Raw genomic sequence first — 61,138 nt, forward strand, 5'->3', positions numbered from 1 at the left:
AGAGGAGGCACTCTGCCTGGACACAGCTGATGTGTTGAAGACTCTGAAAAGAGTCAACCCACGGAAGGCCCCAGACCCCGACAACATACCTGGGCGGGTGTTCAGGGAATGCGCAGGTCAGCTGGCTGGTGTCCTAACAGACATTTTTAACACCTCACTGGACCAAGCCACAGTGCCAGCCTGTCTCAAAACTGCCTCCATCATTCCGGTGCCAAAGAAACCTCAAGTCACCTCTTTCAACGATTACCGGCCTGTGGCACAGACTCCCATCATGATGAAGTGCTTTGAAAGGCTGGTAAAAGAACACATCGTCTCCAGACTCCCCCCCACATTCGACCCGTTCCAGTTTGCCTACCGCCGAAACCGCTCCACTGAGGACGCCATCTCCTCCGCCCTACACCTGAGCCTGGCTCACCTGGAGGAGAAGAACACTCATGTGCGGATGTTGTTCCTGGACTTCAGCTCAGCGTTCAACACAATCATCCCACAGCATCTGGCAGGAAAACTGGGACACCTGGGCTTCAGCACCCCCCTGTGCAACTGGCTGCTAGACTTCCACACCGACAGACCTCAGTCAGTCCGGATCGGACAACACACCTCCGATGTCATCACCCTCAGCACAGGCTCCCCTCAGGGCTGCGTCCTGAGCCCTCTGCTGTTCACTCTGATGACACACGACTGCGTCCCCAGGTTCGCCACCAACCACATCGTGAAGATCGCGGACGACACAACGGTGGTGGGCCTCATCAGAGACGACAACGACCTGGACTACAGAGAGGAGGTGGAGCAGCTGGTGGACTGGTGCAGAGACAACAGCCTGATCCTGAACGTTGACAAGGCGAAGGAGATGATCGTCGACTTCAGGAAGAACCGGCCCAGCCACGCTCCACTGCTCATCAACAGCTCGGCTGTGGAGGTGGTCAGCAGCACCAAATTCCTGGGGGTGCACATCACAAACGACCTCACCTGGACTGGGAACACCACGTCTCTGGTCAAGAGGGCACAGAAACGCTTGTACTTCCTGCGGAGGATGAGAAGAGCACACCTGCCCCCGCCCATCCTCAAGACGTTCTACAGAAGCACCATAGAGAGCATTCTGACCAGCTGCCTCTCTGTGTGGTGTGGAGGCTGCAGCGCCTCCGACTGGAAGAACGTGAGGAGAGTGGTGCGGACAGCAGAGAGGATCATCGGGGCCCCCCTTCCCTCCATTCAGGACATTTCATCCCAGCGCTGCGTGTCCCGAGGCCGAAACATCGTCAGTGACCCCTCACACCCCCACCATGGACTGTTCTCCCTGCTGCCCTCTGGAAAGAGGTTCTGCAGCATCCGGTGCAGGTCCACCTGGTTCCGAAACAGCTTTTTCCCGCTTGCCATCAGACTGCTGAACTCTTAACTGGACTGCACTCAAAATCTGGTCTCCACTTCATACCTTGCACATGTACAGAGCTAAATAACTTCTATTTTACTGTCAGTCCTGCACTTTATATTTTATATTCATATTTATATTCATATTTTATACTGTATTTTATTTTATTCTGGAGTAACCTCACAACATTGGAACCTCAAAACATTGTCCTGAGCCGTATGCAACGAAATTTCGTTCTGTATTCTCCCTGTGCATGCAAAATGACAATAAAGTCAGTCTAAGTATTTCATCTTAGGTCCATCTCCATACTCTGTGTCTGTAACCACTGATGATCTACCTGGTAAGTTAACAGCAAAACATCTTCTATAGAAGATGAATTATAGAATTATCTTCTATAATTCATCTTTGTGCTCCAGAGCATTTTAAGATTAACAGTTATGTACAAAGCAAACATTTTCTGACCTTTTATGTTATTATTAATCATCATCTTTCTTTTGACTCTTTCTCAGTAGTTTCCACATCAGAGTCCCCTTCACTCCACAGATCATCAGCTCCACCAACGAACCCTGAGTGAACATCTTTCCTCTCAGGTCTAGACAGGACTGGGCAGGTGATGAAAGGACCACTGCCTATTAAAGAGACATTTTCCTTCCCCAAAAGTTATGATGGGCAAAGCTTTCATTATCATTATGTCTACAGACAGTCGATGGGGAGAAAGTCAGACGGAGCTGGCTGACTTATTAAAGAGCTAAAGATCCAGTCTATTCAGAGTCTTTCCAGTTTGTCTTGTCCCTGTCTGTGAGGGCTTTGAGCATCTGAATCAGTGTCTGATTAAAGCGTTCGACTTGACCATTTCCCTGAGGGTGGTATGGGGAAGTCTTTGATCCTGCCATACTGCAATATTTGGAGAGCTGAGAGAAAAGTTGGTTTTCAAACTCGCCACCTTGGTCATGGTAGATCTGTGCTGGGAACCCAAATCTTAGTGCATAATCATTGAATATTTTGTCAGCTACTGTCTTTCCAGATTTTGATGTTGTAGGGTATGCCTGTGCGAATCGTGTGAAATGGTCCACAATCACTAATATGTATTCATAGCCACCTTTACACCTATCTAGATGGAGAAAGTCCACTGACACAAGTTCAAAGGGCTGTGTGGTGACTATGTTTACAAGGGGAGCCCTTGTCTCATGGCTAGGTCTTTTCTGTTTCAGACAGGTGCATCTCATTACATACTGTTCTATTTCGCGCTGCATGTAGGGCCAGAAAAAACGGTCCCTGATCAATGATACTGTCCTATCGGTGCCCTGATGGCCCATCTGATCATGTAGGTCATTTAGGACCCTTGCTTTGTGTTGTTCTGGAAGAACCAATTGCTTCCTGTGGGCAGTCTTTCTCCAAAGCACCCCAGATTCATCCAACTACAATTTATCCCATTCCCTTACTAAACACCGACCCTGTGGCCCAAGCCTGTTTAGTTCATGTCGTGGGGGTCTCACTCCAGACAATTTGGACTGCAACACCACCCCAATAAGTAAATCATCTTTCTGATCTTGTTGTACAGCTGCTGGGGCTAATGAAACAGAGTTCCCCTGAGTGTCTAGCATACTGCAAATAGAGGTAGGCATTGACCAGGAGGCATTTGGCTCGAACTGTGTCTCTACTGCCATTACAGTCGCTCCTACCGCATCATAAGACATCTCCTCTGTGCACTCAGCCATCAAGTTCTCTACATCCAGTGGCATCCGAGACAAGCTATCAGCATCAATGTTTTCTTTGCCCGGACAATATTTAACTGTGAAATTAAAGTCAGCGAGCTCTGCAACCCATCTACTCCCTGTGGCATTCAGCTTTGCAGTTGATAACACATAAGTTAGGGGGTTGTTGTCACTGTAAATGGTGAAAAGGGGGCATAGTATAAATAATCGCGAAATTTCTCTGTGATAGCCCATTTAAGAGCAAGAAATTCTAATTTGCCTGAATGAAGATTATAACTTTTTTCTGGTGCTGACAGTGTTCGCAATCCATATGCAATAACGCGCAACTTTCCGTTTTGTTTTTGATACAGTACGGCTCCAAGGCCTTTACTGGATGCGTCTGTATGAAGAACAAATGGGAGAGAAAAATCTGGAAATGCCAATATGGGTGGCTGAATCAGACAATTTATCAGTTGCTCAAGAACTTGTTGGTGACTGTCTGTCCACTCAACTGGAGTGTGGGATGGCACTACTTTTGCATTCCTGCAGTTTTGTGACTTCCTCCCCTTACAGCACGACTGGTTTTGATCTGGCCCCTTGGTTAGGTCATACAGAGGGGCAGCAATGCGGGAGAAATCTTTGATATACTCATGGTAGTAACTTAACAGTCCCAAAATTTGCCTCAACTCACCGACTGTTTTTGGTTCTTTCCCTTTTAAAACCTGGACAGCTGCAGTGTCAGAAGGATCTATCTTATTTCCCTCGGCTGATACAATCAGCTGAGGGAAATAAGATAGATAAGTAAATAAGATAGATAAGTAACGGACTTCATTCTTAAACAGCTCATATTTGCTGGGTTTTAGTTTTATCCCATGTTGTCTGAGTCTTTGCAAAACGTTTCGAACATCATTAACATGACTTTCAAATGTTTTACTAAAAACTAGTGTATCATCTAAATATGGTACACATATTTTGTCACGCAGCCCTTCTAGGCACTCTTCCATGCAGCGTTGGAAGGCTGCTGGGGCATTCATAAGTCCAAATGGAATCCTAGCCCAGTGATATAAGCCCCAGGGCGTGACAAAAGCTGTCAACTCCTTACTGTCTTTCGCCATGAACCCCTGGTGGTACGCCTTTCCCTGGTCAAGCAGTGAGAACATGGTGTTTCCACCAAGTCCATCCATAATATCCTGAACTCTGGGGATTGGCTGTCGATCAGGGTAAGTTTTCCGATTTAGTTCTCTGTAGTCGATGCACTAACGCAACAAACCACACTTTTTCCTGACACAAACAATGGGGGAAGCATAGGATGAGTGAGATTTCTCAATCCGTCCTTGCACAATCAAATCAGTTAGGTGGTTCTTCATTTCATTGTACAATGGTTTAGGAACAGACATGTAGGTACGAGCAACCGGTTCAGAATCTTTCAGTTTAATTTTTAACTGTAGTTTCTCTATACAGCCAATATCACTGTCTGATCGAGAGAAAGAATCTGAGTCCTCCCTTAACATCTCACGTACGATCTGTCTTTGAGTCTCATTCAGGTGACTGAGATCGATCGGTGGATCCCAGGGTTCTGTGGAAGCGCCATCTTTGGTATGGTGGGTCTGAATCTGATTTACAGAAGCAGACAAATGTGAACCGTCGCTTAGGCTGAATGGATACACAGATGTAACTGACTGTGCTGTGCCTATAACTGTTCTTTTTGTTAGTGTAATGTCACGATCAGTGGGGTTTTGTACACTAAGGATAACATTGGGCTGTGCACCTCTGTGTACTCGAAATAGTGTGTCACAAAACTGAAGTCCCTCTGGCCACAGTGGGTTTTCATCTGGCTCAAACACTAGAGTTGTGTCCTCTGAAAGGTCGGACATTTATTCTGCATTTTACTTGGACGGTACTACGGCTTGGTACAGTCATTCTCTCACATGCTGTGTTAACTAGGTACTCACTTGTTCGCTCCACACTCACTGGTTTAATGAAAGCTTTTTCATCCTTTTTTTAGATTTGGGAAAGCCATGTTCACTGTTTTTAAAAGTTCCTCTGTCTCTTCATAGTTCATTTGTTTCTGTCTGTTAATAATAATATGTTCAATAACATTAAAGCCTATTATGGGACGGGGAAGATGGCTGCCTCTCATAACAAGCATTGGAACATAGAACTCTTCAAGACCAGCTGCTAGTTTAAACATTACTTCTACCCATCCTATGTATGGCATTTCTGTGCCATTAGCAGCCTCAAGTTGTAGGGGATCATCTGAGTTAACAATTTCTGCTATATCTCGAAGTTTTGCATCTGGGATGTTCTCTGCTTTCCAGGCTTCATCAACTGCAGAAACCTGCGAACCAGTATCCCAGAGCGCCTGTGTTTTCTTCTGCTGTAGATAGCAGCCAACAAGACACTTCTTCCCAACAAGGTCAACTAATGTAGAGTCTTTCTTTGATAGTGTGTTTTTCTTTTACCTGTCATAGTTGTGCATAGATGTATGTTTTCAGCAGTTGTTTCAGTGTTTGTGGGTGGCTTACACTCTTTATGTTCTGGCCAATGACTCTCCTGGCACTCCTTGGAACAGTAAAGTACTCTTTTGCACACTGAACATTGTCCAAACGTTTGGGATCCTTCCATTCCTCCACAATTGGCACATTTTTGGGACGTTTTGGTGGACATGGTTACTCCCTGTCCCTCGGGGGCAACCTTCCTTCGTTTAAAGGGTGTTCTCTTGCAGTGGATTATCCTCTACATCAAGCCTGGAAATGTTCGCTGCTTCCACACCTGTAGCAGTGCTGGCAGAAATTTTCTCCCTGCTGCTGACATGCAAGGCACCTTGGTCTGGGGCGTGGCACTGGGTATCTTTGTGGTGCAAATCTCTGTTGAAATTGAGCAGTTCCTCTAATTGACCTCGGATCATAGGTTCCTTGATATTCCTGCAGAGGTCCTCTGTAATGATGAGCAGCTGCACCCTCTGTGCTCCAGGGAGCACCACAGCATAAGCCCTGTGGTGGGGAAAACCATATTCTGCTTCTTGACACACATCAGGTTGTAATTTACTTTTATCTTCTTTGTTGTAAATGGATTCTCTGATTTCTGCAACTTCAGTTTTGAGATCTTTGAGCAAAACCATATCTGCTTTGATTTCTTTCAGGTCAGACAGCACATCTGGGGGAAGTGCAGCAACATTTTGGTGTCCCCCATGTCTCCTTTCATTATTTGTATCTTTAGACTGAACTGCGTGCACACCGGTGGACCTTTGTGTGGTGTTTCTCTTCTTATCCTGTCTCTCTTTGTCATTAGCAGAGGCAGTATTGAGAACCTCTAGGAGCAGCTACTTGATTTCAACAAGTGAGGTTGGAGATCAGTCTTTATGTTATCACTCTGAAGGCCTGTGAGAACCGTGTGCATGAACGTGCTTTGCACTAACGCAGGATCGTACTTAAGGCCAGACTCAGCCTCTTGTGAAGCAAACAATATTTTTTGGCGCAAGTCCATTGCTCTGATCACAAAATTCTGTGCTCTCTCTCTGCTGCTCTGCACTTCTGTGGTAAGTTGTTTATATAACTCAGTTGCGCTTCTCTCTTGATAATGTGAACGAAGGATTCTCCTAAGAGTGGGAAGGGACAGGTCACTCTTTCCTTCTAAGTAGCTGCGCAGTTGTAGGCCAGGTACTATTGCCCTAATGACAGCATCCACTATCTCTGGTTCAGGGTAACCTTTGCTAAGACCATTGTCTATTTGGTGGGCCAAACTGGAAAATGTTAACCTGTCCTTTTGTCCAGGGTTGCCAATTTGACCTGAGATTTTAGACTCTTTTCTCCATGGGGGGTTGTTTTTATGGGCAGGGGAAGCCTGGGCAAGCGCTGTTCTAATGTCCTTTGTATTTTTGTTTGCCAGGGTTTTCATTTCAGTTTCTTTCTGTTGAACTATGAGTTTTAGTTGTTCCAGTTCTCTGCTTAATTTCTCCTCCTCATTTTCTTTTTCTGCTGTTTTTGACAACTGTCTGCACTGATTTTATCATGTCCATTAAACTCAGCAAAGCTGACATTCCTTCATCCTCTAATTGTCTCAGTTCGTCATTTTCAATATACTCGCTGATCAGTGAAAAAATAATATTACGACTTTTGCCTGTAATATTGTCTTTGCTTGTTCCTGAAATTCCCAGGAAATCATATTTCGATCAGCTGGTCACTGGTAAGTTGGAAGAGGGCTCCTTTAATCTCAAACTGTACATTGTCCATTTCTGAATCCATTTTTTTCATATATGTATATATATATTTTTCTTCTTCTAGGTCAGTGGCAAAGTGTGCTGAAGAATAGTGTTTGCCAGTTACCGCAGAACTGTTGTTTCCTAGTAGCTTTTCTGAACCTCAAAATACACAGTCCTCCTGGCTGGGCGTCACCTTGTTGTAGCTGCACTCTCCACTACCTGGGTTTTGATAATCTGCTCCTCAACAACTCAAAGACAAAAGAACTCATAATAGATTACAGGAGGAATAAAACGGACATTACACCACTAACCATTGGGGGAAAATGTGTGGAGAGGGTAGCTGATTTCCGTTTCCTGGGGGTCCACATTGAGCAGGGCCTCACATGGAACATGAACACCTTGGAGCTGATAAAAAAGGCCCAGCAAAGACTGAACTTCCTGAGGGTTCTCAGGAGGAACAGCATCAAGGAGAAGCTGCTGGTGTCCTTCTACAAGTGCTCCATAGAGAGCATACTGACCTACTGTATCTGCGTCTGGTATAACAGCAGCACTGCGGCTCAAAGGAAAGCTCTCCAAAGGGTTGTGAATACAGCCCAAAAAATCATTGGCTGCCCTCTCCCCTCACTGGAGGACCTGCACGGCGACCGCTGTCTAAGAAAAGCACAACACATCACAAAGGACACTTCTCACCCCGGACCTTCTCTGTTCACACTGCTGCCTTCAGGCAGAAGATACAGAGCAACCAGAACCAGAACCAACCGTCTCAGAGACAGTTTCTACCCGACAGCAATAACAAAACTAAATGCAATCAAAAACAACCATTAATCATCATGAATGATGGATGTGAGAATGTGGCTGTTCTTATTTATTTGGGTTTTTTTTTTTTTTACCAGTTATTTGTTAATTCTTACATTGTGTGTGAATTGTGAGACAGTTATTTTTTGTTTTTAAGCACATGCACTGACTGATGGCACCTTTTAAATTTCGTTGTTCTTGTGACAATGACAATAAAGATTTATCTCATCTTATCTTATAATGGGATGGTTGATATGGGGCGTTCTCCTCTGCTGTAGGATTCCAGCGCCTCACCATCAACATCCCAGCGGTGCCTCCAAATGTAAATGCCCTGAAGAAGGGGAGTATTTTAATAAAAGAGCTGGACACGGTGCTTCTGCTCCAACGGTTATTATTAACTAAGGACGAAGTTCCAGTGCTCTTCACTATAGCTAGCGCAAGCGCTAGACTCCCCCTGCTGGTTGAATTTGACCACTGTTTCAGCCAAATCAGACTAGCCAGCCTCTGAAATAACCAAATTTCAATCCATCACACTAGCAGATCATGTAAGACACACAGTGGAGCACAGCATATCATATTCTTGGGGAAAACCATACTAAATGGGTTGATAACCTGTGTAAGTGATAAAAATACAGGAGACAATGGTGTCAGAAATAAAAGATATTATGCAACAATCCTGGATTGAACCCCAGATGTAAGTCATCAAGAACAGATGTCTGTTGTTAGGGTTAGATCTTGGGTTAAATCTTGGTAGAACAGCAGAGATAAAGGAAACTTCTTTGGGTTTCTTTAGCTCCTGAATCCACTGGTCAAAGCTTATCTGCACTAATTCTCCACAAGCTCAGAGTTAAATATCCTTTGAAGACTGCAGGGGACAATCCAATGACAATGGTCCAAACAATAAATAAATGAGTTCAAGCAAGGCTTTCAAAAATAAATCCACCTGCTTTTTATGTGCCCATAATTTAAACCTGGTGGTTTCAGAAGCCGCTAAGGTGTCCTTGGATGCAACTTGATAATTTAGAAATGTGGAAAAATTGTACAAGCTCTTCTCAGGTTCCCCTCCAAGGTGGGCGATCCTTAAGAAGCACTGGACCATCATGCTCAGGTCTTGGAGTGAAATACGATGGGACAGCAGGATTAAAAGCATCGAACCATTACGTTACCAATCAGACCAGGTGAGAGAAGTCTTACTGGAAGTCAGAGAAAAAACTACTGATCCCATGGTAAAAGATGAGACCCGCTGACTTGCTTAAGAAATCAGGTCATTCAGATTTCAGATTTGCTGTGTGGTTTGGTACGACATTAACACCACAAGCAAACTATTTCAGTCAGCTAACATGCAGCTTGACGTTGCAGTGGATGTTGCAATTGAGAAAAGCAAAGAAAATGTAATTATGGGCGTGCTGAGGTGGCGTAGGGGACAGCGCGACCTACGTTTGGAGGCCTTGAGTCCTTGACGCGGCCGTCGCGGGTTCGATTCCCGGATCCAACGATCTTTGCTGCATGTCTTCCCCCCTTTCCTTCCCCCTTTCCTGTCAGCCTACTTTCATATAAGGGACACTAGAGCCCACAAAAAAACCTGGAGGGGTAAAAAAAAAAAAAGCAAAGAAAATGTAACCAGTTAGAGGGCAACTGGTTTTAAAGATGCCCAGATCTCAGCAAGAAGCAAGTGAACAAATGAATGTTGAAGCAGAACTGAAATAGAAGAGACTGTGAACGAAGGCTGGAGGATATGAGGAAAATCTAATACCCTGATATATTTTTATATCACGATACACAATATATATCACAATATTCTTAAATGAGCGCCAATGTTATTTTAAACTATAGATCCCTTGCAGCAGGACGTCACCCAGGCACGTTTTAACTAAGAGAAAAATAGTGAGAGAGAAGGAAGTAGGTCAGTTATGCTTGACTTTGACATAGTTAACAAATAGATGAGCTGTGGAATAAAGTGTGTTTTGGTTCAGCTTAAAAATAAAAAGGCGACCGACACACACACTGACAGATCATCAGTAGAGCAGCTGTTTAAATTAGCTAATCAACCACCGCTGTGTTAGCTTGGCTAATAGCAGCGGTGGCTAATAGCTGTGGTGGCTAATAGCAGTGGTGGCTAATAGCAGCGGTGGCTAATAGCAGCGGCGGCTAATAGCAGCGGCAGCTAATAGCAGTGGTGGCTAATAGCAGCGGTGGCTAATAGCAGTGGTGGCTAATAGCAGTGGTGGCTAATAGCAGTGGTGGCTAATAGCAGCGGTGGCTAATAGCAGCGGTGGCTAATAGCAGTGGTGGCTAATAGCAGCGGTGGCTAATAGCAGTGGTGGCTAATAGCAGCGGTGGCTAATAGCAGTGGTGGCTAATAGCAGGGTGGCTAATCTACCACAGTGATCACTTATTAATAAAACCAAAATACACATCAAGTCTAAAATGATAAAACTGTAACAAACTGAATGTTTTGCTCTATGTTTGAAATGTTTGAGTGATTTTGGTCCTGAATCCTGATACATAAAGTTGGGTTGTTGTCAGTTGCTATGGCAATGAGTCTGTGTGTATCCTAAAGCCGACAGAGAGACAGAAAAAAAAAAGAATGAAGTTTTGAGTTATTTTTCACTAAATGAATCATAGCTACATCTCCAGGTTTCAGTTCTACCGGCTCTGAACGGCAGGGAAAGAATAATCTGATTGTGAATAAATCTGTGGTTCAACCTTTTGTGGCAACAGTTTGATAACATGTTTCTCAAATGACCTCATTTTGTTGGACATCCTCCATATAAAATCTAAACCGCTGCCAGATTATTGATCAGCTGTTTCTCTCCAGAACTAAACTAGTTCATCTGATTCCTCTTCAGTTTCCGTCTCATTCACAGATCAAACTCTCGCTGTCACCATGTTGTTTATTTTCTCTGAGCAGCTGATTGGTAGAGGAAAAAACAACCTCTGTTACTAGCTGGACTATTTCAACAGGCAGATCTCTATGTTCGCAGAAGATGGAGGCAGTCTCAGTACATTGCTGACCTATTTTGGAAACGGTGGACGAAAGAGTATTTTCCCATACTTCAAGAACGTCAAAAGTGGTTTCAAATCAAAGAAAACCTCGCAACTGATGATGTGGTCCTAATCATGGATGAAACCGCTCCCAGGAATGCGTGGGTCATGGGAAGAGTCCTAAAAACGTTGCCAGATAAGAAGGGTCTTGTTCGCAAAGTTCTTGTGAAAACAATGACCAATACCTTGGAAAGACCCATTGACAAGTTGTGCTTGATTCATAAGAAGGACATTGTATAAAGACATTTACAACACTTCTTTTTTAAATATATTCTATATTTTTGCTCTTCCTAAAGTTATGTTATATAATTGATATGTTTCCTCCATATGTAATTATGGGGCCGGAAATGTAAGAGCCAAAAATGTCAGTTTGAACATTGTTTGTTGTTGTGTATGCTTGTTGCATATAGCAATAAGGTTTTATTCTAGTATGTTTCTTTTGTAGAAAAGCGCCACCTAAAGGACATAATTGAAAATATATGAAAAGTGCTGTGTCACTTAGTTCAGAAAAGAAAATTGAATGTGGTGTGGTCAACTAAGCTCTACACAGTTTTTGACCGTTAAAATGTGGAATGCTGTGCAAGATTGAGGAATTATTATGTAATGTCTGCTTGAAGAAAAGTAAAGTTCGTCGTTCATCAGACTTTGTGTGGACTCGTAAGTACTTTTTAATGCACAAGAGCATATCGTCGGACAGAAACGCGTCAGCTAAGAGCTAAGCTAACAAACGTCAACAAAGAAAGAAAATTGAGCTGGTTGAACAATATAGTGGCTTCACACCAGAACGAATACGCAGCCACTACAATATATATACACTGCCTGGCCAAAAAACAAGTTGCCACCAAAAACTGGTCACACTCTCTAATATTTTGTTGGACCGCCTTTAGCTTTGATTCCAGCCTGCATTCACTGTGGCATTGTTTCAATAAGCTTCTGCAGTGTCACAAGATTTATTTCCATCCAGTGTTGCATTAATCTTTCACCAAGATCTTGTATTGATGATGGGAGAGTCTGACCACTGCACAAAGCCTTCTCCAGCACATCCCAAAGATTCTCAATGGGGTTAAGGTCTGGACTCTGTGGTGGCCGATCCATGTGTGAAAAAGATGTCTCATGCTCCCTGAACCACTCTTTCACAATGTGAGCCCCATGAATCCTGGCATTGTCATCTTGGAATATGCCCGTTCCATTTGGGAAGACAAAATCCATTGATGGAATAACCTGGTCATTCAGTATATTCAGGTAGTCAGCTGACCTCATTCTTTGGGCACACAATGTTGCTGAACCTAGACCTGACCAACTGCAGCAACCCCAGATCATAGCACTGCCCCCACAGGCTTGTACAGTAGGCACTAGGCATGATGGGTGCATCACTTCACCTGCCTCTCTTCTTACCCTGATGCGCCCATCACTCTGGAACAGGGTAAATCTGGACTCATCAGACCACATGACCCTCTTCCATTCCTCCAGAGTCCAATCTTTATGCTCCCTAGCAAACTGAAGCCTTTTTTCTGGTTAGCCTTACTGATTAGAGGTTTTCTTACGGCTTCACAGCTGTTCAATCCCAACCCCTTGAGTTCCCTTCGCATTGTGAGTGTGGAAATGCTTTTGCGTTCACAATTAAACATACTCCTGAGTTCTGCTGTTGTTTTTCTTCGATTTGATTTGACCAAACGTTTAAGTAATCGCCGATCACGATCATTCAGGATTTTTTTCCGACCACATTTCTTCCTGGAAGACGATGGTTCCCCACCATCCTTCCAGTTTTTAATGATGCGTTGGACAGTTCTTAACCCAATTCTAGTAGTTTCTGCAATCTCCTTAGATGTTTTCTCTGCTTGATGCATGCCAATGATTTGACCCTTCTTAAACAGACTAACGTCTTTTCCACGACCACAGGATGTGTCTTTTGCCATGGTTGTTTAAGAAATGAGGAGTTACTCATTGCATCAGCTGGGGTTAAATAACTTGTTGCCAGCTGAAAGATAATCGCCTATGCAGTACTTATCCAATAGGAGGCTTGTACCTATTTGCTTAGTTAAATCCAGGTGGCGACTTTTTTTTTGGCCAGGCAGTGTATATATGTATTAAACAGGGCTGTCAAAGTTGCAACAAGTTTATAACTTATTCAGGTGGGTGAATGATCTAATCTGACCGTTGATTGCAGCAATTCACATTATTAGTAGAAATAGAGGGTCCCCAACCAAATTTCCCTTAGGGCCCCAAAGAGGCTTGGGCCGTTTAATGATATGCAGCACCAGTAGGTGGTGATGCAAGAAGAAGATTAAAGAAAAGGACACGAAGAAGCCAGAGACCAGAGCGGTGACGTTAAGCCCGTTGTGCATGCCCCAAGGAGAGTGCCAGTTGCACTGCGCGCCAGCCTGAAAAAAGAGCTGGACAGGATGACACAACTGGGGGTCATTGAGCGAGTTGAACAACCCACAGACTGGGTAAATTCAATCACCTGTGTCAAAACGCCAAACGAAAAGTTACGAGTTTGTTTAGACCCCAAAGATCTAAATGAAAATATTAAGAGAGAATAGGCCTGTCACGATAACAAATTTTGCTGTACGATTAATTGTCTCAAAAAATTATTGCGATAAACGATAATATTGTTTGAAGACCTTTTTACACTGATTTAATGGAAATGACGTAATAATGCATGTGATTTCCTGCCAAAGATAGATACACTTTATTTTCAACAGAACACTTAACACTGGAACTGATAAACAAAACAACCAAAACCAAAAATAAAATGGATTCTCAGTCTCCATTAACAAAAAACTCACTTGAAAAAAAACTAAACAACATAAAGCCAAAGTGGAAATAAATACTGCATTCAACCAAAAGATTATGAAGTCTGTATATTATGTTGCCCTTCAGTAATAATTAGATTTAAATAGAGAAGATGGGCACATCGACTACCTGATGCAATAGTTCACACTACATGATTTTTTGCTCCTATTTTTCCCCTTATGACAATCTTAGCACGTTGGTCTTTCTAAGATTGTGTGGTGTGTTACGGTAGATCATCGTTGCCACTCCGATCTAAATCAGGGGTTTTCCCCGACTGGGATCTTAACGCAGCCTGTTGAACGTGACAGGCAGCCAATCAGGAAGCTGGATTCTCCTCTGCGCTTTCTGAGGGGAAATTATGGAGGGGAATCCCAAACAGCTGACACAGCGCAACCCGAAGTCCAGTGGACATTGGAGATGATATGTGGAAACAACATTAATGTTTATTCAACATGCAAAGAATATAGAAATGACAAGAGGAGGAGTTGGAGCGAAATTGCTACTGCAGTTGATAAACCCGGTAACTTTTCAGCTGTTCTTCGTTAACGTGACGTAAATAGGTTCTAATGATTTTCATTCAGTCAGGACTTTACGCTGACACTAGCCACATGCATTGCAGGTAGATTGTAGTAAAGCATTGATTAATGCCTGGTTTTAAAATGAGTTCACTGAACTTGTAGCCATTATTTTGTGCCCATTGTTGGACACCACACGGCCGGACCGAACCCGATCGAACCGATATACCTAGGATTTCTGTCAGCTAATGTGTGGGTCTGTCAGGTTTTGAAAATGGGCCGACAATCGGCCGACAGCTCTAAGATCGTGTCTCTGCGCTGGGCTTTACACTGAGGAAATGAGGAAGGGAGGATCAGTGGAGAGCACCGGAGTTGAGCCTTTTTTCATTCAGTGTCATCAACAGAAAGAGAAAAAGGTCAGAAGAGACGATAATGCCGATAATTAAAATGAAGTCGATAGTTTTAATTTATCGTACGATTAATTGATTTATTGTTTATCGCGACAGGTCTAAGAGAGAACATTATCAGATTCCTAAGAGAGAGGAGATCACCAGCGAGATGGCAGGTGCTCAGTATTTTAGCAAACTAGATGCCTCGCAGGGTTTTTGGCAAATAAAGTTAGATGCTGAAAGCAGCAAACTATGCACCTTTAACACCCCGTTTGGAAGGTACTGTTTTCTCGGGCTGCCATTTGGCATTAAATCAGCACCTGAGATTTTTCAAAAGGCAGTTGAGCGAATAACAGAGGGTCTGGTAGGCACAAGAGTCTAAATTGATGACATAGTGGTATGGGGAAAAACACGACAGGAACATGATGAAAGATTTACTAGGCTTTTACAGAGGGTCCGGGAGAGCGGGCTGAAGCTTAATAAAGAGAAGTGCCAGTTTGGGGTCAGGGAGGTTGTCTTCTTGGGCGACAAGATATCAGGAGAAGGTGTGGAGCCTCTGTTCTCCAAAGTGCAAGCCATCCAGGAGATGCCACACCCCACAGATAAGAAAGGTGTATTGACAGCTCTAGGGATGATCAATTTTTTGAGCAAATTCATTCCAAATCTGTCATCCAAAACAACATGCATGAGAGAATTGCTAAAAAAAAAAAACCTGTTTGAGTGGACAGAGAAAAATAACAAAGAGTGGAAAATGCTAAAGCAAACAATATCTACTGAGCCAGTCCTTACCTTCTTCAATCCTGCAAGAAAGACAAAAATCTCAACAGATGCCTCAAAGGAGGGCTTAGGTGCCGTATTACTGCAATCAGTTGGTGACACCTGGCAACCTGTGGCCTATGCCTCTAGAACAGGGGTCTCAAACTCCAGTCCTCGAGGGCCGCAATCCTGCAACTTTTAGATGTGCCTCTGCTGCACCACACCTGAACAGAATAATTAGGTCATTAAGACTCTGGAGAACTGATCTACACAAGGAGGAGGTAATTAAGCCATTTCATTCCAGTGTTTTGTACCTGTGGCACATCTAAAAACTGCAGGACTGCGGCCCTCGAGGACTGGAGTTTTAGACCCCTGCTCTAGAACAATGACGGACACTGAGCAACAATATGCTCAGATAGAGAAAGAGACTCTGGGGCTGGTTTATGGGTGTGAAAAGTTTCACTGCTACGTATATGGATTACCTACCTTTACTACGGAGACAGATCACAAATTAAAAAAAATAAAAAAAAATCTGAATGAGATGTCTCCTCGAATCCAACGACTCATGATGAAGTTGCAAAGATATGATTTTGAGCTCGTTTACACGCCAGGAAAATACATAGTTGTGGCTGACACACTGTCCAGGGCCTCCTTACCTGACACTGATGCCAAAGTTTCGTCCAGTGCTGCAGATGTTACAGTACATGTGGACACAGTGATGTCAGGTCTGCCAGTGTCTGATGTCATGCTGCAAAAGATAATACAGGAAACAGGAAAAGACACTACTCTGAAAAGAGTGATGGACAACCTAAAAGATGGCTGGAAGAAGGGCAGCTGTCCACAATATTATCCAGTCAGAGCTGACCTGAGTGTGGTAAAGGGCCTGGTGCTCCGACACAATAGAATGGTGATCCCACAGTCAATGAGACAAGACATGCTGTGCCGCATTCATGAGGGACACCTCGGGGTTGAGAAATGTAGGAGAGCCAGAGAGGCAGTGTACTGGCCGGGGATCAATAATGAAATAGATAATATGATATCCACATGTGCCACGTGCCTTAAATATCACTATAAACAGACCAAAGAGCCCATGCTGGTCACTGATGAACCCACAGGACCCTGGCAAAAAGTGGGAACTGACTTATGCCACCTGAATGGTAAAGACTATCTTGTGATAATAGATTATCACTCTAACTATCCAGAAATAGCCCAGCTTTCTAACACATCAGCTGCTGGAGTAATTACTCATATGAAAAGTGTTTTCTCCAGGCATAGGATTCCCTTATTTGTCATTAGTTTTGTAACACAAGCAGCATTTTTCAACAGGCATCGACACAGCCACCTACAATTTAGAAACATCTGCGGTGCGCAAAGGTTTCAACCAGTTAATTTAGCCACCAGTTAATCTATAACACCGGAACAACTGAGCAGGTGGTACTGACCGCTTCACTGCTGGGTCCGAACCGGTCCAGGAACCGCTGCAGGGAGCCCATCCTCAGCCTCCAGGACCGAACCGAACCGGGCCGAAGCGTCCGAATCTCTGCAGAACTCTGGTTCTGGTTCTGAAAGTGGCGCTAAAACTTTCTTCTTCTGTTTCGCTGAGCTGTTTCTTCTTCTTCTTCTTTAGATTTTAACGGCAGCTTGCATCCATTTACGTTGCACTACTGCCCTCTATTGCCTCCTACCACCTACACCTCAAATTCTCTTAAAAATCCCAATGTTTTTTAAAAAACGAAAAATCTTCTTTTTCCAAATGTCAGCGTCTCTTCTCCAGAGCTCCTCCTTCCCGGTACAATCGTTGACAGCAGCGTCCTCACCGCGGTCACCTCCTACCACCTACACCTCAAATTCTCTTAAAAATCCCAGTGTTTTTTAAAAAACGAAAAATCTTCTTTTTCCCCTCAATACTATTCAGCTGATCGATCACCTTGTCAAATTTCAATTCCCTACTAACACCTAGTTCTGTTTTTAATAATCTTCTTTGACTTGCGTATTTCCTACATTTAATATAAAACATGTTCCACTGTTTCTACTTCATCACACCATCTACATAAACCAGTAAGGTGTTTCCCCATCTTAAAAAGAGTTCCGTTTAGGAAACTATGCCCAGTTCTTATTCTATTTATAATTATCTCTTCCCTCCTGTTTAATCCTCGGATCCTTTCTACATCGACTGTATTTTGTATTCTAAATAAATGTCTTCCTTTTATTTCATTTACCCACCTATCTTCCCATATCTTCTTGCTTTCTTTCCAAATTATACTTTTGCCTTCAGATTTAGATAACTTTATTTGCATATTAATATCATCTTTTTTAATTGTCTCCTTCGCCAGCCTGTCCGCTCTTCCATTCCCCATAATACCTACATGAGCAGGAGTCCAGAATAATACAACATTTTTATTTTGTTCACATATCCTATGATGAACCGCCATAATCTCATATAAAATATTTTGATGATTTTTTGTACATCCCTTTCCGATACTCATCAACGCAGATAGAGAGTCACTACAAACTATTATTTTATTCCTATTAGTTTCCTCCACCCATTCTAAAGCTACTAAAATAGCACCTAGTTCTACTGCGAATACACTCAAATAATCAGATGTTCTTTTTGAAATACTAATCTTTAATTCAGGAATCACTACGGCTATACTGGTTGCTTCACTTTTAGGGTCTTTCGACCCATCTGTATAAATTTGCAAATATTCATTATATTTATTCTGCATTTGATTATAAAATTCTTGACAAGTATCTAATGTGTTCCTTTTCCTAATATTTGTTAGTGTTCTGTCTACATTAATATATTTCCAAATCCATGTCGGTCTCAAAGGCCACAATACAGTTGGACTAAATTCCTTATAATATACATAAAAAATTTTCGCTCTATCATCCCCAACCCACCCAAAGCTATCCATTTGTTTCTTTCCTCTTTCCCAACACTCTCCTAATAATTTCTTAACCGGGTGATCTGCATTATGTCCTTTTAAACTTATCCAATAATTGACCATTAGCTGCTGTCTTCTAATGCATAATGGCATTTCTCCTGACTCTACTTGTAATGCACATATTGGTGTTGATTTAACTGCCCCTAAACAAATTCTCAGTGCTCTGGCTTGAATAACATCTAACTTTTTTAACCTAGTTTTAGCTGCTGATCCATACACCACACTCCCATAATCTATTCTTGATCTAATTAGAGACACATATATATTTTTAAGGGAATCGAAATTCGCACCCCATGTCAACCCAGCTAAACACCTCATAATGTTTAGAACCTTTTTATTCTTCTCCATAATATGTTCTATATGATTTCCCCAAGTTAGTTTCTTATCAAAAACTACTCCCAAAAAACGAAACCAATCAACCCTTTCTAACTCTTTCCCATATAAACACAACTTTTTATCAACCCCTATTTTTTTATTTGTGAAAAACATTACTTTTGTCTTTTCAATTGAAAATTTAAAGCCCCACTTTACTCCCCACTTACCCACTTTATCTATACCTTCCTGTATTTTAACAATAAGATGGTCCACATTTCTTCCCCTTTTCCATAATGCTCCATCATCAGCAAAAAGTGACTTACCAAAACCGATGGATAATTCTTTAAAAATATCGTTGATCATAACTGAAAATAATGTTGGACTTACCACACTTCCTTGAGGGGTTCCATTTTCTATTTTACATAATTTCGAAAACTGACATCCTACTTGAATATTTCTATCCCGTAAAAAATCCCATGAGATCCGCCCGGAGTTCCTTAAGGCGCTGGATGTTGTAGGGTTGTGTTGGCTGACGCGACTCTGCAATATCGCATGGACATCGGGGGCAGTTCCCCTGGACTGGCAGACCGGGGTGGTGGTCCCCCTGTTCAAAAAGGGGGACCGGAGGGTGTGCTCTAATTATAGAGGGGTCACACTCTTAAGGTCTGGTTGGTCTATTCAGGGGTCCTGGAGAGGAGGGTCCGTCGGATAGTCGAACCTCGGATTCAGGAAGAGCAGTGTGGTTCTGGTTCTGGTCGTGGAACACTGGACCAGCTCTACACCCTCAGCAGGGTCCTGGAGGGTGCATGGGAGTTCGCCCAACCAGTCTACATGTGTTTTGTGGACTTGGAGAAGGCGTTCGACCGTGTCCCTCGGGGAGCCCTGTGGGGGGTTCTCCGGGAGTATGGGGTACCAGGCCCTTTGATACGGGCTGTCAGGTCCCTGTATGACCGGTGTCAGAGTCTGGTCCGCTTTGCCGGCAGTAAGTCGGGCTCGTTTCCGGTGAGAGTTGGACTCCGCCAGGGCTGCCCTTTGTCACCAATTCTGTTCATCACTTTCATGGACAGAATTTCTAGGCGCAGCCAAGGTGTTGAGGGGATCCGTTTTGGTGGCCTTAGGATCTCGTCTCTGCTTTTTGCAGACGATGTGGTCCTACTGGCCTCATCAGGTCATGATCTGCAGCTCTCGCTGGAGCGGTTCGCAGCCGAGTGTGAAGCGGCCGGGATGGGGATCAGTGCCTCCAAATCCGAGGCCATGGTATTGAGCCCGAAAAGGGTAGAGTGCCTTCTCCGGGTCAGGGGGGGTGTCCTCCCCCAGGTGGACAAGTTCAAGTATCTCGGGATCTTGTTCACGAACGAGGGAAGAAGGGAGCGGGAGATCGACAGGCGGATTGGCGCAGTGTCTGCCGGCAAGCGGCGCTGTACCGGTCCGTCGTGGTGAAGAGAGAGCTGAGCCAAAAAGCGAAGCTCTCGATTTACCGGTCGATCTACGTTCCCACCCTCATCTATGGTCATGAGCTTTGGGTCATGGCCGAAAGAACGAGATCGAGGATACAAGCGGCCGAAATGGGTTTTCTCCGTAGGGTGGCTGGGCTCTCCCTTAGAGATAGGGTGAGAAGCTCAGTCATCCGGGAGGGACTCAGAGTAGAGCCGCTGCTCCTTCACATCGAGAGGAGTCAGTTGAGGAGCATCTGGTCAGGATGCCTCCTGGACGCCTCCCTGGTGAGGTGTTCCGGGCACGTCCCACCGGGAGGAGGCCCCGGGGAAGACCCAGGACACGCTGGAAGGACTATGTCTCCCGGCTGGCCTGGGGACGCCTCGGGATTCCCCCGGAAGAGCTGGAAGAAGTGGTCGGGGAGAGGGAAGTCTGGGCCTCCCTTCTGAAGCTGCTGCCCCCGCGACCTGACCTCGGATAAGCGGAAGAAGATGGATGGATGGATGGAGGGATGGAAAGGAAGATTAAACACAGTTAAAGACTTGCAGGTACATTAATTTTTTCCCATTTTATGGAGGGGGAACAGATTATTTCAGGTGCCTAAAATATATTGTTCCCATCCTTTAACTTTGGCAAATAATGTTCAAATGTCACCATATCCACAGGATTTATTGTTGATGAAGAGAGGAATAAACACAGTTAAAGACTTGCAGGTAAATTAAATTGTTCCCATGTTATGGAGGGGAACAGATTATTTCAGGCAGCTGAAATCTCCATTCTCTCCTCCCCCATAACTTTGGGAAATAAAGAGCAACTGTTTCCAAATGCTCAAAAATTGTTATGTGTGATAGCATGTAGTAAACTAGAAATGTCCTTAATCCAGTAATTTATGATATTTTACATTAGAACAGGATTTACCAGAAAGTCTACACTCTCATCTTCTCAGGAAAGTCTTCATGTTTGCAGGATGGAAACTATCAGCCAGTTTCCATCCTGATATGGATTATTTCATTCCATATGAGGAATGAAAAATTATAAATATACACAATGTTTTGAAAACTCATGTTTTTCTGTTAGGCTTGAGTGACAAAAGTTGGAGAAAGTTGGAGAAATGATCAGCTGCTGGAAAAGGGAACAAATTTTCTGGTTTTTGGATTTAGACACCAGACAAATTTTAGCAACAGAAGTGTCCATTAAATTGTCTGAGGCGGTTCTGGTTTCTGATTGATGATGCCGTTCAGAACCATAACCGGGCCAGAGGGAACGATCGGATCCAGCAGCTTCTGGAAACTTAAGATGAGACAGAAATTTACTGTAAGTGAACAATGACCCTTGGTTATTAAACAGCTGCCTTACATACATTAGATTATTTGTTTTCCAGTAGTCAACGTAGAGACGTTTAATCTTGTATAAAATATCCTTATTATGCCAGATTATACATTTGTGAGGAGAATATTTGTGCTTATAGATCCAAACATGGTTTGGACAGTTTGACTGGGATTTTCTCAGGATTAAAATTACAGAGCAGAAGAAAATCAACTGAGAGAGAATCTAGAATTAGGACTGAAATTAAAACATGAGGCAGAATGACAGGTTTAATCCATCAGACCTTTAGAGTTTTGTTTAAAGTAGAAAAGTCTGGGAAATTTAACCCCCATATCAACTGGGTTCATGATAACAGACTTTTTAATATAATGGATTTTGTGCTTAAAAAAATAATTGAATAATAATAACTGGTCAAAACTTTTAAAGGTTTGTCTACAAAGAGAGGAGAGGCCAAATAAACCAAACTACACTGTAAAAAACCTCCCTAAAACTTAGATTTTACGGTAAAACCCCGGCAGCTGGCGTTCCCAGAATTCCACTGTAAAATTATCATAACCTTTCCCCCCCTATACGGGCCCTGCCAGACAGAGTTGATTAAATTTAACTCTCTGGAATAAAACCAATTCTTCTGGTAAACTAACTCTCCTACTGTTGAATTAGACTAAGCAAGTGTTGAATTAACTCTGGATTTCTAACACTTTTGATTTGCTGTGCAACAACCAGGCCGCGTTCAAAGTCACTTAAATCACTTTTCTTCCCTGTTCTGATGCTCGGTTTAACTGCAGCAGATCATGTTGTCATGCCTGCATACTGCCATGTGATTGGCTGATTCCATATTTGCATTAATGAGCAGTTGGACAGGTGTACCTAATAAAGTGGCCAGTGAGTGTACATCCAGTTTATTTATAGATTTATTAAGTTAGTTTTTCTTGCCATCACTATTCTAATATTGTAATTAATAAATGTATTTCATAATGTGGATATTTAAGTGAACTTGTGGTTGTAAAGTAGCAGGAGTTTAATAACTAACTCTAACACTAACATGGTTGTTTTCTGTTTGTTCTTGTCAGAATAAACCAACAAAGAAAACCTGCGTCCCGGCCTAATTATTAAATAAAACCAGAACAACTCAGAAATAAAAACCGCGCATGATCATCAGTTCTTCAGTCCCATAAATTGAACATTTATCGCAGGTTTTCCTCCTGGAAGGAGCAACATGGAAGAAGCCCCGCCCAGCAGGAAGTGCACGTTCACCGTCCCGATGTTAACAGTGGTTAGTGGGCGGGGTCTGATACGGAGTAGCCGTCCTGTTCACCAATCAGCGGCGAGGACTTAAAAACTCTCCTCCAATAGAGCAGCTCTCCTCCCAGATGGATGACCTTAGGTCCCGCCCCCTACATGAAAACAACGAATGGGGGCGGTTCAAGAGGGCGTGGCTTAGTCTCAGTTCGACCCAGTTTGAAAGTGAACCAACCGCTCCAGTCGCAGATTCATCCCCAAAACAACAACAACCCGAACCGAGACACAGAAAGCCCAGAGATCCGGTCCTAGTCCCCTTGTTCCGGGCCTCCTACCTGTGAGTATCCATGTCCGTCCCGCCTCAGCCGAACCGGTTCAGGTTAGATTCTGCCTGGAGACGGGCTCTGATTCTCAGCCTGTTTGCGGCTGACAAATGCCGCAAATGACATTTCTGAGCCTTTTAGCGGATAAAAGGCTGAGAAATGCTTTTAAAATGGCTGCTGCTTCGGTCAGACCAGGGCGACTGTCCCAGGCCTCCAACCTGAGCTCCGTGGTCTTTCCACGCAGGAAACTGTTCACAGTGTGGGGTTGTAAACACGAAACGCCCATTTTTGTCACTATAAATGCCAGGAAGTAGCCGTATCCCCTTCATACGACACTGACCTCTCCGGGAAGTAGACGGAGCCCTCCGTTCAAAATGCGCAGCAGCTGCAGAGTCTTGGTGTTTCCGTTGCAGAACGCGTTAAGTTAAATAAAAACGTTTTTTGTATGAAATTTTAATTAAATATATTTCCCCCGGGTCTGCGGCGCTAGTTTATACCGATTAAAGAGCGTTTCTGCCCGGTTCTCCGGCCCGCGGAGGGGGATGGGCCGCTGCGCAGAGGGCGGGAAATGGTGGCCCATTGTTCTTCATGTTAGCTCGGCCAGGCTAGCCGCTGCGGCCCGGGAGGAGACTGGGGGAAGGAGCCGGAGGTTCACCCGGTACCGGTACCACAACCCTATCCCGGAGGAGAACCGGGTCTCTGCAGGCGGAGAACCGGAGAGCTAGGGGGCTTCAAACCGGCTCCACCGCGGAGAAATGGATCCTGTGTCCGGGTTCTTTGTTCCCGGAGAGCCGCAGAGAGCCGAGGGAGGCCGTTGAACAGAACCGAGCCTCGGTGGAGCAGAACCGGATGGACACGGGACTGATGTCAGGAGAGGATAACCCTGTTTAATTTACATGAAGGATTTCTTAATTAAATTATTAGATTAATACTGACATCTTAAAGAAAGCCCTGATCGGGTATTAATTATAACCAAATATCAGTTAAATATTTATCTTTGAAACAGAAATAACTGGAAACAGATCAGATTAAAGGAACCTGTCATATTAATCTGCTCAGGTTGGATTAAATAGTTAAATTAGGGTTTTTAGTAAAATAAATAGATAATTTTAATCCAGACAGAACCAGGATCCAACCAGAAGTTAAACAGGAAGTCAGGACTAGTTTCAGTGTAACACAGCTATTAAATCTTCCTTCAGGCTTTTTCCCTTTCGGGTTCGCCACAGCGAGTCTCCATGTATTCTTTTCTTCCTCACCTTCTTCTCTCACTCCAACTACCTTCATGTCTCTTTCACTCCATCCATAAATCTCTGGTTTTCCTCCAGGTCTCTTTCCTAGCAGGTTCATCCTCAGCTTCCTCCTACTGATGTATTCACTGTCTCTCCTCTGTCCAGGTCCAAATCATCTCAGTCTGGCTTCTCTGACTTCATCTCCTAAACATCTGAGCTGTTGCTCTGATGTTTTCATTTCTGATTTTATCCATCCTTGTTGTTCCCAAACAGAACCTCAACATCTTCATCTCTGCCTCTTCATCACTGCCACTGTCTCTAAACCAAGCAGCATTGCTGCCTCACCACCGTCTTGTTCACCTTTTCTTTCATTCTCACTGATACTCTTTCACACCTCACACTTTTCTCCACTCTGCTTAGACACGTTTCTTCACTTTTCCACTCGCTGTTGTCCTGAACTGTTGACTCTAAGCACTTAAAATCTTTCACCTTCCTTATTTCTGTTTTCTGTGACCTCATGTCTCCACTCGGCTCTCTCTCATAATTTATTCTGTCTTGCTAAGCTATTCTTCGTTCCTCTCCATTCAAGGGTAAGCCTCCATCTCTCCAGATTTTCCTTTGCTCTCACCACAGATCACAATGTTATCTGCAAACATCACAGTCCTGGAGATTCCTGTCTCACCTCATCATGGATCATAAACTCTCCAGTCTAATTTATTAATAATGAGCTAATCTGGAGTTAATCTGTGCTGCAGCGTTTACTGTCATCAGATTTGTTCTGCAGGAGAAAATAATGTCAGGTTTATATTAATATAATAATTTTATTAATAAATTGTTGTAGAGGCTGAACAGTAATGAAGATGTCTCCATGTTGGACTTGTCTCTACTGATGGAGACATCTGATTTTACTGGAGCTGCTCTCCTCATCCTCATCTTCCTCCTCCTCTTCCTCAGGCGCCATCATGATGCGTAAAGATGTCAACAAGCCGAAGGGGAAGACGTCAGCCTACGCCTTCTTCGTCCAGACGTGTCGAGAGGAACACCGCAAGAAAAACCCCGAGCAGTCGGTCAACTTCGCCGAGTTCTCCAAGAAATGCTCCGAGAGGTGGAAGGTCAGAGACGCCGGGATGGACGGGGGGACGGGATGAGAGAGAGGGACAGTTGGACGGGACGGGGGATTGTCGGAGGGACATATTCTTTCTGTAGATCTACAGAAACACAGTGCAGCTCCCTCTGACATCCTCTGGACTTCAGAATGTCCAGAGAACATTCTGGACATTCCTGGCGGACCAGACAGTCTGCAGTCTGGTGGACAGAGACGGAGGTCGTCCTCCATCTTTGTGTCCATTGTGATGACAGTCTAGTTAAAACCTTTATAAGCTGTTAGTTCAGATGTGTTCAGGTTCAGTAGGAAGAATCAGCTCCAGGTTCTTGAGTCTTGTTGAGGTGACTCACTTTGTGAAAGGTCAAAGGTCACAGAATCAGTCACATGGTTCAACATTATGGGATGATAAAATCATTGATGAGTTAGAAATAATTTAGATATTGAATTATTAGTTCAGAAATGATTTTTGGTTTTTCATGTAGATGATCTGAGATTAATTTCAGTAAAATAAATCCAGATGTTTTCTTCTCCACATGTTGATCCTGCTGGGAGTCAACCAGGTGGTGGCAGCATCATCCTCTGGTCAGTGAGGCGTTCAGGTGTCGTTCTGTAAACTACAGAACCTCATCAGTCGGGTCAGAACCAGGATCAGGTTCTGATGACGTGAACTCCTCCATGTTGGGTCTGAATCAGAGCATCAGCAGCTGATCAGTTTATTCTGATCAGATCAATATTGTTTTAATAACATTAATGTTTATTTTCTGCCTGGTTCCAAGAACCTGCAGCGAGTTTCCTCTTCCTGTTTCCTCTTCCTGTTTTAGTCGTTAGATCAATCAGCAACCTGCAGGTCAGACTCTGATCAGGTGATCATGTTCATTGATAAGGATCATTCAGCTGATTGATCAGTTTCTGATCCAGCAGGAAGTAAACATGTCTGACATCACAGGAACCTAATGATGGTACCGAAATCTGTACTTTTATTGGGACCAACCGAATTCTGTCCGAGTATCTATTCCCGTAAAATCAAACGGTGCCATGTTCTGGTACCTAAACGCATCATTGTGACCGTATGGAGGAAGAGTGGGGATTTTCCATGCTCGTCCTGAACGCAGCACAGGAGTAACGATGTCAGCAGCTGCTGGTTCAGTAAACAAAGTGAGTATAGCTGGTGGAAAACACTGAGAAGTCTGGCTCCACTTTTCTAAATGCGATGCTAGTTGTGCTCATTACTAGCATACCGCGGGGGGGGGGCAGCAGCGTATTGCAAGAAGGGGGAGGAGATCTGACTGCACGGTAACCCTCTTCCCCCCCAGATATGCTATTTTATTTATATAATCATAAGTAATTTCCACTATCAGTAACGTTGTGTCTATGCTGATGCTGGTCATTATGTTTCATTAGAGCCTCATTGGTGACTGTATGTTGAAGCACTGAGGAGTTACAGTCATTAGCTGCTTGTATATAGATGTTGTCCAAGTGTCACTATTTGGAGACTCCAAATAGTGACTCCAAATGGCCACTGGCACATCTGTAAAATAAAACATGTCCAAAATGACATTTCTTTTTTGTGCTAGTTTGATCAGTCTTGAAATCCACAAGCAGAAAACTTTATTCTACAGATTTATTATATTTCCTATTCCATACATTCAACACTCAATGTACATTTATAAGAAATAAAAATGAAAAATCTGGGTGAAGCAAAATTCTTCAATTTCTTTTGTGTTACAAACATAATAATACAAACTACTTACAGTTAAGTATTTTTGACAGCAAAAATAGAAAATGTATCTTGTCATCTTCATAAACAGACCAAGCTTTTTCATGAACTAAAATTGTTCAAGAACAGCAGCTGATTTAATCTGGGTTTACCTTTTCAGCTGTTTTTGGTGATTTAAGGGATTAAGAACAAGATTTTTCTTAAGGCTGATGATGCACAATTTTCAACAACCTCAGACTTATAGCTGCTGTGTTAGCCTCTGTTAGCATGTCGACTCTTCATCTGTAGCCAGCAACATGGACAAACAAAGTTTGATACATTTGGTGATAAACAGCGGTGTTTGCAAGTGAATGACAGGAATACATGGATTTTAATTTGTGCAGAAACACAAAACCCTCTGTTGCTCTGAAGAGTTTTATCTTTAAAGAAATCTGTTAAACTGCTGTGATGTTACGGGCGTGCCGTGGTGGCGTAGCGGTTAGCGCCACCCATATTTGGAGGCCTTGAGTCCTCGACGCGGCCGTCGCGGGTTCGACTCCTGGACCCGACGATATTTGCCGCATGTCTTCCCCCCTCTCCTTCCCTGTTTCCTGTCAGCCTGCTGTCATTTAAGGGACACTAGAGCCACAAAAAGACCCCCTGGAGGGGTAAAAAAACCAAAAACTGCTGTGATGTTACAATAGAAAGAGTTGGATGTTGTCTTGATATGTTTAAATTTATATATGTAAAATAATAAAATAATGTAAAATATATGTTAAATAATAAAAATAGTAATTATTATTAAAAAGCTATACACGCAAAATTACCGAAAACGGGTACCGTTGAGTACCGACATGATTCCCAGATACTGGATATCGGCCCAAACCTCCATGGGGCCCTGAGCCAAATGTGGTTTTGGGGCCCTCTAGTTCTAACAGTGTGGACCGGCTGTAGTCAGCAGTCTGATCATTAGATCATTCACACACCTGCTATAAACTTATTGCATCTCTAGCTGTGCTGTTTACATTATAGACATGTATAATAGGTACATTTATTGGCCAACTGGTTTATTGACCAGTTGATTTCTGGGAGCCGATTTCCTCCCAGCTAATATGTGAAGCTGATTTTATCCCCTGATCTGATCTTGGTCAGCAAAGGTTTATAAATCATCTCTGTCCTCTTCCTGTATATTCTGTATAATCTGTGCATATAGCTCCCATATTTATATTTATACACAATATCTATATCTCTTGCTATAACCCCTTATAGTCCATACATACATAGTCTTGTACATCTGCAAATAAATATTTATATCTCATAGAGCACTTCTGGATAGATGCAAACTACATCTCGTTGCTTGTACTTGTGACAGTGCAATGACAATAAAGTTGAATTCTATTCTATTCTCTTCTGCTCTGCAGTGAGACGTTTGACTGACAGGCCGACCCACCAGGTCTGAATGTTTACAGCTAACAATATTCACCCCATTGTTACCAACTCAGTGACTTTCTTGCTACATTTAGTAACATTTCAAACAAAAAAAATCATATCAGCCTAAATCAGCAGGTCAGGCTTTTAAAGATCGGTAACCAGGGATCGGCCAGAAAACTGCAATCGGTGCAGCTCTACACATATTCATGACATTCTTTGATTAAATTAATTTCTCTTAAGCGTTACTCCAACTGCTAAAATGTAATTTATACCAGGTGAATCTTTCTCCCCTGAGAAAGTGGACCGGTACCGGTACCGGACTGATTCTGAGCCTTCAAATGATTTTAATAGAAGTTTCTCATAACTTAGAAGTTGATGTAAAAATAATGTTTTTAGCCACTAAATGATTTTGCTCAGCAGCAAACAACATAGAGCAGCTCATCATGTAGCAGCTTGTAGCCTGACGGAAAAACATTTAGCTAACAACGTCAAACATTGACAAGTTTTAATTATTCTTATTAAAGACGGTTTGAAGCCAAAATAGCTCAGAAATATCCAGAGCCACCATGAGAATCAACTCATTTAAAGTTTAAACTCTAGCATAGAGACCCTAGCATAAATGTTTACTGCTGAACTGGACCGGTCCAGGTTGCTATCAAGCTAATGTTCTGTTAGCAGCTTTACTAATCTTTTTTATAAACATTAGCAAGGCTCATTAAAACAAACATTTGTCTTGGCTTGTTTTATTCTTCCTCTTTCTTTTCTCCTTTTTTGAAACATAGTTTTGCTAACTTAACTTCTGACCGGAGCTTTGGACCTTTGGATGTTCTGAACGGCAGCTAATGGTACCGGGGAAGCATGCGGTACCTACCGTGGCCACCAGGGGGCCTCAAGAGCAATTTATTTGTTTTTTCTTTTTAACCATAAAATAAAGATTTCTACATACATTATCAAATATATATTATTGTAAAAACAAATCAGTTCATAGTGAAATTGTGTGTTTTTGACATTATAATGACATTAAATTATTACTAAAAAAATAAAAAAAAAATCAGCTCCACTGAGGGGCCCCTTGGTGGCCCTGGGGCCCAAAGCTGCTGCTTAATTGGCTTATGCCTTGTGCCGGCCCTGGATACCAAATTGGTCTGGTTCCATCCTACAGGAACCAGATATTTATTCATATTAATATTAATATTAATGAGATGTTGATTCCATCAGAGGAACTGAAGCTGATCAGTCTTCATTAATTATAGATAATAATCAATCTGCTGTTGGACTCAGAGGATCAGTGATGATAGAAAGATGATCTGGACCATCATCCCGTCCAGAACCATCATGTTCCTCCTGACATGGTGCGTTCAAGGACATCTGGACTCTTCAGTTCCAGTCTCAGTTCCTCCCAGTGAATCACTGACCTTTATCCTTCCACCAAACGTTCCTTCAGCAGTGGAGTCCTGAGCAGTCAGTCAGTCAGCTGACCACCGATTCCTCTGATCTCTTCTCTGATTGGCTCTCCTGACTCAGTCATCAGGTAGAGACGTTTCTCTGATTCATGGAGAAAAATGAATATCTGCTGATCTCTGGATCCTTCAGAGCAGCTGGAGCCTCCAACATGGAGGACTCTGCTTCTTCTTCTGTGGTGGATCTTAAAGAGTCTGGGATTAAAGCAGCTGATGGAGATCTGACCTCAGAGACAGGAAGTATCTAGAGAACTTCCTGTTGGTGTCCTGCCAGGTCCTCTGTCCTCCAGTTGGTCCCACCTTGTCCTCCAGTTGGTCCCATCTTGTCCTCTCGTCCAGGCGCTGTCCCCCGGTGAGAAGAAGCGTTTTGAGGACATGGCGAAGGCCGACAAGGTCCGCTACAACCGGGAGATGAGGGACTACGTCCCGCCCAAAGGTTTCGGCAAGAGAGGCCGCAAGAGGAAAGACCCCAACGCCCCCAAGAGGCCGCCGTGAGTATCTGCAGGGAGACCTGCTGGTTCTGGTTGGCCCAGTAGCAGAGGACTGGACCAGAACCTCAGAGTCACTGCTGGAGGAGACCAGACCTCCTGGTGGTTGGTTCTTGTTCTGGTTGGGTCTCTCTAATTTTACCTATCCCTCTGGTTCTGGTTCTGGTTCTGGTCCTGGTTCCCCTCTAACCCCCCTCTGTCCCATCAGGTCGGCGTTCTTCGTGTTCTGCAGCGAGTACCGGCCCAGTGTGAAGCAGCAGTACCCGGGTCTGTCCATCGGCGACTGCGCCAAGAAACTGGGAGAGATGTGGAGCAAACTGGGCCAGACTGAGAAGCTGCCGTACGAGGAGAAGGCCCAGAAGCTGAGGGAGAAGTATGACCGGGTGAGGACCGGACCGGAACCAGAACCAGGGGGAGCCCTGACCTCTAACCTCTACCCTCTACCCTCTGCCTGCAGGACATGGTGGCGTACCGCGGCGGGGGAACCTTCGCCAGGAACCCGGACTCTTCAGCTCAGGGCGGCGAGGAAGAGGAGGATGAGGAGGGAGAGGAAGACGATGAAGATGAGGAAGACGACGAATAGAGAGACTGAGGAGGACGGGGTGTGTTTCAGAGACCGGACCGGTACCAGTCGGGTCCGATTAGACCGGTACGGACTGGTTCTGATGGCGGACAGCTCGATCGGGTCCAGAACCTCTGTTCTGTTCCCGACCCGTTGGCCTGACAGGGTCTGGTTCTGAGCCACCTGGGTTTATCCCTAAGGTGTTGATGATCCAGATCAGTTCTGGTTCTGGTTCTGTGACCCGTCTCAGATCCAGATGTCCAGCAGTACCATTTCTCCTCCAGCAGGCGGCGCCTTGCATCACCAGAACCGGGTCAGTCTGAATGACTCCTGTGGGTCCGGTATGGGTGTTGCCATGGTAACTGACCAATCAGTGGCCTCAGAAAGCCCAACATGGTTCTGCTTCACCAGAACCGGGCCGCTGCACACCAGGAACCAGAACCAAACTGTTGATCAACATGGTTAGAACCTTTTGTGCGACCCAGTTCCATGTTCTTCATGGAACCGGGTCAGGATGACCTGTTGACCAGCTGACCCAGTTACCATGGTAACCAGCGGCTCCTCCCAGCTTCCCTCTGTAATTCTGAGGTCAGTGTGACCTCTGACCTCTAGCAGAACCACAGCCTGATCTGATCCAGATCGGTTCTGGTCATGAACTCAGGTCTGGTTCCTGTTAGACACACGGAGCGGCTCGGAGTCCTGACCCAGGTCAGAACCAGGGCCCAGTTAGAGACGTGGTTCTGTACCTGGACTGATCTTCATCCAGAGGATCCAGAACTTCACTGAGTCACTGATGGAGATCAGAGCTGCTGGAGGAGCTACTAGGTAGGAGCTACTAACTAGTAGCTGCAGCTGCTCTGGCTGCCAGGCACCGGCGCCCCCTGGTGGATCCCCTGGTGGATCCCTGCCTGGAGCTCAGGGAGCCCAGGAGTAGACACAACTACAGGATGAGAATTGAACCAGGCTCCAGAACCTCAGAGGGTTCTGGTTCATGGTTTCTTCTCTGGATTATAAGACGAACTCTGACCCACCATCACTGAGTTCTGACCAGAGTTCTGACCCGGTTCCAGCCGACCCGCTGAGATCCACTGAGTTTAAACCCTCTGACTCGTCTGACTCTGAAACACACACCGGGTCCTCAGAGCGTTACTGCGTGTGTGAGAACTGTGTGTGTGTGTGTTAAACTGTCCAACAGTAGCCCCTCCCCCCTCACTGTTACCATGGTTACCCCCCCTCTGTGTTTTTCGTTCTGTTAGTAGAAACTGCAGCTTTTATAATAAAACTACCAACTGCTGCTGCGTCTGACTCACTTCCTGGTCACATGACAACACCGACCAATCAGGTTGCTCCATGGGAAACTGCTGCTACCAGAACCTTTTTGGGCCGCCCAGTGGTTCTGCTCCAGAGAAGAAGCTCCAGAACATCAGAGGGTTCTGGTTTATGGTTTCTTCTTTACGGATCAGAACCAGAACCTTGCTCCATCAACCCGGGTCTGCTCAGTCTCTGGTTCTGGAGTGTAATGGACCTCCTGTATGGATCAGAATCTTAGAGAATCGGAGGTCCAGAAGCTCTGAGTGGTCCAACCTTCAGGTGGAGAACCAGAACCAGGCCAACAGCTTTGGGAAGACCAGAACTGGTCAGAAACATCTGAGGTTCTGGAGCGATTCTACAGATGTTCTACTCAGATGGAGAGAAAAACTTCTGATGGGTCCAGATCCATCCAGGGTTACTGAAGAGAACGGGTTCTAGGAACCGGACTAGAACCAGGTGGTACCAGGTAGTAATGGGCGATACCAGCAGGTCCAATCAGACCTGACTGGTTCGGTTTGTTCCTCCTGGAGTTCAGTGTTATTTCTGATCCGGTTCATCACATTAAAATGGTTCGCTTCATCAGCAGAGCTGACCTTTGACCCCAGGGTCCTGCTGGACGGTTTTTATTTTTCTCTGTTTAAACTTTTTCTATTGTTTAATGAATTTGTTGGAGAAAAAAGTTTCAGAACCAGTTTAGGGTCAGAGGTCAGGAAGCTCTGAGGCTCCGCCTCTTTATGAACCACCCAGAAAACAACTTCCTGTTTTATTTATTTATTGTTCAACCAACAGGAACATTTTCAGGAGAATCCAACCAATCACAGAGGTTACAGCACATGACATCATACAGTGGGACTGTCTGATTGGCCGGTCCGTCTCTAGGAAGACATTTGGTGGACAGCAGTGCATGTAAGAAGGGGCGTGTCATCAGAGGGTGTTCATCACCATTGGTGATGAAGACAGTAAACAAAAACAAACATGGAAACAAAAACATCCAATCAGTGACTAACTCGTTAACTTAACTAATCAACTAACGAGCTGCAGCTACAGGTAAGGAAACTAAGTCAGGTTATAGAAGATAGGTTGTTGCCATGGTTACTGAAGCTGTTGTCTGATTGGCTGTGAATTAATCTGTTTCTATGACAACAGGAGAAACGGAGAAACCAGTTCCTGAACTGGTTTGTTTCCAGTGATGAACTGGTTTCCAGTTTAGTTTTTTTCCTCGTTATTAATTTGGTTTCATCTGTTTACACATCATTCTGACATCTGGATCCTGAACTGGACTGGACCAGAACTCAACCTTTTGATCATCAACCAGTTCAGGAACTGGTTTGTGTTCCAACATATGAACCAGTTCCTGAACCTGTTCACATTGACTGGTTTGAGTTTCTAATTGTTATTGCAGCTGATTGTGTTTCTGATCTGATTTTAGGAATTAAATTGTAATACATATTTAACATTTTTACTAATTTAATGAACTGAATTATTTTAGTTCATGTTGACAAACATTTATCTGTTTAGTCTTTTTGTCTTATTGTGTTTTTAAAGCTTTTTATGTTTGATTTTATCTATGATGTAATTTATTTACCTTGTGAAACATTTTTAGTTTGAAATGATCGATATAAATAAATTTGATGTTAACAAATAATGTAAATAAACATAAATAAGCAGAATATAAATAAACATACAAATAAATTAAATGTGTATAAATAAATATGTATGGTGTGTATATTAAATAATTAGGTTTGATTCATGCAGATTATTTAATGCGCTGAGATTACTGTCATCTGATTGGCTGTCAGTGGCAGTGACATCACAGTGTTTCTGCATTCTGATTGGTCTGTTTCAGGTTATAAACTGTAAAGGATCAAATCCCAGAAAACAGAATAATTTTATTTCAGTCACTGAGTCGGTCAGTGAAAACAAAACAGATCAGGGCAGTGAATGCACCATGAGTGTGGTCAGTGAATGCATCATGAATGAGTGAATCAGTTTGGGAACCAGAAGAATCAAATCAATGAACCAGTAATGTGTGAAGTGATTCTGCAGCTCTGTTTGGTCAGTGAATGCATCATAAATCTGGTCAGTGAACGCGTCATGGATCCGGTCAGTGAATGCATCATGGATCCGGTCAGTGAATGCATCATGGATCCGGTCAGTGAATGCATCACTGATCTTCCTGGCCGTCGATCCTCAGCTTGAAGGAAACCCGTCCAGCGAATTTGTCCCGTTCGCTGCCGGCCATCAGAGTGTTGGACGTCACCTTACACTCCACGTTGATGTCGGTGTTCAGAGAGGCGTTCAGGAACTTCACGGCCACCAGAGGCTGGGTGTAGTTCACCTGAGGGACCAAACACATCACACCTCAGAACCACTGATTCACCAGATTATAATCTGTGATCATCTGGGTTAGGATTAGGGATTGAGGACCTGCTGGATCCCCAATCTGATCCAGTTTGGCTGGAATCAGAAAATTTATAGGAAACTTTCTCCAGAACCAGTTAAGAGTTGATTCAGTTCAAATAATAAAGGAATAAAAGAGAGAAACAAAGAACTGATTCCTAAATCTGTAAATCTGATCAGTTTAACAGAACCAGAATAGAACCGGTCCAAGTCCAGAACCCTGAGGAACGACTCTATTTTTAATAACAGGAGAAATAATGTGGTTAATCTGATCCTACAGTTTTACTGACGGCTGGTAAAGACTCGAGTTTTCTGGTGAACGAGTCTCTGCCGAGTCCCGGCTGCAGGTTATTAACAGGTTATTAACAAGTTATTATCAGTACTGACTGAGTACTACAGAATAGTTAGTATTAATATTACAGTAATATTATTACTGACTGTATCATTATATTATTAATGTAATATTGTAACTGAGTACTGCAGAACTAGTCATACTGAGTACCTACAGTAGTAATCCAGCCGGTTCTGGTCCAGACTGACTGAGTTACCTGAGCTTTCTTCCCGTAGTACGGATAGTACATGAGGTTAAAGGTCGCGTTAACAGGAAAGTAGGTCAGAGGTCCCATCTTCTCTCTGTCCTCCTTCTGCAAACAAACAACATGAGACGTTCAGGAACCGTGGGTCATATCTATCTATCTATCTATCTATCTATCTATCTATCTATCTATCTATCTATCTATCTATCTATCTATCTATCTATCTATCTATCTATCTATCTATCTATCACTGACCCATTTCCTGGGACTCACTCTGATCAGCCATAACATTATGACCACTGATGGACCTCGGGTCGTTTCTCCTTGACCTGTCAGGTTTCAGCTTCTGATCTTTGCTGCAGATCATGAAGTTGTTCTCCTGGTTCCCTGATGTTCAGCAGCAACAGATCCTACAGTTTTACTGACGACTGGTAGAGACTCGAGTTTACTGGTGAACGAGTCTCTGCCGAGTCCCGGCTGCAGGTTATTATCAGGTTATTATCAGGTTATTATCAGTACTGACTGAGTACTGCAGAACTATTAGTATTAATATTACAGAAATATTAACACTGACTGTATTATTATATTATTAATGTAATATTGTAACTGAGTACTACAGAACTAGTCATACTCAGTACCTACAGTAATAATCCAGCCGGTTCTGGTCCATATTGACTGAGTTACCTGAACTTTCTGTCAGAAGTTGGGGTTTTTTTTGTTTTGCCTTTCTTTTTTTTCCGTTCCTATGGCTTGCCATCACCACCAGATGGCACCGTGGAGGCTAGGATAGGAGGACTGAAGGGCTGACGTCACCGTCACACTGGTTCCCAATCCACTCGTCAGCGGGACTTCAAGAGACGGCGACTGCCAGCATACCAACGCTTGAGTGTTAGCCAGTAATGGTAACCCAGAGCCCTCTCCAGCGATCTAGTCGAGCTTCCTGTTGATTCTGATCTAACAACATCTGTTGTTTGGATTTTTTCAGCTGTTCCTGCAACTTAACGTCTGGCTGTAGTCCCGATTTTCCCTTGCGACGCCGTGGGCACGTTACCCGTTGGTGCCCAAGGCCACCACTCACCTTTTCCTCCGTGAAACAAGAAGAAGTGTCTGGGAATCCAAGCAGGCAGTCTGCTCGCTCTCCTTGACGACGTCAGGATCCTATTACCTGTCCGCCCTCCACCACAGCACAACCTCCACCTCCAGCGCCCCCACACCTGGCCACGCCGTTGTTTTTTCTCCTCTCCGAGTAAGCATACAACTTAAGAGCTCTGGAAAATCCCCACAGTCCCTGAACTCACCTCCCGATCTGTTGTTGTTCCCAGAAGTCCTGGCTTACCTGTCTGTCGCCGTCCCTTCGATGATTGAGAGCCTACCCTGGAAACCTTTTGTTAATAAATCACTTTAACTGATCTTTCGCGTCCCGAGTTGTGTTCTGCATGTGGGTTCATAGTGTAAATGCCAATATGACACTTTCTTCCTGTTTCACATCAACCAGTTTGAGCTGCTGGTTCTAATACAGCAGATCTATGGTTACCATCTGCTACACGCCTCCCCACTCAACTTTACCGTCTTTGTAAAGATGGAGACACAGAGGACAGACATGGAGACAGATGGACAGACAGCGACTGAGACAGGTGGACGCAGTCTGACCTTTGCTCCACAGGTGACATAAGGAGACTGTCCGTCCTTCCCAGGTAACATCCCGATCACCTGCAGACAGACGGTGGAAGGATTGGGTCAGTGATGCAGCTCTGCAGCGCCACCTTCTGGAGGAGTCCAACCCTTTACCTGCAGTTCCCAGTAAAGACCAGTGATGCTGAAGCTCAGCTGCTGGTCTCCAACCAGGAAGTAACTCAGAACTTTTATTCATCGGGTTTCGTCTCACCAGATTCTACATGATGATCAGATCCAGTTTAGAAACAGAAATAGAATCGGTTCTGGTTTAGTCGGATCCGCTCCATTAAACACCAAATCCAGTTTAGTTTCTTATTTTGATATCTGGAAAGTTTCTAAGAAAACTCAGCAGATCTTGAGCTTTGCAGCAATTCCTCATCCTGAGCAGCAGGAGGCGACAGAGGAGAGGAAAACTCCTGAAACAACTTTAAACTTTAACTCATAAAAACCCATAAAATCACTTCAATCTTTGGACTTGAACATCAACACAACGACTTGGAAAGACTTGTGACAGCAAACAGGAAGTGTGCTGTCACAAACAGGAAGTGTGCTGTCACAAACAGGAAGTGTGCTGTCACAAATAGGAAGTGTGTTCCAGGTTCGGCCATCTTAGACTTCAGTCCCAGCCTTGACCTGTGGATCACTGGACCGAGTCAGAACCGGCTGGACCGTGGAGTTCCTCAGGGATCGGCTCTCGGTCCAGAGTTTTGTTAGTCTATGAACTTCCTGTAGATTTTTAAAAACGGCCATCTTTATCCGTTGCTATGGAGACGACCAGCAGGTTTACATGAACTTGACCTTTAACTCTCTGAGTCTCAACTTTTGGACGACGAGCAGCAGATTAAATCTTCTCATCCTCTCTGACAGACAAACACACCTGGATGCTTCATCGCATCAGAACCCGACCTACCCGGTTCAGTTTGATCAGGATGCAGGGCTGGGCTTTGCTGTAACCATAGAAACGGTCCTCCATCCCTGAGCAGTCACCCAGCATGGTGCGGTTGAACTGACAGGAGCGTTTGGGATTGTTCCTCACCTGGAGACAGACAGGAAGGGGCGGAGTCAAAACAGATCAGAACCTCGGAACCGGCCCAGTTCAATAACAGCAGTTATCAGAACCCAGCTGGAGGTTCAGAGGGGAACATCAGAGGTCAAAGGTCAGAGAGGAATCCAGTCTGACCCGAATTTCTCTGACATCAAACTGAGGTTCTGGTCCAGAACCGGTCTGACTGGTTCTGGTTCCAATCAGAGACCAGAGCTCTGATTGGTCAGCAGCAGGTGAACAGGTGAACTCTGACCCCCCCTGACCAGCAGTTTACCTCTCCACTGTCCTCCTGGATGAAATACTGATCAGGTGAGCAGGCGTCGTTCAGCTGCACCTGGTGGCTGTCGTTGTAGGCTGGACAGGTGAGGCGGGAGGGACAGGTAGGAGGGACAGGTGGAGACAGGTGGAGACATTGAGGTGGAGAGAAGCTTCAATTAGAACCACTGAGACGCACCTGAACAGGTAAACATTCAGTCAGACTGCAGGAAACTTTTCCAGGTATGTAAACTTGTGGTCTCACAGGTCAGGAAGGAGTTGAGGTTCTGGACGAAGCCGTTCCAACTCTCTGGGTCCGACACAGAGAACCTGATCTCCAGCTGGTCGCCTTTAGGACGGATCATCATACCTGGAACAGGAGAACCAATCAGGAAGCAGCTCGTTAGAGAGAACCAATGAGGAGGCTGGTTAGAGGAAGCTAAGTTTAGCTTGTAGCTCATTAGTGATAAACGACCAGTTTCTGTGTTTCTGTTCTAAATATTCATAAAGAATTATAAACACCAGGTTTAATGTTTTGTCTTTATTCTGCTGATGTTTAAAAACTATTTTCTGTTTCTGGTTCCTCTGAAGTTTTGGGAAATAATTTGATCCGGATGAAAAACCAAATCATGACGGAGCAAAAACTTTATTTGCTTGTTTCAATTTAGTAAATTTATTTTGTACTTTCAATCTGTATGATTTTATAGTTAAAGGAAACTCAGCTGGTGATCGGACCAGAAGTTCTGTCGGACCAGAAGTTTGCTGAGTTTGACCCGGTTAATCAGAACCTAATTAACCCTAACCCTGGGAAACCGGGACGGGTTCTGGTTCTGTTCGAAAGTAAATCTGGGTGAATATTAGTGACCAGGTTTGGAGACCCCAACCCTAACCCCAACTGGAGATCTGAAGGTTCACTGGGTCAGCTGGTTCCAGCACCAGTAAAGGTCAGAGGTCAGACCTTTACTATTAAACATCATAAACTTTATAAAATTAAACAGAATTTATTTTCAGTAAATTTGATAAAGTTTCTGTTTCATCTTCACCTCAAGACAGGAACCTCTGGATAACCAGGTGTTTCTCCTCTCACCTCTGCCTATCACCACGGTAACAGGTCTACTTCCTCTCACCTGGCAGTATCACCATGGTAACAGGTCTACTTCCTCTCACCTGTTACCATCACCATGGTAACAGGTGCATTTCCTCTCACCTGGCGTGTCCAGCTGGTCCTGCCAGGTGGGCTTGTAGTCGTCCAGCGTCAGCAGCAGGATGTACATGGTGAGAGCGAAGAGACCAGCCAGGAACAGATAGAAGATCAGATAGAAGAGCAGAACCAGGCCTGAGGAAGAGGAAGAGGGATGAAGGGCAGGATGGGTCAGAGCAGCAGTTACCCCCACCCAACATTATTACCCCCCATTTACCATCTTACTACCCATAATCCCCTCTGATCTCCAGCTGTCGGCTCTTTGATCCTCTGATGACCCACATTCTGGGGGGAGGGGTTGGGGTTACCATGGCAACAGGGAGCATTGGTAGCTACAGGCTAACTAGCTCAACTAGCATCAATCTGTGGGTTGCCATAGCAACAAGCAGGTCAGCTGATGCTGGACGAGTTAAACCCAGGCATGATGTTCACCTGGACCCAGATACCAGAACAGGAACAGACCCAGAACCTTCATCTGGGCCGTGTCTTCAGAACCTCTGATTGGACCTCACTAGAACCTCACTAGAACCCTCAACACCACAGGAAGTTCTGGAACTGGACTGGACCGGTTCTGGAGAACATCTGGACACCACCGGGTCAGAACCCTGTTCCTCTGTCAGAACCGGCCTCCAGGTCCACTAGGAGGCCTATCAGAACCACCGGACCCGGATTCAGTCTTGTTCTCCAGAACCGTAGCCATTGAACGAGTCGGCAGGTAGAACCGGGTCAGAACTAAGAACCAACCAGAGCCAGGACCAGTCTGGGTCAGGGACTTGGAGACTCTGTGATGATTGACTCCAAGTCTTCTGGTCATGTGACTGTTGCCATGGAAACACTCAGCTAGCCAGAGAGAAGGAGTCCTGTCCCTTTAAGACAGCGGTGGGCAGTCCTGGTCCTGGAGGTCCGGTGTCCTGCAGCTCTTAGACGTCTCTCTGGTCCAACAGCTGAATCTCCTCCTGGTGCCGTCAGGTTCTCCAGGTTCTGCTGATGACCTCATTATGTGACCCAGGTGTGTTGAAGTAGAGAAACATCTAAAAGTTGCAGGAACCGGGCCCTCTGGCCCTCCGGCCCTCTGGCCTGGAGTTGCCCCCCCCCCCTGCTTTAAGAGGGGCCTGGTCCAATCAGAGCGGCTGATGGCTTAATCCAGATTAACACAGGGGGGGTCAGCCCCACTGCATCATGGGAGATATTATCCTCAGAGACAGTTACATAAACCCATCAGAACCAGAACCGGACCAGGCCGGTGTCTGACCCAAAGGGGCGTGGCCTAACCCGGACCTGAGAGGTCAGAGGTCACGAGTCCCAAACCTGTAAACTTTATTAAATGTCTTTTAATCAACGATCACAAATTATTTAATGAAAATAAAACCGTCTCCATGGCAACCAGCAGCACAACAAACATCTGATCAATAAATGAATCATCATTGATTAAAACTGATCATCAATAATCTCTGGATCACATCAGCCCTGCTGGTTCTGGTTGGGTCCGGTTAGTGGTTCCAGCAGAACTGGCCGGGTTCTACTGAGGTTCTGACACAATTACTGGACCAGAACCAGAACCATCAGATGGGCTAACAGCTCGGTGGTGGCAGCATCATGCTGAGGGTTCCGGGTCAGTCCAGAACCAACCCGGGTCCAGTGGACCAGTTTGATTACAAAATCACCAGAACCAGAACCAGAACCAGACCTGGTACCAGATAATCAACTAAAACCTGGAGGTCAGTACCAACCGGCGCCAGGTCACCTGGTACCGGCACCACCAGCTGGTGGTTCTGATGGAGGACGGGTTCTGGTCCATCTGCTGGTTCTGCAGCAGTGTGACGTCACAGCGGATCAATGAAGTGATGAAGAGGAGCTTCCTTGGCCTTCATCTCTAATAATCAGCCTCATGGATCAATAATCTGACCAGAACGCGCGCGCACTGCGCCGCGCACTCACCCCAGCTCGTGCCGGTGCGGCCCAGCAGCTCGTGCGTGCGCGGGTTCCAGAAAAAGTCCCGCCAATCGCTGGAGGCGCGGCGGGAATCCTCCTTTGATCCGGACATGACGCTGAGGATGAGGAGGATGAAGATGCAGCGAGGATCGATCAGGAGGATGAGGAAGATGATGGAGGTGATGATGAAGGACACCGAGACGCTGCGTTCAGCCCTGCTGAGATGACGTCATCGGGCCAATCACGGAGCGGCTGTAATCGAGGCCACGCCCCCCGAGGCTGATTCACTGTGACGTAACGGAGGGACGTCTCTCCTCGCGCTGTCTGGGAGGTTCGTGACGTAACCATAAAGGAAAGGCTGCGGTGTTTGAGGGGATCAATAAAACTACGATCATTTTTATTATCAGGCCAAAATCACAAAGTTATCAATATAAACTCCATTATATTGATTATTATATTATTTTCCTTTTATGAATAAGAAAAGAACAAAATGTTCATAAATATTCAGACATGATGTTTTTTAACTTGTATATTTTATTGGTCCAACATTTTAAAATATAAATTATAAGTGAACCTGGATGCTCCTAAAAAATGCTTAATAAATAATAAAGATTGAGAAATTTTAAATAAAATTATTCATAATGTTTATCCAGTTAAAGCATTTTTGATAAAAAGATATAAATGTCATTTGGACCCTTTGTGTACTTTCTGTAAAAATAAAGAAAAACTTGTTCATTTTTTTGGGTTTGTTGTTATGATAAAATATTGTCAAAAAATCTCAATATTTCTTTTACACATCAGGAAACGTAGAAATGTGAAACAGAATGTTTATATGCTGTTAACTTTTTTATAATTCATGGTAAATATTATATTCACACTAAAAATATTTACAACAAAAGCCTAATTTCCAGATGTTTTATGTTCTATTAATATCTATTTAGTATCAGACTTTTTTGTTCTCTTCATTTTGACCAACAGCATTAAAACAAATCGATCATATTCTATTTTTACCCCTTAAATTATAATACTAACATCAGCATTTAGCCGCGTTTTTATGGGTTTAGTTAATATTCAGCTAGTTGAACCTGAATCCAGATCCATAACTCATAAAAAGATGAACTTTTTCTCAGTAGTGAAAAACCCACAGCGTGTAGCGGCCTGTTGGAATAAACAGCCAGACACAGGAAGTTAAAACCGGAAGCAGTTTAATCTGGACCTTTCTGGTCAGACACCATAAAAACTGTAGCATGAAATAAAAGGATACAGATTTGTTGGACATGTTTAACTCTTGTATAAAATTAACATATTAATGTTCATACATACAAAAAAAGAGAATACGTTGCATCCTTAGCTCGTCAACATACACAGTTTCGTTTTTAAATAAACATTTCTTATCACAAATCACAATTGCGCATATTTATACCTCATTCTGCTTTCCAAGGGCATTTTAACGATTTTCTTCGGGTTCCTTCTGTATCTAACGCTGATTCATTGTGCTTAGTAAGAACAGGAAGTGCCGCATATCACAAAACACACGAAGAAGAAATCTACCGTTTTTCAAAATAAAGGCATAAACTAACCACTAGGTGTCACTGTTGGACCAATGAACAAGAAAGAGAATTTTACCATTTAATTGCAATGGACCTTACCAAGCTCCGCCCACAACCGACCCACGTGACCCCAAGTCTCACAAACAAAGCCTGGTTGTTTCTATGTAAACATGACTGATTAGTGCATCATTTCTAGCGGATTTTCACAATAAATCAGCTACTAAATGGACAGAAGAACTAACAAGTTCATGTCATCATCTGGGAGGAGGTTACTGGTTTCTCAGTCACAAGCTGGTTGCAAACCTGAGGCCAGCAGGTGTCAGTCAGTTATGGTAGATCTGAACTTTGACCTCAATATGAGAAGCTACAGACTGATAGGAGGAACCAAAGAGCTCTGTAAAGGTAAAGGCAAATCTTCTGAAGTTGGGATATAATTCATTTAATTTCACATAATTACCGCGGTAGAAGCCATTTGTTTGTTAACATTTTATGAAATATATTTGTTCTATTTGATGTTTGTTGTGAATGACGTAAACTCACAAACTAACGAGGTAATTAGTCCAACGTTTAGAAACTACGGCGGCTGTAATGAGCCACAGCAAAGGGAAACAAAGGTAAAATAACCTGAACAGGTGATCAACTCAAAACCACTCCTACCTTTTTACTCTCTCTCTCTCTCTGTAGTTTAAGCACACCTGTTACCGTGGCAACCGCCTGCGCCCCGCAAGACGAGCAAAGATTAGTTAAAAACATAACATTCAGTCCGTTACGATATCAAGTTTCCAGGCTTGATATTTATTTATCGATTATTAATCAGCGCTTCCCTGAACACAGCGATGGCTGATTGACTAGCTGTACTTGGTGCTAACGTGGCTAACAGAGTAACAGTTTAGTCCAAAGCCTTTTCTGCTAAAATAAAATCTTTAGTGTATGTCAGATACAGACACATTGCATATTGATCTGTTTAGCTAACGTCAGACTGTGTAGCAGACAGGCTTCAAGGTGTAGAAGTTGTATCAGTTCTGCCTTTAGCTGTACTTAGCTAACGGGAAGCTAAGTGTGTTTGTGAGACGGCCATGTAGAATGGGCATCAGCCAATGAAATGCAGCCCCTCTGGTAAGGTCCATTTACCCTGTGGCCCCGATAATTCATAATAACTGAAATAAATTAACACAACATTGAAAGACTGGTATTAGCGACTGTCAAACAAAGTCGCCGAGCAGCTGAATAGGGGGATCCTTGTTGACGCGCCAGCTGATCAAACTTAAATCCAGGATGCAGTTTAAGTTGGTTTTATTTTGTCGATATTGACAATATCCAGAACAGGGTTCAAAGCAGCATTAAAATCAGATCTGCAGGTTTAAACAGTAATCAAAGACAAGAAAACATACTAGCATTAGGTGGTCAGCAAAAAGTAGACCTCCCCCATCACCCACTCACTAAAGTCACCAGGTCCGCAACAGGTGATCTACAATCACTAATAACACCACGTGATCCCGCCCCTCACCTATAAACAACAACTGGGATTAAAGGTCATTTCAACCAAAGGTTTGAAAAGCGTTTCCTAACTAGACGCTCCAAACGGTCCATAACTCTTCAACACGCTGTCAGCTTTAGTTCAGAGTCCATGAGATGAAATTCAGAAAGTATTTTTTATTGATTTATTTACGATGAACTCTTTGCATAAAGTTATAATGTCTGCACATGTGCAGCAGTCAAGGTGTTAATTAGAACCTGTCATTAACAGGTTGTAATGTTAATGACATTATAACCTTCAAATAAACCTTTGCATTTAAATAATATCAATATGAAAAGGCAAACGAAACAAAGAACAAAATAAATACTGTATGTCATTTAGCTCAGAAAAAAAAGGTCCCCCCTACCATTATTAGAACAATGGTTCAGTCCAATGTATAGGAGAAGCAACAGCAGCTGAACGGTACCGGTACCTGTCCACATAAAGGAATGGCTAAACCAGGCTAGAATTAAGGTTTTAGAATGGCCTTCCCAAAGTCCTGACTTAAACCCCATTGAGAACATGTGGACAGTGCTAAAGAAACAGGTTCATGCAAGAAAACCATCACATTTAGCTGAACTGCACCAATTCTGTCAAGAAGAGTGGTCAAACATTCGACCTGAAGCTTGCCAGGAGCTTGTGGATGGCTACCAAAAGCGCCTAGTTGCCGTGAAAATGGTCAAGGGACATGCAACCAAATACTAATGTTGCTGTATGTATATTTTTGACCCAGCAGATTTGGTGACATTTTCAGCAGACCCATAATAAATTTATGAAAGAACCAAACTTTATGACTGTTTTTTGTGACAAACAGGTTTGTGTTCCGATCACTATCACAGAAAAATAAGAGTTGTAGAACTTATTGGAAACTCAAGACAGCCATGACATTATGTTTTTTACAAGTGTATGTAAACTTTTGACCACAACTGTAGCACCCGTTCAACCGGCTTTATTATTTTATTTATTAAAGGACAACACTGTGGAATTCCCAGTACCAGTGTGGTTGTGAGTTTTTGCCCTAACCTTAATTACTTTACACTGATCAGCAACTTCCGGGTCTAGACTGGATGCAGAAGCATGTGAAGCGGGAGCGGCCGCGGAAATTGCGCATGTACCGCATGCAAATAATGACAAATAGAAAATGCAAATAGGCCCGGCCGATGTCCCGCCCCCGAGAGCAATATACTCCACCGTGATTGGTAAGTTCGTTCAGCTCCGCACACAACAGTGAAAAGTGCCAATTATATCAAACTCGCGGGCTGCACTAACATTAAACTTTCATATTAAGGCGGGGGCCACAAACTATCGTCCCGAGGGCCGCAGTTGGCCCGCAGGCCGCGAGTTTGAGACCCCTGATCTAGTGAGATCTGCTGTTGTTGTATCAACCTTCCAGACCTCTCAGGTTCTGGTTCTGGTTCTGCTCTGCATCCCCAGAACCAGAACCAAACGAGGAGAAGCAGCTTTCAGCATCTATGCACCACAAATCTGGAACAAACTTCCAGAAAACTGTAAAACAGCTGAAACACTGACTTCCTTTAAATCTCGACTAAAAACCCACCTGTTTAGGATTGTATTTGAAATGTAATCAATTACAAATTTATTGATGGAACCTGACTTAATGTTGTGTTTTGATTGTTGATTCTATATTTCATTGTGTTTCTGTGTTTGTAATGATGTAAAGCACTTTGAAATGTCTTGCTGCTGAAATGTGCTAATGTAACTGGGTTCTGCTTCACTCCACGGTACCAGGCCGGCCCCAGTAACCCCTCGACTCTGCGTTGTGTAGATTTTTAATGAAGATGAGAAGTTTCTGGTTTATCAAGTTTATTTCCTGAATGGGAACATATGGGGAGTTCAGATCAGTGCAACGGCTCCGCTTCATTCAGCACACTCTCGTGCAGCTTTCACAGACTGGCCCTGAGTACAGTAAAGCATTAATATTTTCAATGTACATTGAAGAATAAAATAATAAATGATGTACCTGAATGAGAACATATGGGGAGTTCAGATCAGTGCAACGGCTCCGCTTCACTCTGCACACTACAACAGAGCGTTAAGTTAGCCTTTAGCTTAGCACATGAAGTGTTTGATAATATTAACTAAACTAAAAGTACAAATATTGGTGCTAGGCACACATCTAGTAAATTTCACACTATTTGTCTAAGTTAATAAAAATGATGTTTTATTATGTTGCTAACACGTTTCTACTGTGTGCTGAAAAACGCAACTCACCTCCTGCAGCTTTCACAGACTGGCACTGAGTGCAGGAGCCAGTAGCATTTAACCAGCCACACAGAGAGGGGGCGCTGTTTCCCCATTGCACTGATCCATATAAAGCAAGTGGGATTCTACAACTTAAACCTAAACACTGTTACACTATACAAATAAAATTTGATTGATTTTGATTTTATTCTAACCTGATTCAACTCTTTAACTTTTCTACTTCCTGTATTAATTAATTATTAGGGTATTAATCATTTACAGGTAACATTTTTAATCTATAAATGTGTCTTAAAAAATCTTCTGGTTCTTTAAAAAAATTACTTGAATTGATTCTCAAGTTTATTAAACTGATTTGGCCAAAGTTCAGATTTTACTGGAACAGAAGTCAGGTTTTTATTTAATGTAGAAAATGTTTAAGATTTTTAAATGAGTGAACATTTATTTATTCTTTATTTTTGGAAATCTTTGATCATAATCATTTTAGTCTCAATTTTCCAATCAAAAATAAAATAAAATAGAATCTGATTCCTGCCTTCAGACTCGCTGCTGGATCTGATTGGAAGAATCCATCCTAACCCCGCCCACACCGCGCCGCCCGCTGCTCCGATGGGTAATGGGGCGGAGCTTCAGAAACTGTCACCGTGCACGCTCTTGACTCACGCTCGTGCACGTCCCGCCCTTTTCTGTTTGCAGCTGAGAGATAGCTGAGTGAAGCTGACACCGCTCTGAGAGCTAGAGAGAGATAGAAAGAGAGAGAGATAGATCTAGATAGATAGATCTGTACTTGGAGCTGATTGATCAACAGGAACACGCCCAGAGAGCTGTCCTGTGCGCATGCGTGGAGCCAGGAGCCGCGTGTGGAAAGTTTGTGATGAAAGTTTCGAGTTACAGTTCAGTAGGAAAAGAAGAGGAAGAGGAGAAAGAGGAAGAGGAGGTGAAGCTCTTTATCTCCGCTGATTCTCCGACCCGCCGCGGTTCCTCTGCAGGATTCAGCGGCTCCTCTCTGCTCTCCAGGCCGCTTTCAGCTGCTCCTCCCCCGGCATGAAGATCCAGTTCGCCCCGCTGAACGTCCCGCTGCGGAGGCGGCTGCAGACCGCCGCGGTGCTGCAGTGGGTCTTCTCCTTCCTGGCGCTGGGTGAGACTGGTTAGACTGGTTCTACTGGTGTTAGTGGCCCTGGGTTAATATGCTGGTTCAACTCTGATGGTTCTGCTGGGTCTTCTCTTCCTGGCGCTGGGTCGGGTTGTTGGTGCTGGTTCTACTGGTTTTACTGGGTCTGCAAGGATCTACTGGTCCAGTTGGGTCTACTGGTTCTGTGAGTTCCTGTCCAACCAGTAAACAGAGCATGTAGGAGGTTCTGATCCATCTGCTGGAGGTGAAGAAAGGTTCTGATCCTGGTTCTGGTTCTGGTCTGGAAGTTCTGAAGGGAACCAGCTGATTGGATCAGAACCAGATAAGGAGATGAAGCACGGTAGAGGAAGTGTCATGCTGTGGATTATTTCAGAGCAGATGGTTTGGTTGAACAGAACCAGAACGGTTCTGGAAGAACCGACTGTGAACCGGGTTGGTGAGGAGGTCAGATGGACCGGAACCATCAGAACCTGGTTCAGTCAGTAGAAGTCTGGTCCGACCCAGCTGGTTGGTTCTGGTTCTGCCCGGTCCAGTAATCATCCCGTCTCTGTTCCAGCCCAGTTCTGCCTGGCCGCCTTCGTCCTGCTGGCCGTCTCTGATTGGTGGATCGCTACTCTGCTCTATGCTGGTTGGCTGTGGCTGGACTGGGACACGCCCACCAGCGGAGGCCGGCGATCCCATTGGCTCAGGAGGTGGAGCGTGTGGCGGTACTTCAGGGATTACTTCCCCCTGGAGGTGAGACCAGAACCGATCAGAACCGACCCGACCCACAGATGATATTGATTATTGATTGATGATCATTAATCACTGATTGTCTCTGCAGTTGGTGAAGACAGTCGATCTGGACCCGACCCAGAACTACATCTTTGGGTTCCATCCCCACGGTGAGACTTTCAGGGGTTCTGGTTCTGACCCAGTTCTCTCCATCACTGGTTCTGGTTCTGACCCGGTTCTCTCCACCTCTGGTTCTGACCCAGTTCTCTCCATCACTGGTTCTGGTTCTGACCCGGTTCTCTCCACCACTGGTTCTGGTTCTGACCCGGTTCTCTCCCCAGGGGTTCTGGTGGCCGGGGCGTTCGGGAACTTTTGCACGGAGGCGACCGGGTTCTCCCGCCTGTTTCCGGGCCTGCGGTCCCACCTGCTGATGCTGCCGTTCTGGTTCCGAGTTCCGTTCTTCAGGGATTACATCATGTGTGGAGGTGAGTGAGGTTCTGCCGAGTCGGGCAGCAGAAGGTCCGATTCCAGCAGAACGGGCGGTTCTGGTTCAGATTTAAATATTCAGAACAGGAAACAGTAACTGGGAGCACTGGTTCTGTTCACCGGACTGAACTAGTCTGTCTGTAAATGGGTCGAGGTTCTGGTAGAACCCAGCAGGTTGGACCTGGAGCAGAACCAGGATCCTGGTGGTTCTGGTTCTGTTCAGCAGCAGCTCTGGGTTCTCTGGTTCTGATCCGGACTCTTAGAGCTCAAATATGTTGAAACATCACAACCAGAACCAGAACATTTTAACGGATCCTCCAGAGTACTGACTGAGTCCTAACGGACCTTCAGGTCGGTTTGCGACCCGATTCCTCCAGAACCAAAACGGATCAAACAGTTTGAAGCTGAAACCAAATAAAATATTTTCCAGTAAAATTTAGAGAAAAATTCATAAAAAAATAAAAACTGAAATTTGTTTCTGGGTCTGGAGAAAAGTTCTGATCCAGGTGGAAATAACCCAATGGACCCAGAACAGAACCAGGAGGAAGACCACAGGGCCCAACAGAACCACCAGAACCTTCATTATAGTACCAACCGGGTCAGTACTTGTAGAACCTCTAGGAACCAGCAGAACCTGCAGGCTGGTACCAAAAGGTTCTGGTGAGAACCTCTGGACCGGATCAGAACCTCTGATGGTTCTGGATTATCAGGGAGTCTAAACAGCAGAACCTGGTTCTGGTTCTGGTTCCTATCAGTTCATAAATTCTATGATGAATTTAAATAATTATTTTACCGGATCAGAACTTTAAAAAGTGCATCAATGAAAATATTTAGGAAACATGAGACAATAATAATCTTTATGTTTTTAATTTACTAATATTAAAAAATAAAACTCAACAAAAATCTCATCATTTTTTCCTCAAACTGTTTAAATTCGACTTAAAGATGTTTAAAGACGATCTCAGATATATAAAAATATCAGTTTAATCTGTAATTGTTTTTAAAGTGCAGATAATTTCATCTTTTAATCTCTTTAATCTCTTTAATCTCTTTAATCTTGTTCCAAACTTTTGGACCCAGCAAGCAAAAGTTTGTCTGGTAAAATAATATTCAGTCTATTTAAAGTTTATTCTAGGGCGTGCCGTGGTGGTGTAGCGGTTAGCGCGACCCATATTTGGAGGCCTTCAGTCCTCGATGCGGCCGTCGCGGGTTCGACTCCTGGACCCGATGACATTTGCCGCATGTCTTCCTCGTTTCTCCTTCCCTGTTTCCTGTCATCCTGCTGTCATATAAGGGACACTAGAGCCACAAAAAGACCCTGGAGGGGTAAAAAAAAAAAAAAAAGTTTATTCTAGTTTTGTAAGTTTGCTGATAATGACTGACTGGAACAAAATCAATTTATGATCAGTTTTATTCATAACTTGATCATCATTCAGGAGTTTTGGTTCAGATTTATTTCTGTTAACTGGAGGTGGAGACTTTATACTGGGACCAGTACACAGATTTTATCATCTTATTTTGAAGGAGCTCAAGTTTCCTAAGATAACTAGAGTAATAAATAATATTACAATAATTAATATGCGCCTCAGAGAGTTTTATAAATAGTTAAAAATGTGGATAAAGGCAGATAAAACCTTAAATTAAAAAGCAGGTCAATATACCCAGTTAACTTAGTTATTAGATAATTTATGTGAAGTTTAATATTTAATATTTTGTTTATGAATCTCTTCTGTTTATTATTTATTATATAATCTGGAGATTAAAGGAGGAAATTATGTAAACCAGTTTAATCTGGGATTAAATGTCATCCTGGTTAAAATGACACAGAGGATCTTTATTAGTGAATTATGAAAGATCAATAATGGACTGATCGGGATCTGGTTCTGGTCCAGAAACAAAAACTTCTGATTAGAATTTAAAATAAAGTTTAGAGTCATCCAGGTTTTAATGTCCTGTAATCTAATAAAGTTAAATAAGATAAGATCAGATTTATTGTCATTGTCATCAACAGATTACAGGTTGAGATTTGCTCGACTCGAGTTAAGATGCAGGTTATGTGTATATACATAATATACAAAGATAAAGAAATAAATAGTACAAAATGAGAAATAAATAGACATCAGAAGATGGTTGCAGCGCCTGGAGGTGTCGCAACAGAATTGACATTTTTAACAAAGTGGTGTCAAGAGCAGAAGTTCTTATGCCTTTGAATTTAGTGCCATGATTGCCATCGGGTAAAAAGTGTTTTTTAGGCGATTTGTCCTGGTTTTTATTGCTCTGTATCTCTTGCCTGATGGCAGCAGCTGGAAGAGACCATGGCCAGGGTGTGAAGAGTCATTTCAAATGTCCAAAACTTTCTTGTGGAGCCTGGAAGTGTAAATCTGTTCCATAGTGGGGAGGGGGCAGCCTATGGTTCTCTTTGCTGCCCTAACAACCCTCTGGAGCGCCTTCTTGTCAGAGTCCAGACCGATCAGACCCAGCAGTCAGAACCAGCTAGCTCTGGGTTTGGACTTTGGTTCTGAACCTAAATCAGCTCAGCTGGTTCCCTCTGCCCCAGATTACAACAAATCTTATCAGTGACCTTTGACCTCTGTTACACAGTACCAGGGGGAGTTGGGTCATGTGAGTAGTTTCATCAGAACCGTCGGGTCCAAAACGTCCAAAGTGAAACTGGACCGCAGGTCACAGCAGTAGGGGGGTGGGGGGGAGGCTACAAGCTCTCTGATTGGCTGGCTGAGCTCTGTGAGGTCACATGGGGTCAGCAAAGGTCAAAGGTCATAATTAGCTAATGGATGTGGAACTGCAGCAGCTTCATGTTGGCCTGAGTTTGTTCTGTGGAGCAGAAACTTGATCTCATCAAAAGCTTCTCCAGAACCCAGCAGAACCTCCTGACCGGCCCGGTCAGCCTCTTCCTGTCAGAGCAGGAACCCGGTTTCTGTTTGGTAAAACTGGTAACTATCAGCTTCACCAGAGAGACACTAGAGAACTGGTTACCAACTGGTAACTGGTAAAGCTAACTCTACCTCTATGAGCTTTACCAGAGAGTCACTGTAGGGTTAGTTACTAGTTACTAGTTAACGGCTGATAACTGGTAACCTCATCAGTTTTCATCCTGGTCTACAAACTATTCAGGATATGGCCTCCAGTGGTTCTACTGGTTTCACTGGTTCCACTGGAGAGCAGATCTGCCTCCCATCCTGCTGCTAAAACCTCCAGAACCAGCAGAACCTGCAGGCTAGTACCAAAGGGTTCTAGTAGGGCCGTCTGGACCAATCAGGTCTGTGATGAATGATGGTGTCTAGAAGCTCCGCCTCCCATTCTGGTCTTGGACCGGTGAGAACCAATCAGAACCTCTGGATGGTTTCAGGTCTCCACATGGAGAGGAACTGGGTCAGCTTGATGTTCTGAACAGAACCTTGGTTCTGACCGATGTCCCTCTGTCCTCCAGGTCTGGTGTCCAGCAGTAAGTCCAGCTTGTCCCACCTGCTCAGCCGTCCTGAAGGAGGAAACGTGGCCGTCATCGCCGTGGGCGGAGCTCCAGAAGCTCTGGACGCTCGACCCGGAGCGCTGACTCTGCAGGTAGGTACCATGTAGAGGTCAGAGGTCAAGCTCAGATGTCATCAGGTCCAGAGGTCAGAGGTCAGACTCAGTCAGGTTCTAGTGGTAGACCCAACCTGGACCAACATCTCTGATCCGGTTCTGTTAATCTGGTCTTCTCTGCTGAGTTATTGGGTCTGACAGGCTGCAGGTTCAACTCTTTATCAGAACCGAATCAGAACTCAGAATTGGAGCAGAACCTGAGTCTGATCCAGATGGTTCTGTTGGGCGGCTCGTCGCTGACTGATCCTTGTTTCTGTTTCCAGGTGAAGAACAGGAAGGGCTTCATCAAGATGGCTCTGAAACACGGGTAGGCGGAGCCTGATTGGTGGGCGGGGCTTCATGATCAGAGACCCAGTTATTGTTTGTGTGTGTGTGTGGGTGTGTGTTTGTGTGCAGAGCTCAGCTGGTTCCTGTCTTTTCATTTGGAGAAAACGAATTATTTGACCAGATGGAAAACCCGACTGGATCTTCACTGAGGAGGCTGCAGGTCACACTCTGAAACACACACCTGACATCCTGACACACACACTGATACACTCACCCTGATACACACACCCTGATACACACACCCTGATACATAAATGAATTTTTCCAGACTTTAGTCTTTTTGCTTCCAGATGTTGATTTGAACATTTTAAAATAATTTTTTTGTAATTTATCGACGTGATCTGGACCCTTTTAGGTCCCATCATCATGCTGCGTTCATGAACTGTGAAACATTTGGAAAACTGCAGATTTGAAGTTTATTGAACAGTTTTAGTAGAAATTCATAACCAGATCTTTATGTTTAGAACCTGTCAGCTTCTATTTGAAATAAATCTATGCTTAAAAATGTCTCTAGATCCCAGCGCTGGGATTTCCTGCAACCATGAACTCACCACAGATGTTTCTGTTCAGCATCATCTGGTTCTGATTATTATTGGTTTATTGATCAGTTAAAAGAACTTTCTGCTAATAGCTGTTAGCTGCTGCTGGAGGTTCTGGACCAGATGGATCAGAACCAGATGGACCAGCAAGATTTTTTTTATTCTGACTGAACTTTCACCAGAACCTGATCTCGTCTGGTTCTGGTTCTGACTGGTTGTTGATGCTTCGCCATGGTTCTGGATTAAACTGGTGGTACCGGGTCGGTCCAGTAACTTCAGCCGTGTTTTATTTCTCAGCGTTGATGCATCTGATGCTCTGCAGATCATCTTCATGTCCAACATCATAACATCAAATCAGCTGATCTTCATCTGAACCTCAAATTAAGTTATCAACAAAAAGTGACACAAACTCGGTCTGGACCTCAGCTGGTTCTTCCATCTGACCCCCAGGGCCCAGTTCTGGTTTACCAGATGTGGACCATGTGGGCCAGAACCGGGTCAGGTCTGGCCCAGTTGAGGACACACCAACTGGCCCATAAACTGTTTCACCTCTGGCAAACCAGAACCGGGTCTCTGCTGACCCGTCATTCATTGAGGCATCTGGGCCAGATGGAAATGATGTCATTTCTGTCCCAGACAACTTAATGTTTGTAATATCAATAAAAACACAATTTATATCAACACAATTATTTATTATAACATTCTAATTTCAAACACAACATTTATATTGATGAATCTGTTTCCATGTCCACCTGCTCAGGTTGTCATGGCAACAGTTCAGTAGATTCTCCTCTGAGCTTCACCTCTTAAATAAAGAGAATAAATAAACATATTGATCAGTATTAAAAATATTATTTAAACCTGAACATCTGGAATCAATCTGGCCAACAGCCAAATGCTAATGGCTCAATGCTAACGGCTCAATGCTAAGGGCTCAATGCTAACGGCTCGAGGCTAACAGCTAAGTTACATTTAATGCTGAATAATATTCACACTAATAGTTAAAAACAACATTTTAAAACTATAGACATACAACAGCAGCCAAATGCTAACAGCTTAATGCTAACGGCTTGAGGCTAACAGCTAAGTTACATTTAATGCTGAATAATATTCACACTAATGGTTAAAAACAACATTTTAAAACTATAGACATACAACAGCAGTAAATAATGTCAGTGAAAACATTTAATTGGTAGAAAAATTAGTTAGTTTAGTTTATTATTGGTAATAATAAACTAAACTAATACTTGTGCTTTGTAAAATAGGGTTAGCTAAAATTTTCAACAACACAATAAGACATTGTAAATAAAATATTTCAATTCGTTGTTGAATAAATAACACTTACAGGTGGTGGGAAAATAACACAGATATGAATAAATTAAAAAGAATTAATTTGGGCTAAAAAAATAAAAAAAGAAGATAGATATGAAAAACTTACGGATTGAGTTCAGTTCAACGCTAACGAGCTATCGGCCCATGAGTCCGTTACTATGGGAACGGAGCTGAAGCCTGCAGTTTGTCACGTCCTCCACCAGGAGGAGACAGCCGGCATTTCCATTTAAAATATTCTTATATTTATTAGAATTATTAAGAACTAAAACAACTGTTGGAGCTATTTATTCTTTATTTCTTTATGCATTTGAATTTTGTTAGTTTATTCTTACATTTCTAGTTTTTGTATTATTTGCAGGTTAATAATTGTCGATTCTATTTATCTTTTGTTTTTATTATTTGTTCTTATTTATTTGTTTTCTAAAGACAGGAAGTGAGGTGGATCAATCCACTTTCTATAAGTGTAGGGGCCTGGTAAAGGACCAGCAGGCATTTGGGTTTGGGGCCTTTGGTTTTTACCAGAGCAACAGAGCAAGCGAGGTAGCCTGAAAACAAGAAAAGGTTTGAACTCTGTAATTGTTTTGCTGAAACAAAATAAATCATCCAGAACAACAAAACAAGTTTGGACAGTGAACTTCTTTTGCCTGTGTGAAGAATCTGGACCCCAGTGCCTCATAGTGGCTGATGGAACTTTTATTGGATGTTTGGTTTGACAAACAATCGCCACTACACCAAGTAAAAACATTTTTACATTCAATAAACATATATAAAATTTAGATACACAAAAAACAAAGTTCTTTTTTTAATAGAACTTCTATGTTGTGTTCACTGAACTCGTTACTGACGTCGGACCACTGTGTTCAGTAACAGTAATCTAACGCGTTGCTATTTCAAATCCAGTCAGACTACAGTTACTTATCAAAATCACTTTGCGTTACTATTTTCTTTTATTTAATTGTATTTCCTCTGTGCGTCTTGTCGAGTGACCGACGTCTCTATGTGACAATATCAGCAACAGAAACGTAAACAATGGAGGTAGATGTGCATATTGTTGGTGGAAAAACAGGAACTAATTTGAGTTTCTGTCGCCAAGTCCGATTATCAGTGGCTTTGGGCTTTTTTCTTTTAAGTCACTTGCAAATTTAACGACTCGTTAAATTTAACGAGTCGTTAAATTTGCAATTTAAGTTAAGCTTGCAATTCAGCGAGCCTTTCTGGGCTCGCTGAATTGTGGAGCAGCAGGAGGAGCTCTGTGCACTCTGACACCAAACAGGGCCGTAACGCACAACGTGGAGGCTGGGGGCAGGGATGGGGGCTTTAAAATCCTTCTTAGAGTTTTCCAGACAATAGAAACACACCAAAAACACTCAAATTACTAAAGTTTTTTCTTTTTGTAGTGTTGTAACCATTAAAAAATCTCCTCTTTAGTTCAGTCTTATGACTGGAGACACATTGTTGATGTTACCATTATAAACTACACTGCCTGGCCAAAAAAAAGTCGCCACCAAAAAATGGTCACACTCTCTAATATTTTGTTGGACCGCCTTTAGCTTTGATTACAGCCTGCATTCACTGTGGCATTGTTTCAATAAGCTTCTGCAGTGTCACAAGATTTATTTCCATCCAGTGTTGCATTAATCTTTCACCAAGATCTTGTATTGATGATGGGAGAGTCTGACCACTGCACAAAGCCTTCTCCAGCACATCCCAAAGATTCTCAATGGGGTTAAGGTCTGGACTCTGTGGTGGCCAATCCATGTGTGAAAAAGATGTCTCATGCTCCCTGAACCACTCTTTCACAATGTGAGCCCCATGAATCCTGGCATTGTCATCTTGGAATATGCCCGTTCCATTTGGGAAGACAAAATCCATTGATGGAATAACCTGGTCATTCAGTATATTCAGGTAGTCAGCTGACCTCATTCTTTGGGCACACAATGTTGCTGAACCTAGACCTGACCAACTGCAGCAACCCCAGATCATAGCACTGCCCCCACAGGCTTGTACAGTAGGCACTAGGCATGATGGGTGCATCACTTCACCTGCCTCTCTTCTTACCCTGATGCGCCCATCACTCTGGAACAGGGTAAATCTGCACTCATCAGACCACATGACCCTCTTCCATTCCTCCAGAGTCCAATCTTTATGCTCCCTAGCAAACTGAAGCCTTTTTTTTCTGGTTAGCCTTACTGATTAGAGGTTTTCTTACGGCTACACAGCTGTTCAATCCCAACCCCTTGAGTTCCCTTCGCATTGTGAGTGTGGAAATGCTTTTGCGTTCACAATTAAACATACTCCTGAGTTCTGTTGTTGTTTTTCTTCGATTTGATTTGACCAAACGTTTAAGTAATCGCCGATCACGATCATTCAGGATTTTTTTCCGACCACATTTCTTCCTGGAAGACGATGGTTCCCCACCATCCTTCCAGTTTTTAATGATGCGTTGGACAGTTCTTAACCCAATTCTAGTAGTTTCTGCAATCTCCTTAGATGTTTTCTCTGCTTGATGCATGCCAATGATTTGACCCTTCTTAAACAGACTAACGTCTTTTCCACGACCACAGGATGTGTCTTTTGCCATGGTTGTTTAAGAAATGAGGAGTTACTCATTGCATCAGCTGGGGTTAAATAACTTGTTGCCAGCTGAAAGATGATCGCCTATGCAGTACTTATCCAATAGGAGGCTTGTACCTATTTGCTTAGTTAAATCCAGGTGGCGACTTTTTTTTTGGCCAGGCAGTGTAACTTGCAATTAAGTTTTGGCAAAGATCAATGTAATTTTCACAGGTAAAAGTTACTTTTAATGTAACTTAGTTACTTTCCGAATAAAGTAGTCAGTAATCTAAGTTACTTTTTCAAGGAGTAATCAGTAATCTGATTAAAGTTACTTTTTCAAAGTAACTATGCCATCACTGATTATGTTGCTAAACATATTATTCTTTTGGTTAAAAGTTATTTCTCCTGGTGATCATAATAATGTTTCTAAATATTTTCACCTCTTTAGACTTATGAGAAAATGAATTGTCACATGGTGACATAACTACTTCTGTAACTGGTCCGTATTTGGCCTGGACAGAACCGGTCCAGGTCTGTCCTGCCTCATGTGAACCATCATTCCCAGTCTGGTCCCAGTCTGGTTGACATCCAGTTTGCTGTGCCAGAGGTTTTCCAGAACCGGACCGGGTCGGTCTGCTATGTAGCCACTGCAGGGATTAATGCAAGGAACAGTCAAAAAGTCTTAACATCATGAATGGGTTTAACTGACATTTGGACACATTTCCCACCTGAGCTGTGGATCTGCAGCTCCTCCAGAGTCACAATGATCCTCATCAATGATCTGCTGTCAGTCCAGCTGGACGTCCATGTTCTGGTAGGAGACGTCTGCAGGTGGTCCATCTTGTCTCTGTTTCCCTGGAGACGTTCAGAGTCGGGACTTTTATTGTACTGTAGAACCGAACCGTTCTGTAAACAGAACCAGAACCTGTGGAGACGGTTCTGGAGAAAGCAGCATCATGTTTCATAATTCTGGTTGTTCTCTACAGAACCTCAGAGTCCAGAACCAGAGTCCAGAACCAGAACCTCTGGACTCTGGTTCTGGTAGGAGATGAACAGGTTTTACCTTCAGGTACCAGAGTAGAGGGGTGGAGTCTAGTGTTGGTCTGGAGACAAAATGTGGACCTCAGAGTCCGAAAGCTTTTCTCAGCTCTGTGTTGGTCGTGTTTAATATTATGGGATGTTGTTGTGTCAGCAGAACCGGCTGCAAAGCATCATGGGAATAGCGATGCCTCTGTTCCACGCCAGAGGAGTTTTCCAGTACAGCTTCGGCCTGGTTCCCTACAGGAAGCCCGTTCACACCGTGGGTAAGTTCTGCTGACCCGGCCTCCATGTTGGACCCACCAGAACCTCTGACAGAACTGGGAGGTCCAGAGTAGAGCCAGACCGCCTCCCAGTTTAGAACCAGTGAAGATCCAACCACACAGAATGTTTTCCATGTTCAGTTTTGTATCTTATGGACCAAAACCAGAACCAGGAACAGAACTGATCAGCGGTTCTGTTCCTGGTTCTGTTCAGCACCAGTAGAATAATCCTGACAGAGTGAACTGGGTTCTAGTATCGGGTCACATTAGAGGTTCTGATCTCCACCAGTTAAACCTTTAATCTGTCTGATTATAAACTGGATGTAAATCTAGTTAGAATTTATTCACTGTGATGGACTGGTGAGCGGTTCTGGTGATCCGTTCAGGTGACCCCTCCTCCAGGTGACCCCGCCTCCAGGTGACCCCGCCTCTCTCCCAAATGTCTTGCTGGAGAGGCAGCAGCTCCTTCTGACCCCACAGGACAAAGTGTTAGGAAATGAATGGATGGATAAATTATTCATATTGAATTAATTATTTGTTTGTTCTCAGGGGATCTGGAATAAAATTAACTGTTTTTAATATTTAGCATTTCTACATCAAGGCTACGTTAGCTTGGTCGCTAATTTATCTGCAGTTTTTAGCAAGTTCTGAATCTGAAGTGTAAATAAAAATGTTTTATGTCCAAAAATATTGATATGGCTCAACTTACCCTGTGTGTGTAAGTTGAGCCGTATACCTGACACACACACACACACACACACACACACACACACACACACACACACACGCACACACACCCACACACACACACACACAAACACACCTGCCCTCCTATTTGAACAGTTTTTTTCTGTTCAAATTGTCAACCTGCCTTGGTTGCGTTGCTCCAATTTACTCTCCACTTCTTACTAATGGGTTCTAATTTCCACCCGTCTCAATGTCATATTTTAAGATTTGTAGGCAACAGACAAAATGTGTTTTATGTATAAATTGGTCAAATCAACTTAACCCAAAGCATCATTTAGATTTTGTGTCCAAAGCTGAAATGTTAAATGTTTGTTTTATGACATAGCGCAGTATTTATAAATAAATCACATTTAAAAATATCCATTATGATCTAAACACAGTTTTTATTAAACTAATAACTAAATTCATGTTGAAGATTCATGTTTGTTTCTGTTAGAGGCCATTTGGCTCATTTATAGTTAATAAAACTAAAGATTTAATTTTGAATAAATTCTGGTTCTGTTAACCTTTTGGATCCGATTCATGTTTTTCTTTATTCATGTTCAGTTTTGTGAACAGTTGGAGGTTCTCTGTCCAGGTTCTGGTAGAACCTGGTTCAGAACTCATGGTAGAACCGGTTGGAACCAGATTCTACCTGGTAGAACCTGCAGTAGAACCAGGCAGAGCCGTTCTACTGCAGCGTAGAACCAGCAGTAGAACCTGCTGTAGAACCGGGTATAACCTGACCTTGTCTCTGTCCGTTCCAGTCGGGAAGCCCATCCCAGTGACCCGGTCAGCGTGTCCCACCTCAGAGGACATCGATGGTCTCCACAGCGTTTACCTGCAGAACCTGGTGGATCTGTTTGAACAGAACAAGAACCTTTATGGCCTGGAGGAACATCAGCACCTCGCCTTCATATGACCCGGTTCTGGTACCAGAAACACCTGAGCCATTGTTATCAGCTGACTGTGTTCCTGCAGCCTGATTGGCTGGATTTCATCTGAAGCTCTTACTGGACTGTTGAAGGTTTCCACCACCAGAACCGAACCGGGTCTGACCCACTTGTCCTTCTCTGCTCAGCTGTAATGAGTCTAAGTGGGCAGCAGGGGGCAGCAGCCCCAGTCTTCAGAACAGAACCGGGTCTGTCCTGCTCAGAAAAGTATCAGCAGGATCTCAGTCCGTCCCATTTCTTCTGATGATTCCGTCACAGGATAATAAATCACATAAATCAGAACCAGGACGGGTCCGCTTGTTCTGTCTGGGTCTGTAATCAGAGTCTCAGTAAGAATCTGAGTGGGGGTAAGCACATATGGGGCGATAGCCCATGACAGCCTGGTGTGGTTGAATCATTTCTCATGTGTTCACAGAAAATAGGGACTTCCAAAGCATTGGCCACCCCCCTGCAGAAAAGGGCTTAAATTGGCCCAGACTGATAGGTAGGATTTCAAGACCTTATGCAGGAAAACCCCATGGGCAGGATTTTAACAGACAGCTTCTGAAGAGGGGCTCTGTCACAAAATTGTCAAAGACTTTCGAGACTTTGAAATTTTTCAACATCTGGGACTTGCTGGAAGTCCTCTAACTCAGTGGTCCCCAACCACTGGGCCTTTCAATAAATAATGAACTACTTCCTTATGTTTTATTTTGAAAATCCTAAACCGGATTTTACCGGTT

The 61,138-nt window shown here is 43.7% G+C and overlaps 3 protein-coding genes and 1 long non-coding RNA gene across 6 annotated transcripts; 3 read left to right on the plus strand and 1 right to left on the minus strand.

The window, feature by feature from the left end:
• Positions 1-23,029: 23,029 nt before the first annotated feature.
• LOC116734053 (high mobility group protein B3-like) lies at positions 23,030-32,404 on the plus strand. 2 transcript variants are annotated; one of them, XM_032585176.1, is made up of 5 exons: positions 23,030-23,153; positions 25,323-25,480; positions 30,400-30,551; positions 30,757-30,931; positions 31,006-32,404. In XM_032585176.1, the coding sequence occupies exons 2-5, from the start codon at positions 25,331-25,333 to the stop codon at positions 31,129-31,131; spliced, it is 603 nt and encodes a 200-aa protein (XP_032441067.1). In that variant the 5' UTR covers positions 23,030-23,153; positions 25,323-25,330; the 3' UTR covers positions 31,132-32,404. The 2 variants fall into 2 exon arrangements, with proteins under 2 accessions (XP_032441067.1, XP_032441066.1); XM_032585175.1 differs by lacking the exon at positions 23,030-23,153 and adding an exon at positions 24,418-24,533.
• A 1,886-nt stretch (positions 32,405-34,290) lies between these two features.
• Positions 34,291-41,758, minus strand: LOC116734052 (sodium/potassium-transporting ATPase subunit beta-2-like). Of its 2 annotated transcripts, XM_032585173.1 has the most exons (9): positions 41,471-41,752; positions 39,539-39,667; positions 38,597-38,701; positions 38,351-38,430; positions 37,942-38,067; positions 37,008-37,067; positions 35,370-35,465; positions 34,562-34,759; positions 34,291-34,513 (listed from the first exon to the last, which is right to left on the minus strand). In XM_032585173.1, the coding sequence occupies exons 1-8, from the start codon at positions 41,574-41,576 to the stop codon at positions 34,586-34,588; spliced, it is 876 nt and encodes a 291-aa protein (XP_032441064.1). In that variant the 5' UTR covers positions 41,577-41,752; the 3' UTR covers positions 34,291-34,513; positions 34,562-34,585. The 2 variants fall into 2 exon arrangements, with proteins under 2 accessions (XP_032441064.1, XP_032441065.1); XM_032585174.1 differs by lacking the exon at positions 37,942-38,067 and having other exon boundaries at positions 34,291-34,759; positions 41,471-41,758.
• On the plus strand, positions 35,472-36,768 carry LOC116734054 (uncharacterized). The gene is made up of 2 exons (XR_004342164.1): positions 35,472-36,603; positions 36,680-36,768. It is a non-coding gene; the product is annotated as an uncharacterized LOC116734054 (long non-coding RNA).
• Positions 41,759-47,794: 6,036 nt separating the features above from the next.
• Positions 47,795-60,698, plus strand: LOC116734700 (2-acylglycerol O-acyltransferase 2-A-like). Its single transcript, XM_032586230.1, has 9 exons — positions 47,795-47,888; positions 48,439-48,617; positions 48,706-48,766; positions 48,938-49,081; positions 52,531-52,661; positions 52,946-52,989; positions 53,079-53,169; positions 58,632-58,740; positions 60,231-60,698. The coding sequence occupies exons 1-9, from the start codon at positions 47,795-47,797 to the stop codon at positions 60,383-60,385; spliced, it is 1,008 nt and encodes a 335-aa protein (XP_032442121.1). The 3' UTR covers positions 60,386-60,698.
• The last annotated feature ends 440 nt before the right edge of the window (positions 60,699-61,138 follow it).

Source organism: Xiphophorus hellerii, chromosome 15 (genome assembly GCF_003331165.1).
Source record: "Xiphophorus hellerii strain 12219 chromosome 15, Xiphophorus_hellerii-4.1, whole genome shotgun sequence".
NCBI lineage: Eukaryota > Metazoa > Chordata > Actinopteri > Cyprinodontiformes > Poeciliidae > Xiphophorus > Xiphophorus hellerii.

What these genes read in the sequence shown, in the direction of transcription:
- LOC116734053 (XM_032585175.1), top strand. Translation starts at nt 24,506, where the DNA reads ATGTATTCACTGTCTCTCCTCTGTCCAG. An exon ending in ACTGTCTCTCCTCTGTCCAG is followed by an intron (nt 24,534 to 25,322) that starts GTCCAAATCATC and finishes CCTCTTCCTCAG; the next exon opens with GCGCCATCATGATGCGTAAA. An exon ending in TGAGGGAGAAGTATGACCGG is followed by an intron (nt 30,932 to 31,005) that starts GTGAGGACCGGA and finishes CTCTGCCTGCAG; the next exon opens with GACATGGTGGCGTACCGCGG.
- LOC116734052 (XM_032585173.1), bottom strand. Translation starts at nt 41,576, where the DNA reads ATGTCCGGATCAAAGGAGGATTCCCGCCGCGCCTCCAGCGATTGGCGG. An exon ending in CCGCACCGGCACGAGCTGGG is followed by an intron (nt 39,668 to 41,470) that starts GTGAGTGCGCGG and finishes CCTCTTCCTCAG; the next exon opens with GCCTGGTTCTGCTCTTCTAT. An exon ending in ACTACGGGAAGAAAGCTCAG is followed by an intron (nt 34,760 to 35,369) that starts GTAACTCAGTCA and finishes TTGGTCCCTCAG; the next exon opens with GTGAACTACACCCAGCCTCT.
- LOC116734700 (XM_032586230.1), top strand. Translation starts at nt 47,795, where the DNA reads ATGAAGATCCAGTTCGCCCCGCTGAACGTCCCGCTGCGGAGGCGGCTG. An exon ending in GGGATTACTTCCCCCTGGAG is followed by an intron (nt 48,618 to 48,705) that starts GTGAGACCAGAA and finishes TTGTCTCTGCAG; the next exon opens with TTGGTGAAGACAGTCGATCT. An exon ending in CTTTGGGTTCCATCCCCACG is followed by an intron (nt 48,767 to 48,937) that starts GTGAGACTTTCA and finishes TTCTCTCCCCAG; the next exon opens with GGGTTCTGGTGGCCGGGGCG.